Source organism: Triticum urartu, chromosome 5A, assembly GCF_056163025.1.
Source record: "Triticum urartu cultivar PI428250 chromosome 5A, HENAU_Tu73, whole genome shotgun sequence".
Taxonomy (NCBI): domain Eukaryota; kingdom Viridiplantae; phylum Streptophyta; class Magnoliopsida; order Poales; family Poaceae; genus Triticum; species Triticum urartu.
In genome coordinates this window covers 427,852,232-427,922,661 of record NC_141877.1, presented here as the reverse complement: position 1 = coordinate 427,922,661, position 70,430 = coordinate 427,852,232, and the positions used below count along the sequence as shown (strand labels likewise).

Here is a 70,430-nt window from a genome sequence, read left to right as displayed (position 1 = left end):
TTGTTATTAGATTATCCTCAGTTAACCTAAAGAAGCAAGCTTCAAGTTGTGAACAAGCAAAGAAAAAATCTTGAATTCTACAAGCTTCAGCCCATAATTTAGTAGTGTACTACAGACAATTGTAGACTTATAGCAGTTGTTTGTGTTAAGCGTGTGCATTCTGGAGGTGTCATCTCCATGTGTTGATATTTACATAAGAAATGGAGAGATGAAAGTATGTATGTGAAAGTTCAAATGATGGGTGTGTGTGATGCATTCTGCACACCAAGGTTTATCGAACCAGAATGAGGCACCAAGTTAACAACGTTGACAGTACTTGCACACAAACAAACAAATTTCTTGCACCAACAAGAAACAGAATAAAACAATAAGTAAGATGACATAATGTAGACAGAAGAAACCTAGCAATAAGATTGACCCCATCGTTTTTTCCTTACTGGCAACAACACAATGCGTGCCTTAGTCCTTTCTATCACTAGACAAGATCACCGCAAGATTGAACCTACTACTATGCACCACTCCCTCCAAAGATCTATTTATCAAACTTGGCCAAAGAAGACTCATAGATAGGAAAGCATACATAGCTATAAAATTACATCGTAAAGAAATTTGAAGAGATTCGAATAAATTCAATGAACAGCGTGATCATAAATGCACAATTCATCGGATCAAACAAATACATCACAAGAACTACATCGGATGGATCTCCAAAGAGATCATTGTATTGAAGATCAAGATCAAGAGAGAGAGAGAGAGAGAACCATCTAGCTACTACTATGGACCCCCGTAGATCCTAACGGAACTACTCACACATCATCATGGAGGCAGCAAGGTTGATGAAGATGGCATCCCCAATGATTCCCCCTCCGGTAGAGTGCCAGAACAGGGCTCCGGATGGGATTGCATCGGAACAGAGGCTTGTGACGGTGATAAAATTGTTCCGCGTCTCTTTTTGAGGGTTTTGAAATATTTTTGTATTTATAGGCCAAGAATTAGGGCAAACGGAGTAGCATGGGGCCCATAAGCTACCCGGCATGCCCTACCCCCCAGGGTGTGCCCCCTGGCTTGTGGCCCCTCATGGGTCTTCTTGTCTCCTTGCGAAGTTTCTAAGGCCTCTTATTGTCCAAAAAAATCATCAAAAAGTTTCGTGGTGTTTGGAGTTCCGTAGCTATTGTTTTCTGTAAAAGCAAAAACAAGAAGAAAACATCAGTTGGCACAGACGCTGGATTAATATGTTAGTCCATAAAAATAATGTAAAATGATATAAAATGATGACCAAAGTATGTAACAATTACAACATAATAGCATTTAACAATCAAAAAATATAGATACGTTTGAGACGTATCAGTATGTTATGTGAATTTTCTCATGTTGATTAGGTGCATCTTTATACATGCTCACTTAGACTGATAGTTCTAGCTATTACCACCGAGGTAGGTAAAACATTAGTAGTACCTATTTGCAATATTTTGTCAGAAAATACACACTTGCAATACCTCCGCCTACCATGTATGATCTGCACAATCCAGTCACTAATTGTTGTGATATACACATGGAAAATGGAGATCTTGATCCTTGCCCCACCTAGGTTTTAATTATACTATTGTATCCATTACTATTCTTTATCAACCACTTGGACGCATTTCATCTTTTGTCATCACCACTAATTCCAACATTGACTCTTCCATGCATGTCCTCTTACTTGTTTTCAGAGCAGCAAAAGGAAATTCTCTAATACTTTTTGTTAGCTTTTTCCACGGAAAAAAACTACGCTATGATCTTTTTCAGACCAATAGTTAACTACATTTACCAACAAAAGATTTAAACATACAGTCAAACCAATGGCATGTAGTATTACTAGTGATTTTCTTGTGAAATACATGATGTATGTGTTAGTCGATGTCCTAGTGTTGATGGTTCTATAGGAAGCTGTAAATGCGAATGCATCTGGGTTATAGTGAGGATGCTACATCTGGATCATCACCCCCCAAAAAAAACTCCTGGTCCTGATGGTTTTATATGCTAGTACATCTGGGTATATAGTGCGCAATACATCTGGGTATGTAGTGAGTACTTGTGTGGAACTAAGTAAAAGGAGTCTTTGTCCTGGTTCCAGTAGCAATTCTACTCGCAAGGACATCTAAGTCTATAGAGTTCTGCACTTCCGATCTCCCAATGATTATTGTTGAACTACTAAAGATTGTTGTTGTGCTCGGTCATGTTCTCGGCATATTATAGTTGCACAAGAAAATGTAAGGAAAATAGCTAGAGCTTGTAAGCATAACTTGTATTATGTTGCTTTTAGCTCATGCCACCTCAATGATTTATGTTATCAAACAAATGCACTCGCTACTATGTTAACTGTGTACTGCTTTTATATGCTTTCTTCATGTTGGAACATCTAAAAGTGTTTTGCTTTTTTCTGTAGTCCATAGATTTGTGCATAACTAATACCACTTACCCGAAGATTGCAACTCACAATGGAGACATCATAGTGCTAACTCCTCACCTATGTATGAAGATATGATCATTCATAAACATGAAAGAAATACCAATCTAGTAGGGGATTGTACTTCCGGTGTGTTTGAAATTTTATTGTACTCATGTCATTGCGATGGAATTATTTAGATGCAACAACCTTAGATTGATGGTTTAAGTTAGTTGTTATATCCAGATGACAAAAGGAACTATGATACATCAGTAGTACTCCATGGCCAACATCAATTAGGTAGTTATCCTACTAAACACACATATCCCACTTAATGAACAGTGGACATAAAATATTCATTGTTCACTGTTCACTGTTGAAGTTGTTATTTATATTTCCTTATATCATGATAAATGTTTATTATTCATGCTAGAATTGTATTAACTGGAAATTTAGTACATGTGTGAATACATAGACAAACAGGGTGCCCCTAGTATGCCTCTACTAGACTAGCTCGTTAATCAAAGATGGATAAGTTTCCTAGCCATAGACATGTGTTGTCATTTGATGAACGGGGTCACATCATTAGAGAATGATGTGATGGACAAGACCCATCCGTTATCTTAGCACTATGATCGTTTAGTTTATTGATATTGCTTTCTTCATGACTTATAAATGTTCCTATGACTGTGAGATTATGCAACTCCCGAATACCGGAGGAACACTTAGTGTGCTATCAAACGTCACAACGTAACTGGGTGATTATAAAGATGCTCTACAGGTGTCTCTGATGGTGTTTGTTGAGTTGGCATAGATCGAGATTAGGATTTGTCACTCCGATTTTCGGAGAGGTATCTCTGGGCCCTCTCGGTAATGCACATTACTATAAGCCTTGCAGGCAATGTGACTAATGAGTTAGTTGCGGGATGATGCATTACGTAACGAGTAAAGAGACTTTCCGGTAACGAGATTGAACTAGGTATGGTGATACCGATGATCGAATCTCGGGCAAGTAACATACCGATGACAAAGGGAACAACGTATGTTGTTATGCAGTTTGACCGATAAAAGATCTTCGTAGAATATGTAGGAGCCAATATGAACATCCAGGTTCCGCTATTGGTTATTGACCGGAGATGTGTCTCGGTCATATCTACATAGTTCTCGAACCCGTAGGGTCCGCACGCTTAACGTTCGATGACGATTTGTATTATGAGTTATGTGCTTTGATGTACCAAAGGTTGTTCGGGGTCCCGAATGAGATCGCAGACATGATGAGGAGTCTCGAAATGATCGAGACATACAGATTGACATATTGGACCATGTTATTCGGACACCAGAAGTGTTCCGGGTGGTTTCGGGTAAAACCAGAGTGCCGGAGGGGTTACCGAAACCCCGAGTGAACTAATGGGCCACCATGGGCCTTATTGGAGAGAGAGGAGGGGAGCCAGGGCAGCCCCCCCTTGCAGTCCGAATTGGACAAGGGAAGGGGGCGGCGCCCCCCTTTCCTTCTTCCTCTCTCCCTCTCTTTCCTTCCCCCTCTCTCCCTCTTGGTGGAATCCTACTAGGACTTGGAGTCCGAGTAGGACTCCCCTCCTTGGGTGCACCCCCTAGGGCTGGCCGGCCTCCTCCTCCCCTATATATACGGGGGAGGGGGCACCCCATATACACACAAGTTGATCTTTAGCCATGTGCGGTGCCCCCCTCCACAGTTTTACACCTCGGTCATATTGTCGTAGTGCTTAGGTGAAGCCCTGTGCCGGTAACTTCATCATCACCGTCACCATGACGTCGTGCTGACGAAACTCTCCCTCGACCTCAACTGGATCAAGAGTTCGAGGGACGTCTCCGAGCTGAAGTGTGCAGATCGCGGAGGTGCCGTGCGTTCGGTACTTGATCGGTTGGATCACGAAGACGTTTGACTACATCAACCGCGTTACTAAACACTTCTTCTTTCGGTCTACGACGGTACGTGGGCACACTCTCCCCACTCGTTTCTATGCTTCCCCTAGATAGATCTTGCGTGATCATAGGAATTTTTTTGAAATACTATGTTCCCCAACACACCCTTCCCTCTACAGCTCTATCATGACAACATTGGCTTTGGTGAGAAGGCTATAGTGGTCGCTCTTAACCAGCACCTCAAGATGGCACAAGGTCTTGGGTTTGTTGGGATGCCAATGGAGCACACGACGCTATGGATTAATACCTAGATAAGCAAACACTACTACATGTAGTGCAAAGGGTCTCTGGTGGTGTCCGCATGCATGCATGATGATGTACATTTTGTGGTATTTGGGCATGGAAACTCTTGATGGCCTGTATATTTTTGTTGAGTTGGTAGATATTAACCCCTCACATGGTGATGGTGAAGTTGTGGTGGTAGGATTCCATCATCTTTTTTATGGTAGTATCATGACACCATAGTAGGTAGGATGAACTTGTGATGACTTAGTATATGAATCATGAATGCTTATGTTGCTTCTGTCCCATAGGTTGTGGTACTTGTCTAGCTTGTTGAGATTTTGTTCTTCTATCTTGCTAGATGAAGTGGTATGTGGCGTACCCAGGGAGGGTTCCAGGAGCCTATGGTTCATGATAGACATGCCATGAACAAGTGAATGGATACAAGAACAGTCGCTATAAAGGATTTAAGACTAGGGAGGAGGCAGATGGCGATTACTACAGGTTTGTTCTCAGGTATGTTCTTAAAGAGAAGAGTAGTCATGAAGAGGCAAGGGTGTATGTCATGTCGGGTTCAATAGGCTGAAGAACATGATATTCGTCGTCTAGTTCGTCATCATTGTCGTATCAGTGTTACATGTGATCGTATTTGACATGAAATGACAACGATGATAAGGATGATACTTATAAGCTTGCCATATTGACGTACAAGATAATAACATTGAGCTAAATGTGTGCAACCGAACACATCGAACAGCTACAGGCCAACCCAAAATCCCAAAACGCGGGAACCAAACATTGAGGCTTTGTTACTTCCCTAATACAGCCTTCTGCTTTGTGGGCAACCAAACATATCCCAGATGCTCACCGCCCGTGGCCTCGCCACAACCCCCCATGTCACCGGCGGCCTCGCCGGAGTCCTGCTTCCCCTCACCCCCGCTCACGCCCGCGCCGGCTGAGGCTGCCTCCTCCCCAGTCCCGCCCCCCGCCCCTTCCCGGTACCCCGTTGGGCGGACTTGGCCGAGCTGGACGATGAGGCCCTCGGCCGGCCGGTGGTCCGTGGAGCGCCCCCGACCCGGCCTGCCTTGCCTCGCGGGGCGAGTGAGCTGTCGGCCCGGCGCGGCAACGGTGTGGACCTCCTGTAGGCGCGCCGGTCGGCTGAATTTACCCCGATGGCTCCGCTCCGGCAAAAGCCCTCCCGGGGATCCCGGACTCCTCGCCACCGCCGCGCTCCGGCGTGGGGCGTCGCTGGGCGGTCCGACCTGGAGGTGCCTGTGTCTCGTGGCGTTCCTCGCCAGCGTCTCCCTCAGCCCGGGCGGCCGGCCGTTCCCCCCATAGTTCGGACACTCCTCCGGCGGGATCCCAACCGCTCCGCTGTGTCTCCCCCTTTCGTCCCTTTATTGCGGCGTTTGGGTCATATTCCCTCTGGTTCTCTCCCCGGCTCTCCCCGCGACAGCCCTGGTCCGCCCTACCTTCGACGCCGGCACCGGCCGCGGCGGGGGCGGCGGCGACGAGGGAAACCCTCGCACCCAACCCCCTGCCTCGCTGGCTGGGCCGCGCACAGGTGGGCCGACCTCGACCTGGGCCTGGCTCCTTGCCACGGTCCCGGCCCTCCCCACGCCGGGCCATCCTCGTGGGCCCCCCTCTGGGGACGGCCCGCCCTAGCGGTTCGGCCATTTGGCTCCAGGCCGGCCTCCCCCGACCCCCAACCCCGTATGTTCCCTCCCCAGAAACCCTACCCGCCATCGCCCGCCCCCCCCCAACACTGCCGCCGCCCCTCCCCCCTCCCCGCTCGTGGCTCTGCCCATGACGCGCACATGGGACGATGGGGGCACGCGCCCCAAGCGGCGGGTGGACGACTCCCGCGACCATGGCCGCTCCTCACCCGACGCCGTTCGTCGTGAAGCCGACCTCCGTCGCCAGCTATCTTCGCGCGATGGCCATCGTTCTCCGCCTCACTCTGATCGTCGCTCCCTCTACAGACCGCCGGCCTTCCCCTCGTCACTCTCCAACCTGGGCTGACCGCCGGTCCCGCTCGCCCCTGCCGGCCTCCGAGTGGAGGAGCCAGTGCCGCCACTCCCCCTCGCCCTCCCGCCGGCACGACGGCGACCTCTCTCCGGCTCGCGGCGGCCGCTCCCGCTCTCCAGCTCGCCCTCACCCCGCTCCTCCCAGCACCGTCACGCACGGCTACCAACCGCCCCAAAGCGAGCCGAGCTTCCCACCAGGCGCGGCCGATGCGGGCCGGGGCAAGCAGGGCCCCAAACGCAAGAAGAAGCGGGCGTTAGGCCGTGGCAACGGCCCGGCCGTGACTGCTTCTCATCCTCGTGACCCGGCGGCTTCCGCCTCGACTGCCCTGCTTCCTGATGACCAAGCCGCCGGCCTCGTCAAGTGCTTCAACTGTGGCACCATGGGACACTCTCAGGTGACTTGCACACGGCCGCAGTGCTGCTTCGTGTGTTCCGACCCCGATCACCCGGGTGCTCTTTGCCCTGACCGGCCGGTGTCAGAGGAGCTGATGATGTACGGGCACGGGATTGAGGGCCTCGGCTTCTTCCACATGGAGGTCCCAGATATCCTCCCGCCCTCGCCCTCCCTCCTTGTGATCGTTGCCGTGAAGGATGGGGTGGCATCTCCCAAGATGATTGAGGAAGAGCTTAACCACCTCTACCACTGCACCTGGGACTGGCAGGTCACCCTACTGACGGGCAACCAGTTCTCGGTGGTGTCCCCCGACACCGTGAGCCACGGCTACGGCATCCGCAGCGGCGACATCACCCTTGCGCTCAACAAGCTCGTGGTTGACATCTCGGTGCCTGTCTGGGAACCCCTTGCGGTGGCCGTCCTGGACATGGCATGGATCCTCATAGGTGGCCGCCCAACATTGCGCGCTCAGAGCGGGTCATCCGCAACATATCCCGCATCCTCGGAAAGGTGGTGGTGGTGGACGAGTTGTCCCTCCGTAAGGAGGAGGAGGTGCGAGTCAAGGTTAAGGCCCTTGACTCATCCAAGCTCCGTGCCACCGTCCGGGTCTTCTTCAACGACCAGGGCTTCGACCTCTGGATCTCCCCCGAACCTCCCAACCACATCGGTCGCCCCCGCATCCACGACGACAGCATCCTGGGGGGCGGCCTTGGCAGTGGGGAGGGCCACCACAGCGACCGTGGCCCTCGTCACTCCCACCACTCCGGATCTGAGGAGGATGACGAGGAGTATGAGGACAGCCCTCACCGTGGGCCTGGCAGGGGGTGGCGCTGGGGACGGACGTCAGCGCTGCTCGAAGTCACTGCCTACCTCTGATGGCAGCGACGCTTCTGATACAAGCCTCCAGGTCTGCCCGGCCTCGTCCCCACGCTCCCCAGTCGGCGCCCCTCTCGACTTCTCCACCGGGCCCCCGGTGGGGGTGGCCTCGGAGCCGCCCGCCCTGGCCCCTCCGGTGGCTCTTGCACCGGCTGCGGCGGAGGGGGGGCCTGGGACCCTCCCTCCCCCCTGTTGGAAATATGCCCTAGAGGCAATAATAAATTAGTTATTATTATATTTCCTTGTTCATGATAATTGTCTTTATTCATGCTATAACTGTATTATCCGGAAATCATAATACACGTGTGAATACATAGACCATAATATGTCCCTAGTAAGCCTCTAGTTGACTAGCACGTTGATCAATAGATGGTTACGGTTTCCTAACCATGGACATTGGATGTCGTTGATAACGGGATCACATCATTAGGAGAATGATGTGATGGACAAGACCCAATCCTAAGCCTAGCACAAAGATCGTACAGTTCGTATGCTAAAGCTTTTCTAATGTCAAGTATCATTTCCTTAGACCATGAGATTGTGCAACTCCCGGATACCGTAGGAGTGCTTTGGGTGTATCAAACGTCACAACGTAACTGGGTGACTATAAAGGTGCATTACAGGTATCTCCGAAAGTGTCTGTTGGGTTGGCACGAATCGAGACTGGGATTTGTCACTCCGTGTAAGCGGAGAGGTATCTCTGGGCCCACTCGGTAGGACATCATCATATGCGCAATGTGACCAAGGAGTTGATCACGGGATGATGTGTTACGGAACGAGTAAAGAGACTTGCCGGTAACGAGATTGAACTAGGTATTGGATACCGACGATCGAATCTCGGGCAAGTACAATACCGCTGGACAAAGGGAATTGTATATGGGATTGATTAAGTCCTTGACATCGTGGTTCATCCGATGAGATCATCGTGGAACATGTGGGAGCCATCATGGGTATCCAGATCCCGCTGTTGGTTATTGACCGGAGAACGTCTCGGTCATGTCTGCATGTCTCCCGAACCCGTAGGGTCTACACACTTAAGGTTCGGTGACGCTAGGGTTATGAAGATATATGTGTATGCAGTAACCTGAATATTGTTCGGAGTCCCGGATGAGATCCCGGACGTCATGAGGAGTTCCGGAATGGTCCGGAGGTAAAGAATTATATATAGGAAGTGCTGTTTCGGCCATCGGGACAAGTTTCGAGGTTATCGGTATTGTACCGGGACCACCAGAAGGGTCCCGGGGGCCCACCGGGTGGGGCCACCTGTCCCGGGGGGCCACATGGGCTGTAAGGGGTGCGCCTTGGCCTATATGGGCCAAGGGCACCAGCCCCTATAGGCCCATGCGCCTAGGGTTTCCATATGGGAGGAGTCCCACTAGTGGAAGGCACCTCTAGGTGCCTTGGGGGGGAGGGAAACCTCCCTTGGGCAGCCGCACCTAGGAGATTGGATCTCCTAGGCTGGCGCACCACCCCCCCTTGGCCCTCCTATATATAGTGGGGGAGAGGAGGAACTTGATACACCAGCCCCTGGCGCCTCCCTCTCTCCCCGTTACGTCTCTCTCTCGTAGTATAGGCGAAGCCCTGCTACTGTGACGCCCTGCATCCACCACCACGCCATCGTGTTGCTGGATCTTCATCAACCTCTCCCTCTCCCCTTGCTGGATCAAGGCATGGGAGACGTCTCCGGGCTGTACGTGTGTTGAACGCGGAGGTGCCGTGCGTTCGGCACTTGATCATCGGTGATTTGAATCATGACGAGTACGACTTCATCAACCCCGTTCACTTGAACGCTTCCGCATAGCGATCTACAAGGGTATGTAGATGCACTCTCCTTCCCCTCGTTGCTGGTTTCTCCATAGATAGATCTTGGTGATACGTAGGAAAATTTTGAATTTCTGCTACGTTCCCCAACAGTGGCATCATGAGCTATGTCTATTGCGTAGATTCTATGCACGAGTAGAACACAAAGTAGTTGTGGGCGTTGATTTTGTTCAATATGCTTGCCGTTACTAGTCTTATCTTGATTCGACGGCATCGTGGGATGAAGCGGTCCGGACCAACCTTACACGTACTCTTACGTGAGACCGGTTCCACCGACAAACATGCACTAGTTGCATAAGGTGGCTGGCGGGTGTCTGTCTCTCCCACTTTAGTCGGATCGGATTCGATGAACAGGGTCCTTATGAAGGGTAAATAGCAATTGGCATATCACGTTGTGGTCTTTGCGTAGGTAAGAAACGTTCTTGCTAGAAACCCATAGCAGCCACATAAAACATGCAAACAACAATTAGAGGACGTCTAACTTGTTTTTGCAGGGTATGCTATGTGATGTGATATGGCCAAAAGGATGTGATGAATGTTATATGTAATGTATGAGATTGATCATGTTCTTGTCAAGGGAATCACGACTTGCATGTCGATGATGAGACAACTTCAAGAAGACACGATGATGGAGATCATGATGATGGAGATCATGGTGTCATACCGGTGACAAGATGATCATGGAGCCCCAAGATGGAGATCAAAGGAGCTATATGATATTGGCCATATCATGTCACTATTATTTGATTGCATATGATGTTTATCATATTTATACATCTTATTTTCTTAGTACGACGGTAGTAAATAAGATGATCCCTCATTAAAATTTCAAGAAGTGTTCTCCCCTAACTGTGCACCGTTGCTACAGTTCGTCGCTTCGAAGCATCACGTGTTAATAGGGTGTGATAGATCCTTTCGTTCACATACAACGGGTGTAAGCAAGATTTACACATGCAAAAACACTTAGGGTTAACTTGACGAGCCTAGCATGTGAAGACATGGCCTCGGAAAACAGAGACCGAAAGGTCGAGCATGAGTCGTATAGAAGATACGATCAACATGAAGATGTTCACTGACGTTGACTAGTCCGTCTCACGTGTTAATCGGACACGGCCTAGTTCACTCGGATCATGTAATCACTTAGATGACTAGAGGGATGTCTATCTGAGTGGGAGTTCATAAGATGAACTTAATTATTCTGAACATAGTCAAAAGGATTTTGCAAATTATGTCGTAGCTCACGCTATAGTTCCACTGTTTAGTTATGTTCCTAGAGAAAAATTAGTTGAAAGTTGATAGTAGCAATTATGCGGACTAGGTCCGTGAACTGAGGATTGTCCTCATTGCTTCATAGAAGGCTTATGTCCTTAATGCACCGCTCAGTGTGCTGAACCTCGAACGTTGTCTGTGGATGTTGCGAACATCTGACATACACGTTTTGATAACTACGTGATAGTTCAGTTAAATGGTTTAGAATTGAGGCACCAAAGATGTTTTGAAATGTCGCGAAACATATGAGATGTTTCGAGGGCTGAAATTGGGATTTCAGGCTCGTGCCCACGTCAAGAGGTATAAGACCTCCGACGATTTTCTTAACCTGCAAACTAAGGAGAAAAGCTCAATTGTTGAGCTTGTGCTCGGATTGTCTGAGTACAACAATCATTTGAATCAAGTGGGAGTTGATCTTCCAGATAAGATAGTGATGTTTCTCCGAAGTCATTACCACCAAGCTGCTAGAACTTCGTGATGAACTATAATACATCAGGGACATATATGATGATCCTTGAGATATTCGCGATGTTTGACACCGCGAAAGTAGAAATCAAGAAGGAGCATCAATTGTTGATGGTTAGTAAAACCACTAGTTTCAAGAAGGGCAAGGGCAAGAAGGGATACTTCATGAAACAGCAATTCAGCTGCTGCTCTAGTGAAGAAACCCAAAGTTGAACCCAAACTCGAGACTAAGTGCTTCTGTAATAAAGGGAACAGCCACTGGAGCAGAATTACCCTAGATACTTGGTAGATTAGAAGGCTGGCAAGGTCGATAGAAGTATATTGGATATACATTATGTTAATGTGTACTTTACTAGTACTCCTAGTAGCACCAGGGTATTAGATACTGGTTCGGTTGCTAAGTGTTAGTAACTCGAAATAAAAGCTACGGAATAAACGGAGACTAGCTAAAGGTGAGCTGACGATATGTGTTGGAAGTGTTCTCAATGTTGATATGATCAAGCATCGCACGCTCCCTCTACCATCGAGATTGGTGTTTGCGTTGAGCATAGACATGATTGGATTATGTCTATCGCAATACGGTTATTCATTTAAGGAGAATAATGGTTACTCTGTTTATTTGAATAATACCCTCAATAGTCTTACGCCTGAAATGAATGGTTTATTGAATCTCGATCGTAGTGATACACATGTTCATGCCAAAAGATAGTAATGATAGTACCACCTACTTGTGGCACAGCCACGTAGGTCATATCGGTATAAAACGCATGAAGAAGCTCCATGTTGATGGATCTTTGGACTCACTCATTTTTGAAAAGTTTGAGACATGCGAACCATGTCTATTGGTGTGTATGCATGAAGAAACTCCATGCAAATGGACCGTTTTGTACTCGCTTGATTTTGAATCACTTGAGGCATGCAAATCATACCACATGGGCAAGATGACTGAAAGCCTCGGTTTCAGTAAAATGGAACTAGAAAGAAAATTGTTGGAAGTAATACATTTTGATGTGTGCAGTCCAATGAGTGCTGAGGCATGTAGTGGATATCGTTATGTTCTTTCTTCACAGATGATTTGAGTAGATGTTGAGTGCATTTACTTGATGAATCACGAGTCTGAATTATTGAAAGGTTCAAGTAATTTCAGTGTGAAGTTGAAAGATCGTCGTGACAAGAGGATAAAAGATCTATGATATGATCATAGAGATGAATATCTGAATTACGAGTTTGGCACAGAATTAAGACATTGTGGAAATTGTTTCACAACTGATACAGCCTGGAACACCATAGTGTGATGGTGTGTCCGAACATCATAACTGCACCCTATTGGATATGATGCATACCATGATGTCTCTTATCGAATTACCACAATAGTTTATGGGTTAGGCATTAGAGACAACCACATTCACTTTAAATAGGGCACCACGTAATTCCGATGATATGACACCGTATGAACTATGGTTTAGAGAAACCTAAGCTGTCATTTCTTAGAAGTTTGGGGCTGCGACGCTTATGTGGAAAAGTTTCAGGCTGATAAGCTCGAACCCAAAGCGGACAAATGCATCTTCATAGGACACCCAAAACAGTTGGGTATACCTCCTGTCTCAGATTCGAAAGCAATAAAGGATTGTTTCTAGAATCGGGTCCTTTCTCGAGGAAAAGTTTCTCTCGAAAGAATTGAGTGGGAGGATGGTGGAGACTTGATGAGGTTATTGAACCGTCACTTCAACTAGTGTATAGCAGGGCACAAAGAGTTGTTCCTATGGCACCTACACCAATTGAAGTGGAAGCTTATGATATTGATCATGAGACTTCAGATCAAGTCACTACCAAACATCGTAGGATGACAAGGATGCGTACTACTTCAGAGTGCTACGTAACCCTGTCTTGGGAGTCATGTTGCTAGACAACAATGAACCTACGAGCTATGGAGAAGCGATGGTGGGCATGGATTCCGATAAATGGCTCGAGGCCATATAATCCGAGAGAAGATCCATACATGAAAACAAAGTGTAGACTTTGGAAGAACTACTTGATGGTCGTAAGGCTGTTGAGTACAGATGGATTTTAAAAGGAAGACGAACAATGATGGTAAATGTCACCGTTAAGAAAGCTCGACTTGTCGTTAAGATGTTTTCTGACAAGTTCAAGGAGTTGACTACGGTGAGACTTTCTCACTCGTAGCGATGCTAAGAGTCTGTTGGAATTATATTAGCGATTACTGCATTATTTATGAAATCTTGCAGATAGGATGTCAAAACATTGTTTCCTCGACGATTTTCTTGAGGAAAGGTTGTATGTGATACAACCGGAAGGTTTTGTCAATCCTGAAAGATGCTAATAAATATGCAAAGCTCCAGCAATCCTTCTGAGGACTGGAGTAAGCATCTCGAAGTTGGAATGTATGCTTTGATGAGATGATCAAAGATTTTGGGTTTATATAAAGTTTATGAGAAACTTGTATTTCCAAATAAGTGAGTGGGAGCACTATAGAATTTCTGATGAGTATATGTTGTTGACACATTGTTGATCAGAAATGATGTAGAATTTCTGGAAAGCATATAGGGTTATTTGGAAAGTGTTTTTTCAATGGAAAGCCTGGATTAAGCTACTTGAGCATTGAGCATCAAGATCTATAAGGATAGATCAAAATGCTTAATAGTACTTTCAAATGAGCACATGCCTTGACATGATCTTGAAGGTGTTCAAGATGGATCAGTCAAAGAAGGAGTTCTTGCCTGAGTTGTAAGGTATGAAGTTAAGACTTAAAGCTCGACCGCGGCAGAATAGAGAGAAAGGACGAAGGTCGTCCCCTATGCTTAAGACATAGGCTCTACAGTATGCTATGCTGTGTACCGCACCTGAAGTGTGCCTTGCCATGAGTCAGTCAAGGGGTAGAAGAGTGATCCAAGAATGGATCACGGGACAGCGGTCAAAGTTATCCTTAGTAACTAGTGGACTAAGGAATTTTCTCGATTATGGAGGTGGTAAAAGAGTTCGTCGTAAAGAGTTACGTCAATGCAAGCTTAACACCTATCCGGATAGCTCTGAGTAGAGATACCGGATGCATATAATGGAGCAACAATTTAGAATAGCTCCAAGTAGAACAGTTATTTGGAATAGCTCCAAATAGAGCATGGTAGCTACATCTAGGAGATGACATAGAGATTTGTAAAGCACACACGGATCTGAAAGGTTCGGACCCGTTGAATAAAACCTCTCTCACAAGCAACATGATCAAACCTAAAACTCATTGAGTGTTAATCACATAGTGATGTGAACTAGACTACTAACTCTAGTAAACTCTTGGGTGTTAGTCACATGGCGATGTGACCTGTGAGTGTTAATCACATGGCGATGTGAACTAGATTATTGACTCTAGTGCAAGTGGGAGACTGTTGGAAATATGCCCTAGAGGCAATAATAAATTAGTTATTATTATATTTCCTTGTTCATGATAATTGTCTTTATTCATGCTATAACTGTATTATCCGGAAATCGTAATACACGTGTGAATACATAGACCATAATATGTCCCTAGTAAGCCTCTAGTTGACTAGCTCATTGATCAATAGATGGTTACGGTTTCCTAACCATGGACATTGGATGTCGTTGATAACGGGATCACATCATTAGGAGAATGATGTGATGGACAAGACCCAATCCTAAGCCTAGCACAAAGATCGTACAGTTCGTATGCTAAAGCTTTTCTAATGTCAAGTATCATTTCCTTAGACCATGAGATTGTGCAACTCCCGGATACCGTAGGAGTGCTTTGGGTGTATCAAACGTCACAACGTAACTGGGTGACTATAAAGGTGCATTACAGGTATCTCCGAAAGTGTCTGTTGGGTTGGCACGAATCGAGACTGGGATTTGTCACTCCGTGTAAGCGGAGAGGTATCTCTGGGCCCACTCGGTAGGACATCATCATATGCGCAATGTGACCAAGGAGTTGATCACGGGATGATGTGTTACGGAACGAGTAAAGAGACTTGCCGGTAACGAGATTGAACTAGGTATTGGATACCGACGATCGAATCTCGGGCAAGTACAATACCGCTGGACAAAGGGAATTGTATACGGGATTGATTAAGTCCTTGACATCGTGGTTCATCCGATGAGATCATCGTGGAACATGTGGGAGCCATCATGGGTATCCAGATCCCGCTGTTGGTTATTGACCGGAGAACGTCTCGGTCATGTCTGCATGTCTCCCGAACCCGTAGGGTCTACACACTTAAGGTTCGGTGACGCTAGGGTTATGAAGATATATGTGTATGCAGTAACCCGAATATTGTTCGGAGTCCCGTATGAGATCCCGGACGTCACGAGGAGTTCCGGAATGGTCCGGAGGTAAAGGATTATATATAGGAAGTGCTGTTTCGGCCATCGGGACAAGTTTCGGGGTTATCGGTATTGTACCGGGACCACCGGAAGGGTCCCGGGGGCCCACCGGGTGGGGCCACCTGTCCCGGGGGGCCACATGGGCTGTAAGGGGTGCGCCTTGGCCTATATGGGCCAAGGGCACCAGCCCCTATAGGCCCATGCGCCTAGGGTTTCCATATGGGAGGAGTCCCACTAGTGGAAGGCACCTCTAGGTGCCTTGGGGGGGAGGGAAACCTCCCTTGGGCAGCCGCACCTAGGAGATTGGATCTCCTAGGCTGGCGCACCACCCCCCCTTGGCCCTCCTATATATAGTGAGGGAGAGGAGGAACTTGATACACCAGCCCCTGGCGCCTCCCTCTCTCCCCGTTACGTCTCTCTCTCGTAGTATAGGCGAAGCCCTGCTACTGTGACGCCCTGCATCCACCACCATGCCGTCGTGTTGCTGGATCTTCATCAACCTCTCCCTCTCCCCTTGCTGGATCAAGGCATGGGAGACGTCTCCGGGCTGTACGTGTGTTGAACGCGGAGGTGCCGTGCGTTCGGCACTTGATCATCGGTGATTTGAATCATGACGAGTACGACTTCATCAACCCCGTTCACTTGAACGCTTCCGCATAGCGATCTACAAGGGTATGTAGATGCACTCTCCTTCCCCTCGTTGCTGGTTTCTCCATAGATAGATCTTGGTGATACGTAGGAAAATTTTGAATTTCTGCTACGTTCCCCAACACCCCCCCCCCCCCCCCGCCCGCCTCGCTGGGCACATCGGTCCTGATAACGCCCCCTGCTGAGGTTGATTCCCTTCCTCCTGTTTGGTCATCATCGACGGCCCTGGCTATGCTCGCAGCGGGAGGGGCATCCTCATCCTGGACCCTCCCCCCGCGATCCCCGCTCCACGCCGGACCAGGCGGTGTCTAGGTCCGACGGGCCCCCAGCCCAGGCCGCGCAAGCGCTTCTCCGCCCGGCCCGCCTCTCCGCCCGCCTCGGCCTCGCAGGCGCTGATCTCCGCCCAGCCCGCCTCTACGCCCGCCTCGTCTCCGTGCTCCCTGGGCCTTGCCCGTGGCGAGGGGTCGGCGGTGGTGACCACTCCGGTGGCCGCCCCCCCTCTCCCGCCCCGGACCGCGGCCTACTCCCAGCGGGGCAGATCGTCCTCGTCCCCGATGACGTCCTCCCGTTGCAGTGCCCGGATTGAGGCATCCAGGCCGGTGGGTAGCCCAGCTCTTCCTATCCCCGAGCGGGCAGAGCTTCGGGCCGCTGCCCGGAACCTTGAGCCAGGTACTCCACCCATTCCTGCTACTCCTGCTACTTGTTCGTTCTCTGCTCTAGAGGCTGCCTACTGGGTCACCTTGCAAAGGTGGCTGCGGATTCGGCTATCGTGTTCCGGGGAGAAGTTGCTCCCCCGTCAGTCCAGATTGAGGCGATTCGCGCGAGGGAGATCCTCGATGGACGTCTGGCGGAAGCCCGCGCGCGTATGACGACCACCTCGGGTACGGCTTCCGGCGCCTCCACCCACATCCCGCCACCTTCTGTGGCTGATCCAGTGGAGATCCGCGGACGTACCCGGTCCTGCACTGCAGCCCTCCGCGCTCAGAGCGCATCACGTGTCTTGGGGTCAAGCAGCCCCCCGATGGATTTGTGATGCGGACCCTCTTCTGGAACATCCGCGGTTTCAGCCAAGACGACCGCCGCCGCCAACTGATCGAGTACATGCAAACCAAGCGTATTGACATCGTAGCCACCCAAGAAACTATGCTTACGGAATTCTCCTTGTCGGAGCTCGAGCATTTGAGCTCCGACCTATTTGCTTGGCACTAGCTCCCTTCTAGTGGGAGTGCGGGATACTCGGGGGGCATCCTCCTAGGGGTGAAGGATGCCACCTTTGAGATTGGTAGCATGGATAGGGGAGAGTTCTTTGTCAGTATGGAAGTATTTGAGCATGCCCTAAACTTCAAATGGGAAATTATAGCGGTATACGGCCCGGCTGACCATCGCCGGTCTGAGACCTTCCTTGCGGAGCTCCAAAGGAAGGTGGCGGCCGCCCAGCTACCGGTGGTGGTGGGTGGAGACTTCAACCTCATCCGGCCGGAGGAGGACAAGAGCAATAATTTGGTCAACTTCCTCCGGATGCAGATGTTTAATGACAGCATCGCGGACATGGGCCTTTGGGAGCTCGAGAGGGTCGGTGCCAGGTTCACCTGGACCAACCGACAGGTGGAGCCGACCCGGTCGGTCCTCGACGGGGTCTTTGCCTCCCCTGAGTGGGACATTAGATGCCCCCTAGCTTCGCTCCGGGCGATCGCGCGGATTGGATCCGACCACGTGCCCCTTCTCCTATCTTCGGAGAACGAACGACCACCTCTCCCATCCTGCTTTAGATTCGAGACCTTCTGGCTGTGCCAACCCGGGTTTGCCGCGGCGGTGGCCGCCCGTGGCGCGAAGCGCGGGAGGCTCCCCACCGCTCGCTATCGGCCGTTGACTCCTGGCACTTCTGTGCTAAACGGTCACGGCAATTCATGAAAGGTTGGGGAGCTAATGTGGGCCGAGACATCTGTGAGCATAAGAAAGCCCTCCTAGAGGCCATCCAGGGCCTCGATATGCAGGCCGACTCCGCTGGTCTCACCTCGGAGGAGTGGATGCTTAGGTATGATTTGGAGGATCAGCTCACGGTCATCTACACGGATGAGGAGGCCTACTGGCGCTTGCGAGGTACGCAGAATTGGATCCTCAAGGGGGGTGCCAATACCGCTTACTTCCAAGCCATTGCCAACGCACGCCGTCGCTGGAACTCCATTCCGCTTCTCTGGGACGGCGAGAACCTCCTGCAAAGGACGGAAGACATCCGGTCTCACGTTGACAGCCTTTACAGAGACCTATTCTCTGCCTCTCCGCAGGGAGGTCTTGCCCTAGTGCAAGACATCTGGCTGGCCCACTGTTGCGTCTCCCCTGCGGACAATGCGTCCCTTACGGCCCCGTTCTCCGATGCGGAAGTGTGGGCGGCAATTAAGGGTATGAACTCTTCTTCGGCCCCCGGGCCGGATGGCCTCCCAGTGAAGTTCTTCCAGACTTTCTGGGACATGGTCAAACCAGAGGTCATGGCCCTGTTTGAGGAGTTCTTCGTGGGTTCCATTGACCTCACCAGACTGAACTTCAGAATCATTACCCTCATCCCCAAAGTTACCGGGGCCTCAGATATCCGCCAGTTCCGGCCAATTATGGTGATTAACGTCATCTTTCGCATCCTTGCGAAGGGGTTTGCCATTAGTGTGGCCCCTATTGCCGACAGGATCACCCACCCCGACCAGTCGGCATTCATTCAGGGCCAATTCATCCTTGACGGAGTCCTGGTTTTCCATGAAGCTCTCCATGAGGTGCGCTCCAAACACCTCAAGGCAGTCTTCCTAAAACTGGATTTCCACAAGGCGTATGATACGGTCAGTTGACCCTTCCTTCGGGAATGCTTGCTAAGGAAAGGCTTCGATGACCGGTGGATCTCCCGAGTGATGCATTTAGTATCCTCGGGCCGGACTGCGGTGAACATCAACGGCGAGATAGGCCCCTTCTTCCCCATATTCTGTGGGGTCCGCCAGGGCAACCCCTTCTCTTCGTTCCTCTTCAACATGGTCGTCGATGCGCTGGCAGCTATCTTGGACAAAGCCAAGGCGCCTGGCCACATTAAGGGCATTGTCCCACATCTAGTTGGAGGGAATGGGATCTCCCTCCTGCAATATGTGGACGACACCATTATCATGGTGGAAGGCTCGGAGACCGACATCATGAACTTGAAGTTCCTCCTGCTGTGCTTCCAACAGATGTCTGGCCTTAGGATCAACTTCGATAAGAATGCGGTTATGATCTTGGGATATTCCCAAGACGAGCGCCAGAGCATAGCGGACCGGCTCAACTATCAGCTTGGGTGCTTCCCCACGACGTATTTGGGGGTCCCCATTAGCGACTCGAGGCTCACGGTGGCCGAGCTTCGCCCCATGGTGGGGAAGCTCCAAAACCGCATTGAGCCTTGGCAGGGTCGGTGGCTCTCGAAGGCAGCCCGGACAGTGCTTATTAACTCGTCCCTCTCCGGCCTACTCTTGTTCATCATGAGCTTCTACAGCCTCCCGGAGACTTTGCACCACAAGATTGCCACTGTGCAGGGTCGCTTCTTCTGGGCAGGCGAGGGAGACAAGCAGAAATACCACATGGTGCGTTGGTCGGAGATATGTAAACCACGGGACCAAGGGGGCCTCGGGATCATGTCATCCAAACGCATGAACATAGCCCTTCTAACGCGATGGTTGTGGCGGATTGCCAACGGAGAAGGGGGCCTGTGGCTGCGCCTCATTCAGCAGAAATACCTCCTTGGCCAGCCACTTGCCTTCTGCCAGCGATCCGGAGGATCACAATCCTGGCAGTCCATCATCCAGCTCCTACCGATACTACGCATCGGAACATCGATCACGGTTGGATCGGGTACCTCCACAATGTTTTGGTTCGACAAATGGGCTGGGGACTCCCCCCTTGCTGCCTGGTTTCCCGACTTATTCTCCATCACAGTTGATCCTCGGATCTCTGTCGCGACGGCCCTTATTGACTTAGGGCACCTCGTGTTTCGGCGTGCGTTTGGCCCGGCTGAGAATGCGGACTGGCTTGAGCTGCTGGAATGCATAGCGTTGCACGAGCCTGCTCTCGAGATGGGTGAAGACCGCACCAGATGGCGGCTAGAGCCATCAGGGCAATTTTCCACAAAATCTCTATACCAGGCCATTGCACCTTCGATGGGGCATGAGGCTCTCACTTCCATTTGGGAAATTCAGCTCCCTCTGAAGATTAGGATTTTCTTGTGGCAATGGATTCGCGGGCGTCTCCCCTCTGGCGTAGAGGTATTGAAGCGCAACGGTCCAGGGGATGGGCGATGCCCGCTCTGCGGGCCTGAAGAGGACTCTAACCATATCTTCTTCTCCTGCTTGTCCGCGCAGTTCCTTTGGAGCTATTTCCGTGAATTAGTGGGTGGAATCTAGGACCACAACAACTTCCCCGCACTTTTTGCGAAACTCCAGGCGTTGGCACCCCCAATGCGCCACATTGGGTGGCTGACCATTGGCGTACTAGCCTGGACGTTGTGGACTGTTAGGAATAAGCTTGTGATTCAACGCATTCCTCTTCGTCATGCTACTGATACTTTGTTCAAATGGTCTGGTTACTTGCAGCTTTGGCGGCCGCTTAGCCGTCCCCGGGAGAGAGACGCCATCACCGCCTTCATCACCCAGCTTCGCTCGATGGCGCTCAGGATGGCTCCTCTGCTTTCCCCACCACCGCCGGAGCCGGATTAGATCTTCTTCACCTCGTCGCCGCCGCCTTGTTGTGTTGGATGTGTGTGTGGCCTCGATGTTGGGCTTGTTATGCTGTGCCCTCAGCTGAACCTGGGTTTCGTGTGTGACTGTGTGTCGGATTGAGTGCGGTGGCCTTGCGTGAGTGCGTGTTTGTATGGTTGGAACCTTGGTTCTGTATGCTTGACGTTGCTTTATTTATAAAGCGGGACGGAAGCCTTTTTCGATATCTCGGAACATGGCTCAGAGGTTGTATTACCTCAGCTAAGCTCAATAGAACCACAAATGTAAAGTGACGAAAATGATTGCAAGCAACCAAACATGTCCTAACAGTCTAGGGACTAATGGGTTTGCCCCCGGGCCCTCCGGTCACACACACACGCACACGCGCTTGTGTGTGTCTCGAACTCTCGATGCAACAATTTGACAGCGGCAGTACCACAGTTACGTCTTGGGTTGCAGAAGAAACAGACCAGAGGCAAACTCAAACCATGATGACATGCATAATTTTAGATCGTATAAATAAATACACAACTAATTCAAGTGGGTGATCAAGTTGTGTCTAGGGACCAACCATGCAGTACGAAACGCCGGTTTATATCTTGATTTGAAACTAGAGAGTAACATACACCAGCCCCCACGCTCATGACTCTCCCCGCCCCCCGCTCCTGTTCCGCCGTGCGCCGCTCCGGCACCGGTGTCCACCGCGCTCTTGCACCCCGGCTCGTGCCACTCCGGCCGTTCCGGCCACCTCTTCCCTCTCCCAGTCTTCATCCTCCTCCTCCGTGGCCCGTCGCGTGCCGCGGCCATGACCACCAGCCCCAGATCTGTTTCGGCCTTGGCCCGGCCGGAGGGTGAGAGACCGATCGTCTCTGGGCTGGGGCTCTCGGGGGGCTCGGCGGAGTCTGACCCTCAGCTAGCGGTGGAGTCGGCGCCGCGCCTGGAGGCCCCGGTCGAGGCTTGGGAGCGGCCGCCTCCGTCCAAGAAGGAGCTCTGGAGGCTTCGGCATGGCCAGGGAGCGCAGGCGGGCTCGTCAAGGGCCAGGCAGGGTGCTCCGCCGCTGCTGCGCGTGGAGGTGATCCCGGAGCTGAGGGACAAGTGCTTCCGGTGCCTGGAGAAGGGCCACTTCCGGCAGGACTGCACCAATCAGGAGGTGTGTTTCCGGTGCGGTTTGCCCGGTCATGGATCCCGCGACTGCAAGAGGCCGAGGAGTCCGTCCTCTGCTGATGAGCTGATGCATGAGGCTATCGCCAAGGTGGCTCGCCGCACCTCTCCGCGGGTGAGCCCGGATCACCCGGTGGCCCGCGGGGCCGCCCCGCCGCCGCTCTCCTACTCGCTGCCGCGTGCGGCCGAGGTGGCTTGGCCTCGGCTGGCACCCCCTAGGCTCCAGGTGGCCATGGATGCGGATGATGGCGTGTCTGAGGTCTGCGTGGTCCGCCGCTCGCAGTCCACGGAGGAGCTGGAGCGTCGGCTGCGCTTCGCCATGGTCGCCAACGTGGGCAGAGCTCGGAGGAGGCTGGCGCCGCAGCGCGTGCTCGAGATTCTGGCGGGCAGGCTCGACATCTCAGAGGATCAGGTTTCGGTACACCCATACAGGCCAGAAGATTTCCTGGTTGTCTTCACCTCTGCGGCGATCAGGAACAGAGTAGCGGCGTGCCCGGAGGTGGAGTTCCAGGGAGACAGGCTGCACTTCAGGCCTTGGAACAGGCAATCGCAGGCCGTGCATTCGATCTTCGGATTCAAGGTTTGGATCGTCATGGAGGGGATCCCGCCCCACGCCTGGGAGAGGGATACGGCGGAGGACCTTCTCGGCACGGCGTGCAAGGTGGACACGGTGGCACCGGAAACTAGCTCAAGGTCGGATCTTTCGGCATTCAGGCTTACTGCATGGACAGCTAATCCTGAGGCCATCCCTTCCCTCCGCTGGCTCGCCATCCCGGAGCCTGGCTTGGAGGTTCCCCCGCCGCTGCTTCAGTACAAGGTCCTCATCCATGTCGACGCAGTTGCAGACTTCAGAGAGGCTGGGGAGCCGTGGTTCTTGGGTCGCTCCTCCGATAGTGGCCAGAGCGGTCTGCCAGATTCGCCAGATAGTTTCGGTGATAATGGAGGTGGCGCTAGGCCGCAGCAGCGAGTTTGGCAATTTGGTGTGAGAGATGTGCGCGGCGGCGAGCTTGGGCGCGAGGGAAGCGGCGGCGGACATGGTGGCTCGACGATGAGCACGGAGAGGCCAGACTGGCGCCTACCCCCGATGGCCCCCACCCCGGTTGTGCCACATGGTGGGCCCACGGTGCGGGTGCAGGATAGGGTGACTGTCAGGAAATCACCTTTTGACCGTCTTTCGGGTCAGCAGGCGGGTGGGGGCGCCGGAGAGAAGGTTCCCGAGGCTAGTTTGAACAGTCGTGGCACGGTTTCGACTGGGCAGGAGGAGGATGCGCAGGAGTTGCCGTTAGGTGATCGTGGGGTGGCCTTGGCTGTTGTGGGTGTGGATCCCCAGGCCGACAGGATCGCCAGGACTGAGCAGCCACCTCGCCTGGCCCTGTCCCCGAACCGCATGACGACGGATATGTCGATGGAAGTGCTAAGGAGCTGCGAGCCAATGGGGACTCAGCTGCTACGAGCTAGAGAGGACGAGACTGACCATGCGGGGACGGTGAGTCGGGACCCACTGCTGCAGATTCTCTCGGACCGCTCTATCCAAGAGGGCAGTCGGTGACCGGTGGGACCTGTGGGGCCGCCCACGGGAGAAGCGGATGGCGGGAGTGGTGTGCAGCAGGAGGTGGCCCCGGCCTTGGGGCGTGAGCCAATACTGGAGGAACGTGGAGTATGCACGAAAGGTGGGGCCAATGATGGGAACCATGCACATGCAGCATGCATGGCGGCATGCACGTATGGCGCCAACAAGGTTACCAGTGTGGTTTTGGATGATGCTCGGGGGGCTGATTATGGGTACGCCGCAGTGCGGCCAGCAGGAGGAAACGCGGCAGTGCGACCAAATGGTCATGTCTCACATTGAGGCAGAGGCACGCGAAGAGACAGAAGGAATGACCATGCAAGAGGCCCAGGCGTATGGCAAGCTCAAGAGTTTCTGCTCCAACATCATCAAAAAACTTGCTCCCCCCTGCTGAAAGAGGTACAGGCGGCACAGCTGCATCCAGAAGCAGAACCTTTCACACCCAAGAGAGCCACTCGATCGTCAAAGAAGGCTGTAGGAACTAGAAGATCAAAGGAGAGCCAGGCGGAGAATGTGTTGCTTCATGCGCTTGGCATGGTACCAGAGGACCTGGAGGTTGAAGATGGGGTGGTGCACGAGCTCAAGGCTCTGTTCGACTCCCCTTTGAGGGAGCAGCATGTGAGGATCATTGCTGCTCTCTTCGGCAAGACAATCCCATCGGCAGAAGAATTGGAGGCGAGCAACTCGGTGATAATCTCGGTCAACTAGGAGATGGTGGGTGGGGCTAGTGGCCGATCCTCGTTTATGGATCTACACCCCCAAGTGTTGTGCTGGAATGTTCGCGGCCTGAACAATCCGGCAAAGCGCAAGGCTGTTAGAGAGTTTGTGAGCTCGGTGAAGTGTAACCTGGTCTGTTTCCAGGAGACCAAGTTGGATGTAATAGATCATTTCATAGTAATGCAATGCCTAGGGCCGTCTTATGACGGCTTCGCTTACTTGCCGTCCCAGGAAACTAGGGGTGGCATCCTCGTGGCGTGGAATAGCTCCGTGCTGATGGTTGACAACTTCCAGTACAACGCTAACTTCCTTACCGGCTTGGTGCACACTAAGGTTGGGGATCCTTGGTGGATCTCAGTCGTCTATGGGCCACAAAGTGACGAAGAGAAGTGCCAATTCCTGTCGGACCTAGATGCGAGGCGTGCTGGTTGCCCGGGGCCGTGGATGCTGTTAGGACACTTTAACATGATACTAAGGGCCGCGGAGAAGAGTAATAGCAACCTTAACAGATCTATGATGAATAGATTTAGGCAGTTTGTGGATGACCAAGAGCTCAAGGAGATGTACATGCACGGCCGTAAATTTACGTGGTCGAATGAGCGGGCGGTGCCGACCCTCACCAAGATTGATCGGGTGCTCATTTCTGTTGATTGGGAGTTGGAAAACCCCTCTTACCTGCTCCAGGCGCTCTCCACAGGAGTTTCTGATCACGCGCCATTACACTTGTCTACGAGCGCAAATTTCTGCCCTAAAAAGAGGTTCCACTTTGAGCTTTTCTGGACTAGAATGGATGGTTTTGAGGATGCTGTGATAGAGGCCTGGGTGTGTGACGCGTCCATCATCGACCCCTACAAGAGGCTGGATGCTCTGATGCGCAATACGGCTAACCACCTGCAGGCGTGGGGCCAGAGGAAACTAGGGAATGTGAAGACACTCATGAGGGTGGCCACCTAGGTCATACACAAGCTGGACGTAGCCCAGGAAAGCAGAATTTTGCAACGGGAAGAGGTGTGGTTGCGAAGAACTCTGAAACACTCGCTCCTAGGGTTGGCTGCGCTCGAGAGGACAATTGACCGGCAAAGGTCGAGGCTCAAGTGGATCAAAGAGGGCGACGCCAACACCAAGCTGTTCCAAGTTGTGGCAAATGGAAGAAGGACCAAGAACTATATTCCATATATCAAACATGGTAGCGAGATCATTACCGACCAGGAGAGAATGGTGGACACGTTCGCTCAACAGTACAAGCAGTTAATGGGCACGGCTCATGCCAGGGAGCATACTTTAGACTTGCAATTCCTTCAGATGGAACCAAAGGAGATGGGGTCACTTGAGGAGATCATTACGGAAGATGAGGTTTGGCAGATCATCAAAGAAATGGCACCGGATCGCGCACCAGGACTAGACGGCTTCATCGGTGCTTTCTACCAAAGAGCCTGGCAGATTATAAAACATGACATTATGGCTGTGATGCTAAAGTTGTACGTGGGGGATACTAGAGGTTTTGCGAAGCTAAACAAAGCCCACATTATCCTCATTCCTAAAAAGCCGGATGCAGAGGAGATCGGTGATTACCGGCCGATCAGTCTTATTCATAGTATCCCCAAGCTATTCGCTAAGGTTCTTGCGAACCGGCTGCGTAACCGAATGCCGGAGATTGTGGCCACGAATCAGTCCGCGTTTATCAAAGGAAGGCACCTGCATGACAACTTTCTGCTGGTTCGGCAAGTTGCGCGGAAGATTCATGCAAGAAGAGTCCCGGGAGTGTTCATCAAGTTAGACATCTCTAGAGCGTTTGACTCCCTTTCTTGGTCGTTTCTACTGGAAGTCTTGAGGGCTAAGGGTTTTGGACAGAGGTGGAGGACGTGGATCATGGCGATCTTACAATCTGCTAGCACCAAGGTACTGGTGAATGGTATCCCCGGTGGAAGTTTCTTGCACGCTTGTGGTCTGCGCCAAGGCGACCCTATATCACCATTGCTCTTTGTGATCGCCATGGAGGCCCTTACGACGCTTTTCAACAAAGCTACTAATGAAGGCGTGCTCAGCTCTTATAATGGAATATCGGCGCTGCAAAGACTATCGATTTATGCGGACGATGTAGCGCTGTTCGTCAAGCCTTCGAGGCAGGATTTGTCGGCGGTTCGCGAGATGCTGGATTTGTTTGGTGAGGCATCGGGGCTCAAAGTTAACTACCGCAAATCTTCGGCTATCTTGATCCGTGGGGATCAAGAAGATAAGGAAAGGGTGGCCGGATTGTTGCACTGTGGACTTGCCGAATTTCCTTGCAAATACCTCGGTCTACAGCTTGCAATCCGGAATTTAACGCGCGCTGAATGGATGCCTATGCTTGACCAAGTCCGGAAAGTGATCCCTGCCTGGCAACGAGGACTTATTCAGCGACCAGGTCGTCTAGTTTTGGTTCAGTCCGTTGTTGCAGCTAGGCCTGTGCACCACTTGATGATCACTGATGCGCCTGATTGGGTGTTCGAGGAAATGGATAAATGGATGAGGTCGTTCTTCTGGGCAGGGAAGGACAAAAGTAACGGAGGGCAATGTCTCGTGGCTTGGAACCAAGTGTGCCGACCAAAGAAGTTCGGAGGTTTAGGGATAAAGAACATGAAAGCCCAGGCTCTGGCGCTGAGAGTGAGGTGGGAGTGGCTAAGAAGGACTGATCCTAGCAGACCATGGCAAGGTTTAGCTATGGCGGCTGACTGTGATGCAAGAGCTGTTTTTGAAAGCATGGTTAGGATTGAGGTTGGAAGGGGTGACAGCGTCCTGTTCTGGAGAGATAAGTGGATACGAGGAGCTGGAGTGGCAGATATCGCGCCGCGCTTGATGGAGACGGTGCCAAGGAGAATCATTAACAGCCGGACGGTCCTTCAGACTCTTACGGAGAACAGGTGGTACGAGGACTGCGATGCCATGGCTACCTTCACTGCCCAGTTGCAGTGTATGCACCTCTGCCATGCAATCGCCTCGGTGCATAGAGATGCGAATGAACCGGACCGGTTCACTTGGCCGGCGACGAATACGGCGAGCTACTCGGCAAAATCGGTCTATGACCATCTTTTCTCGGGCCTGCAGAAATCACCAACGGCGGCTTGCACTTGGAGAAGCTGGGCGACCTTAAAGTGCAAGTTGTTCATTTGGTTGGCGTTACAATATCGATTGTGGACATCGGATAGACGGGCACGTCATGGCCTGCAAGACCAGTCGTCGCCATGTTTCACGTGTTTGCAAGCGGAGGATAACGTGGACCATATACTGGCCAAGTGCACTTTTGCACAGGAGGTGTGGCAGCGTGTGTTTGACCTGCTCGGACTTAATGTGGTAGGCACTACTACGAATGACACCTTCCCTGCTTGGTGGATGAGAGAAAGGAAGAAGTTTAGTGGAGCGGACAGAAGAGGCTTTGACACTCTCGTGACGGCAGTGGCTTGGACTCTTTGGAAGCAAAGAAATGTCAGGGTTTTCAACAGACAGGAGCAGAAGAAACCTGCACCCCTCATCCCCAATCTTGTGTTTGAGGAAATCACGGCATGGCATACGGCAGGGCTTGGAGCGGGACGTCTACAACGTTTTGTGAGAAGTTAGATTAGGTGTGCTTCGGAGTCGAGTAGGTGTGTGTCACTCACCCTTGATGTTCGCATCAGGGATGGGCTTCTTATACATTAACTCTCTTTTGTCTATAAAAATATGGTACGTTATTGGCGTACTCTCGAAAAAAAAAACTAGAGAGAGTACACCCAAGTGATCCGGCCCTAAACGTGGTCCTGCTCTTGCGCTCCATTCTTCCATTTGTGTAAAGGCGCCAAAAGCCACGACGTCGACGCTGCAACGGTCCACTTTACTAACATAGTTTTATCATCCATCTTCAGTGACATCCGAGCGATCAAACAAACAAAAGCCCAAGAATCAGACCCTCCTTGTTTTCAGTGTGTGTATATATACTCATCAATCAATCAGAGAACAATCTCTCAACTTTACAATATCCGGGACGGCTCCACCACCCTGCGAATTGTTAACGTCAATCGTGGAGCAAACCTTCGTCCCGCGGTTTCCCCTGTCAAAGCTACACCTATCTTTTCTTTTCCCACACACGCACACACAAGCTCAATGGCGACTACTCAATCAATCAAACGCATTGCTCAAACCAACCCTCAAATCAAACAACCATATACACAAGCCGCAGCCACGATCTCCGGCTGCCGCTGCTACGTACGGCCTACGAGATGCTGATCATGGCGGCGGCCATGGAACTCTCCAGGCTGACGCACTCGATCATCATCCCGCACATCTTGCTCATCTCCTGCTCCTTCACCAAGGTGCTCCCATGGTCGCCGTCCGTGGCGGCGCACTCGTCGAGGCGATAGCAGGTGACGAGGTGGTCGTTGGCCATGCCGACGGCCTGCATGAAGGCGTAGACCACCGTCGGGCCGACGCCGCGGAGGCCCCTCCGCATCAGGTCCTGGCTGAGCGCCTCGGCCTTGGGCGTCCGCAGCGGCACCTCCCGGGGCGACCGGTACCTGCCGACCATGGGCTTGTAGTTGAGGAAGCCCCAGCAGTACTCGTCCAGCGACCCGAACTCCTCTATGATCTATCAGCAGCGAGGTTCAGACTTGATGTCAGAAAGAAACAGTGGCGGCATTAAGTCTAAGATTAAGAAGAGAAAACAAAGTGGTTGTTGGGTAGATTGAATTGGCTGTCAATGCTGTTCAGGACATCAAGATCAAGATCTGGACAGATATGGCTGACATGGTGGGTGGATGGATGAACTTACTTTCAGTAACTCGTGCGCGTTTTCGACGATGGTTCGGAGCCGGTGCTCCGACAGCAGGGACCTGGCCGGGCTACATGGCCCAAGGAATTTCTTCTCGTTTAGCTTCGACACCAGCAGAGGATCGAAATCCATGAACACTTCCCTGTGAAATGCATGCATGGTGTTTGATGAGATTTGAGCGTTTGGTGAGCTGTTATTAGAGGTAAAAAGGAGTGCTTACCTGAAGGCGTCCCTCTTGCTGAGGATTACAGGCCATGCCATCTCAGCCAGTGCACCAGACAGAACAAGCATCTCAAATAGTTTCCTGTGAATATAAGACTGAAAGTTGTAACTATATAATTAATTTGTTTTTTGAGATTTTAACCTCGTATGATTTTATTAGGCTTAGGGCATACTTGTCGTCGTGTACTGGAACTCCCCACTCTTGGTCATGAAAGGCAGTGTAGCATGGGTCTGTTGCAAATGTGAAATCAAATATTTCATTACTGTCAGGTGAAAGCAAGGTGTCACTCTTAGAAAGTTTGCGAAGATCAGAGCAAGGATGATTTAGACAGAGAGTATTTTAGTTAGACACCAACATTAAGGATCTCTACTCCGAGTACTGTAGAGTGTAGAGTTCATAGTACAGTCAGAATGTTTTTGTGCAAAAAGCCAGAGGCCCCAGCTTAACAGTTAATTAGGTGTATGATCACCAGACATCATCAGGTACTACTGTTGAGTATGAAAAGGCAGCCCAGCTTTTCTAATGCTACAAACAAGTACGTAGTAGTTTGTACGGCTCTCTTGTTGTCCTATACTCTTACAGTCTTACTAAAGAGTACTTGAAAGTAAAGAATGGCACAAACCCACAAATAGGAAGATTAAAGCTGCAAGCAAATTAACAACATCAAGGAACTGCAAATGGAGCACAACCAGAGCAATTAAATACGTTTCCGCTGCCTAATGCGCTGCAGAAAAGATGCAAAGCTCAACTGGCATAAATTTAAAGGGGAGAGCAATGATAAGCACATCAGTATCACCACCACCAAGAGAAAAGGAACAAAGAAGAAGAAAAGATATGTATCCCGGGGCCTGGGACGCCATTCTTTTCTCGGAACATCAGAGAGATTGAAAGCCCCGCGCCACCATCATCGACCTCCTCCGCATCGCAAGTTTGCGACGTAACGCGAAAAATTTCAGGTCAAGCTAAGCCCTGCTCACCACACAGAATTTGTGTTTGCACCTAAAAATTTCTCACTGGCCAATTGCACTGAAGAGAAAAGTTGAGCTCATGCCACTTGGTTTTGTTAAGTCGAGGGTTTAACAACCTGATTAGATTTCAGGAAATATTGTTGCCGACAAGCTAGTGGGTAATGGAAGGAATCCTTTGGGCCGGGGAGATAAAATTGACAAGTACTCGCCGGATAGCGGACGCGCCACCGAACATCTGAGTGCATCTTTTATATTGATTGCGCATTTTGTCAATTGTGCAGCGCCACCAAACGTTTATGATGCCACATGATCTAATTAATCGCAATCATCGATCGCCTCCTAGATTAATGCTAATTATGGTACTAGTACAAGATACCGGAGGTGTTCTCTCTTTCTCCTGGGAGAGGTGAAACGTTCACGTCGGCGCAATAATACGCAAGCACAGGCCGCTGCTGCTTGGCAGCTTATGTCGATGCAGCAGCAGTATCATTACTAATTTGAGATTATTTGGGACAGCTATGTTACAAGGCGGTCTCCGTTTGGACGTGGGTTCACAGGCCGATATAGACGGAGGCAAAGGGTCTCTCTCTCATGAGTATGTACGTACGTACAGTGCGATAGACGTGATCTAGCATGGAGAATACGATGTACAATTCTGTAGCAGACGCGGTGCTGTATTCTGAAAACGTGATGAAATCGGATATATACTTGGGAAACATCACAAGTCACAACGACTCGTAATCCAGCTGGTCCAAAAAGCTATAGCTAGGGCAGGGTAGCTTTGATAAAGAAAGGCCCCGTGTAGAGTTGTGTAAATTTTAAGCTAGCTAGATAGCACGTACGGCTGAATATACCGGCTGACAGTTACTAATTAATGATGCATGATCAGGCCTTGATGACTGAGTCATCAAGGGGTCATCAAGGTCTCGTGCATCATTAGTAACTGTCTGCCATGTATTGACGGCACTTACTATACATTACTTCCCCTAGTTCTCAAAAGCCATCATTTAGACATTGTCCCAAAAAGTGTTTTCCCTTTTTACAAATTTTCGTTTTCTTGACTACTGGTATTTTTTAAAAAAAAATATTCAAGCTCGATATGTGAAGATCATATGCGCAAGTTACATTTTTAACTATGTTGGAAGAGAGACTGAATTTCTGGTTAAAGTTATGCTTTGAGTCATTGAAGACTACTTCCATGTTGGTTTAGTGCATAAAATAAAAAGAATTTGCATTTTTCAAGGAAACAGAAAATACTACGTACTCCTAGTGGCACGGATTTGCGCAGGTTCATTGATTAGTAGTATTAGGGTATTTAGGGTATAGAGGGTATGCCAAAGAGTATATATCATACTAGCAAATTATGTAAGCACTTGCTATTTCTAGTATTAGGGTATAGAGAGTACTAATTGTGTGAGTACTTGCTATTCGTAGTTAGAAAATGAGCTGCTGATGATATATAAAAGCAAATTAATAGCATGCATGATAGCTAAAGGAGAAAGCATGATTATCCACTTGTATACTACTGACTGCATTTAGCATCCCCTTTAATTTGTCCTTGCCTTAATGAAAAGAAGCCATTATCACACATGATTAGTGTCGGGATTAATTTGGAGCACCTACCAGTGTTACGGGTCACCCAGGGGCACCTCGGCGGCCCCGGCGCCGCCGCAGGCTCTCCGATCATCGAACCCAGCGCCACCGCAGCAGCTGCTCCTGCACCGTCCGGCAAAGCGGTGGCCACTTTCCTAGCGGAAGGGGGCCCCGCCGACGACCCGGCGGCCGCCCTCCGCCGGGCAGCCGCCCCCGCCGGCCGGCCGATCCTGCCGGTGGACGCCCGGCTGCAGAAGGAGTCGTCGGAGGCCTCCGAGGCGCACGACACGTTGAGCGACTGCATGTTCCCGTTCTTCCCGCCGCGGCGCAGCAGCTCGGACCGGCGCAGCAGCATGGACGGGAGCGCGCCCCTCGCGGCCGCCGCGGCGGTCGGCAGCCGCTTCTTGGAGTTGGAGGCCTTGCCGTCGGCCGCCGCACGCGGGTCCTCGTCGCCGCGCCGCGTCGTCGGCTGCGGCCTCTCCCTGCCCCCGGCGCCGGCCGACGGAGGCCTCTCCCTCCCACCAGCGCCCGCGGACGGAGGCCTCGGGGACGACGGCCTGCGGGCTGCACCGGCGACCCTGGGCCCCGCGGCGGACATGCCTGCCTGCCTGCCTGGCTGGCTGGCTCCCGTTCAGCTCGCGGTGCTCCGTCGGCCTCGCGTGGACGCGTACGTAGGACGATCAACGAGGAGGCGGACGCGGCCGAGGACGGACGGATATATGGAATGGAGCGATCGATGATGGAGACGGTGGCGATCGAGCTCCGGCGTTGCCGTCTGAGAGGTACAGTGTGCGAACGAACTGCGAGCTGCGGAGTGTGCGGGCTGTTATAAGGTGGCTCTCGATCGCCTTCCCAACGTACGTGGGGCTGGTGGGTGGCGGGCGGGTGCTGGCTACGTACGTACGTTCTGCGCGCGCGCGATCGGTCGAGCGCCGGGCGGGCGGTTGGTGGCGCGTCGAGAGCGCTGTTGCCATGGGAGGTTTTTGCGGGGGAGGACGTGTCAGCTCTCAGCTGAGCTGATCGAAGTACGTCCACGTCGCGGTCACGCCGGTGCGCGGAGGCAGCTAGCTAGGTCTAGCCCAGCCCAGCCCAGCGAAATCTCGTTCTCCTGTCCCGGCCCCCCTGCTGCAATCGATCGGCGGAGAAGGGAGGAGGGACAGAGCACGGCGGTGTGATCCTGCCGTGTCCGGTGGGTGCGAGGTGAGGTTGGCCGATCGATCCGATCCATGGTCCTCACGCACGGCGAGAAGAACGCAACGCGAAAGAGCCAAAGGCAGGCACTGTGGTGGTGTGAGGCAGAGGCCAACCGCCTCTTTGTCGTGCCACGCTTCGGTTCTTGCTGTACAGGTAGGTTGTAAACGAGTAGAGCTCGAGCGAATTGGGCTAGAGTGGACTTAACTTATGCTAAAATTCGAGCGAGCTCAAATTAAGCGAAGCTCACAATCAACCCGTAGAAAGTGGCTCGTACTCAGTTTATATCTCAAGTGGATCTGGAGCTAGTTTTCAAGTGAAATAACTAATAGGTTTTTAAAAATAATTCAGGGCAATTTCTCAAACAAAACAGGGCACAACACAAGATAAGAAACCATTATAAAATATCACTACAATCGAAACGATGACATAATTTTCAAGGTAGTTTGGCTTATTCTCTCCGTACCTAATAGCAAGAGATCGTGCATGAATTAGCAAAAGAAGAGAACAAAAGATGCGCCTCCTCTCAAATTTTGGTCAAAAAAATAAACAACAAGATATTTTACACATGTCTGACCATGTACTATATTGAGGTCTAATTTTTTTTTTCTCCGTGAATAACTAGGTTTCCATGTTTGCTACTCCCTTCAGTCATTTTTAGTTTGCATATAAGTTTTGTCTGAAGTCAAAGTACCTCTAATTTGACAAAACTTATAGAAAAAAAGTATTGACATTCACAATATCAAATCAATGTCATTAGATTCATTATAGAATGTAGTTTCATATTATATATATTTGGTATTGTAGATGATACTTCCTCCGTCTCATAATGTCAGATGTTTTTTGACACTACGCTAGTGTAAAAAATTGTCTTCCATTATGGGACGGAGGGAGTAGTTTTTAAGATAAGTTTGGTCAAAATTTGCAAAGTTTGACTCGACACAAATCTTATATGTTGAGTAAAAAGAACCGGGGTACTAGATAAATGGAGAAAAATCATATACTACAACATATATGAATAAATTATCATATTTCCTTCTAATATAAGGATTGTTTTATATAATTATATTATATCAATCGAGCTACATAAGGTGACCATACTCAACTCATTTATTTATTTTTTTGAGTCGGTCTCGGATCGAGCCAAAAGACGATTCTGATCTCAAGCGTCCCACGAGCCACTATCTTTTCTTGTAGCCTTATACAGTATATAGGTAATCTGTTTAACGGGCGTTATAAATAGAACTCCAATAGCTAGCTGACGTTCCTCCATGGGAGTAACCCGAGCGGACGATTGTCCCACACGACGTAGGAACAATCAAACGATCTCGTTTGCTCAGAAATACGTCGCAATCTCTCACTAAAACTAGCTCGCAGCTATTATCGTGTCCAATCTGGACCATGAAGCCAAGTTTTCCCTGTAACGCACCACCGAGCCTTAGACACTAGGATTTTGACTTGAACTAAAATAGCTAAACAACATAAAACATATAGCCATGATATATATAGTAAAACTTCCATCATGTTCAAATGGATCATGTATTCTCCATCCCAAAAAAACATATTATAATTATCAAAAAAACGTCAAGATAACTAGTTTTATACCTGCCAAGGTTGGATGAGATCAGGGGCGGATCCAGCCCAGCCCAGCGCCCCGGGCCCCCTTTGTATGCTGTAGCAGTTGCTACAGTATTTTCCCTACAGCCCACAAAGAAAATGGGCCTCACGCCCCGGGCCTGCCCCCCCCCCCCCCCCCCAGGCCTGGGGCCTAGATCCGCCACTGGATGCGACCCTTACATTGGGAATGGCTGACCGGAGCTGCAAAACTTCAACCCGCTGTCTGAACAATTGCAGAACCACAAACCGGTACTAACCCACACAAAACAACCAGACCTGTAGAGCACGAATTAGGGGGGATCAGAGGCTCCTTCTCGTGAATCCGGATGAACTTAGAGAGCAAAGGTAGTAAGTAACTCTTGGATCTCTAACAATCGTGTTGCATAAGCTTGTACCTGAATGCTTTGACAAAAGATTTTTCTAAAGGATGGGGGAGATGAAGTTTTACAACTAGAGACAACCCCTATGGATAGCCGTGAAAAGAAGCTAACTTTGGGAACCGATGTAGGTGTGAACCTAACCAGCTTCGAGAATTAATGGGCTAGCTTCTGGAAATTTATTAAAGGGGGCATAGCCCACGGTTATCCCAACCTCTCCTAGCCAAGGAGTGAGCAGTTCAAATTCTATTCTCAGTGGCTAACCATGCAAAAAAAAAACTTGACCGTGAGAGGAGCCCAAGTCCTCCACACGATCCTGTTCATAGAAGTAAGTGTGGGACCAAGAAATTGGGCTTTGTCGGCCGATTTTGTCGAGTAGGTACCACTGGCCGCCAGCCTCCAGAAGATTACCTCCTCCACATCGTTGTTGAGCTGGACATGCGAGATCATTTTCGAAAGCTCAAGATACTCAAATAAATGCTCCATGGTAAAATCGTCGGTTAACTTGATCTGTGGGATCCATGCATTGACTGCAAGAGCCTTCCCAATTGTCCATTTCTTCCTCTTGGAGACTTCATGGACAAGTGGGGCAATGTCTTTCGGCCTCTTACCATTCAGCCATGGCGAATCCCAGAAAGGAGCCTTGGCCCCATTGCCAATGGTGATACTAGTGCATGCGTAGAAGAGCTCCATATCGACAACATCGCAAAGATAGCCCATGCCCACCCAAAGCTTGCTCGGAGTCCACTCGATCCAAGGCCAACGTAACCGCATTGCCCTTGCGATTTTTTCTAAGTTGAGCACACCAAGGCCCCCAAGGTGAGTGGGATGGCCGGCCGTTTCCTAGTTGACCTTGCATCTCGCACCAGTGGTCTTATCGGACACTGCCCAAAGGAAGGCCCTTTCCACCTTTTTTGACACTACTGAGAACTTTCGGTGGGACGACAAGAGGGGTGGTGTGGTAAGTTTCCCAGAGCGGTTCAGCCAATCGTGGTGACGTTTCTCCCCTGACAAGATGGGAGCTTGGTCGCGATCTTTTCTTTGAGCGGTTGGAAATCCAGACTCTTTAGCTGCCACACAAAGAGAGGTAGGCCAAGGTATTTGATTGGAAAAGATGTTCTCGTGGCCGGCAAATTTTGAAGGATGTCGTCGACGTTGAGGTGTCCACATCGAATAGCAACAACATAGCTCTTCTGGAAGTTGGTCGAAAGCCCAATGACCTCGCCAAAGGAACTCAGGATGATCATAAAATTTTAGATGTCTTATTTGGTAGGAGCAACAAAGATCGTGGCGACGTCTACGTGCAGCGAGGTGCAGAAAGTGGTCCCTCGCCCACCGTTTACCCACGTCGAGGCAAACAGCAACGGTGACTGAGGGCCGCCTTGCCGCAATCCCCTACCATGTAAGATCGTCGCTGCGGGGGGGGGGGGGGGGGGGGGGACACACGATAAGGATGTGGATAGTAATGTTGCAATATAGTCCTGAAAATGGCACGGAAACCCCTTCTTGACATTATGACGACTTTGTGTTTGTACAACATCCGCGTTCTTTAAAATACTACTCCCTCCGTTCATAAATATAAGTCTTTCTGGAGATTCTACTACAGACTACATACGAAGCAAAATGAGTGAATCTACACACTAAAAAGATTTATATTTTGAAAAACGGATGGAGTATAAAGCATGTATATTTATGGAGGCTGCCCCGCTAGAGTTGCTCTAGCGTATGAGAAACGGTTGGACACACTGAACTTTAGCTTTAAACACAGCGCACATGAACTTTAGCTTCAAACTGCACAACCTGGCTCACTGTTGACTTGTGATGGGACAGATGAAGCGACGAACTGTGCGCCCATGAGCCGTTTCACCTCATAGAGTCCCAGGGAATTTAATTTGGTTAGGTACCTCGTAGCCATCAAACATTTTACATGGCAGGGGCCCCGCATCATGGAGTCGCATTTTATACGAACAGTGTTCCCTTTATGCTGCCGCCCAACATTTTTGTATCACAACAATATCTTTGCCGGGTCATACCTCCAGGGCTCTAATCATGAGCACAAGGTTGTTCCATACCTCTTTGCAGTGGGGGCCTTGGTCTCTATGGCCTCCCAAAAATCTGCAAAGGGAACACGCTTACGACGAGACGACCATTACCCACTGACAAGAGCGGCCAAATCGGAACACTTTTATAGCATAATATCCGATAATTAAAGAAACGTCCATGACACATGTTGTCCTACGTTAACCTGCAGCACTCCTGGTTTTGGACATCATCATGTGGCTAAGTACACAAGTTTAAGTGGAACCAATCAGTGGTGCATATGTTAGGGTGGGTGTTTAGGTGAGGTTATTAATCAGTGCAGGCATAGATTGGCCTCATTGGAGGGTATATAAATAAATAAATAAAATATTGTGGACTTTGTCCACTATATGTTTTTGTTTAATAACATTGTCTACTAGGAGTAGATGTTTGGTTGTGAGCATAACGAACTCTCCATGTTTAGTACTCCCTCCATTTTTATATACAAGGCCACAAACTCAGATTACAGGTACCAACGTAAAATTTAATGCCTGCTTTACAAGTCAACTTTTTTTCTTGTTTACTGGAATCATTAATACTCTGCATGCATACAAAGAAACTGAGTGGAGGAAGTAGCTGACTGTCATTATGACTGCATGCATACAAGTATTAAACATGTTGTTAGTACGAGAAAATATCATTAACTGTGCCTCGATTACTGTCCGTGGCCTTGTATAGATGCAAAATGTATATTCCATAATGGCCTTGTATATAAAAATGGAGGGAGTACTATCAGAGAATCAAGTAGGCTAGCTCTTGCCATCGGTCGGTTCGCCAGTCCTATGGTGGGCGTCTTAATTAATCCTCGCATTTTGTTTATATAAATAGCAGGTCTGCGCATCATCATGTCTCTAAATAGCATGCTCTCTTTAGATAAATTATACAGCATGCTCATATAAGAACCAAAGGTATTTTCCTACGCAGTTTCTGGCAACCGGCTGCCGATTTAGGGCTAATTAACAACAGCCGATAGTCTAAAGTTGGGCTAAAGCTTATTAGGTGGATGCTTAATGCTCCCATGCGAGGCCGAACAATTCCTGAAGCGATGCATTCTCACTAAGTCGCCACGCGTATACAAGTGACCGACGTGCTGTTGTTCTTGTTGAGCAGTCTGCGTTGTGTATGTAAGACCAAGTCGCCAAAGACCAGATGGGACCTTTCCACAATTGCACCGAGAATTGACACTATTTTTCTCTGCGTCCACACGATCGACCCAACTCCATTTTGACTCCAGGTTTTCTGCATCGTCATTACCAAATGTGATGGGCATAGTTCTTTAAGCGCAGCTATAGGAATTGTACCAAATAAAGCTTGTAACCAAGGCAACTACAGGTTCCACAAGTGGCATTGTACTTTAAGCGCAGCTACAGGTAAAGTAAGTACAGGCATTCAGGTTATCAGTTTACTTCGACTCGATTGAAACGTTGAGCGGCAAGAGCTGTCAGCACAAGTGCAGACGTGAAAGCACGCCATTCTTCAGTTGAATATATAGACCGACCCTTCATAAGATTCGGAAATGGCACCTGTGAGAACAAGAAACCAAGTTACAGTTAAGACATAAATCAACAAACCGTTAACACGTATGATAAGCTTGTCAGCTAGAGATGGCATGGTTTACATGTGATCTGCTGTTAGCATTCAACGACAGAAGAAAAAAAAATACTGCAGAAGGATCAACAGAACTAACAAAGAACATACATCTTCAGTCTATCCAACATGTCGTGTGATTATGTCCGGGTAAGATCCTCACAAGCACTTCACATGCTGCTTCTGGTTATTTCCTATTACCAGGTAGGGTTGCCGAAGAGGTGGTAAGTGGTGCCTAATCGGCAAATTGCTGACTAGGAGGGACATTACTACAAAATAGGGGTTGTGTTTGTTGCACAATTCTCCAGAACCTGAGGTTTCATGTATAAGGTAGGAGGACATGCAGTTCTCTGCAATTTACTGTAAAAGCTGTTTTCAACATAATAGTAGACTAGAACAAATTGCCATCATGTATTTGTTCAATATAAGTCTCCATGACCCTCTACAAAAAAATATGTGCATGTCACAACTGAGGTAGCGTTGTGTCGCATCTAATTCATGTCAACCCGGTCACATTTAACAGTCAAGGTATACACTTTTGTTAGTAATATTTGTAACAAGGGGAGTAAGTACAGGGATCTGCTGTGACAACAAAAGGCATCCTAAATATTTACATTAACAAAATATTGAAAAAGAAAGGTCTGATACTTTTTGATAGGCTAAAAACGCAACAGAACAATTGATACAGAAGTTTAGTAAAGCATACCCCATAAGTCCTCTTCCATGCCACTTTCTTGGTGTGATTGTCAAGTTCATTGGTGATCCCTGACGAATGATGAGTAGAGATACTTGATTATCCTCATTGGAAACGGCTTCAGAAACAAGCCTTTCTTGCAGTCTGCCACCAGCCTCTACACTCCCAAACTTCACTATCTCATCCCCAAGCAGCAAGCCATCCAAAGCAGCAGGAGAACCATCTGCAATGTCATCAATTATGGCAAAAGGAAGTCTGGTTACCACATCCTCTTCCATAGGATCATTTTGAGACAATCCACCATGCAGTGGAGCTGATATACCTGCATGCGATCAAATATGATGGAGATCAGCAACTTTAATTTCCTTACCATTATAATTATTATAATTTAATTCATGCTTAAGAATGGGCCTTGTTCCATGCAGTGATGATTCTACATGTAAGCTATGGGGTCAGCTGACTCGACAGTCTTTTTTCATTCACCGTTAGGTTTAGAGAGTTTAGTGCACTTGAACACACAGCATTTTGGTGCTGCTGTCGCCACTAGTTTCAAGGTAACTGGATGTTTAACACGGCAATGTGCAAATAATGCGATGGCATCCATTGGTCATCAGTTTGTGTTCACACAGTAAAAATAATAATTCTTAAAATGCTAAACCATTTTGTAACTGAGGGTATTTCAAGTGTCAGTGTTAGTGAGCATGAGTAAATTACAAAGTGTTGGTGAGGTTATAAAGATCATTTGAAGATATGTCATAAAAGAAAGCCAAGACACACCACAGTAAAGAGTAAACCAAGAACTTGAGAGACCAATACGAACTTTGAATATGTCCAATCTCACAGATTTAATTTAATCTATCCATCTCCAAACATAGGTCAACTTCAGATGCATGTAGTCAACCTTTTTGAAACTTTGACCAGTATAAGAAGGATATAGAATCACCAAAACTAGTTTCATTCGATTTGTTTTGTAGAGTGCTTCCATAATACATGAGTTCTATGTATTATTTAGCTACTAGTATATTATGATAGAAATTAGTTACAGTCGTGCATTGGAGTTCCAAAAGTAAAGAAATGTCTAATTTGTGGACAGGAGTACAGTACTTACGGAAAATAAGATATATTTATTTTCATGTGTTCCTTATAGACATCTGAGAAGATACAAATGGCAGATCTATAAGCTTGGAAGCACATTTCCCATCATGACAAGTTAATGTGACCACAGAGCCACAGAGTGTCCAGTACTTACCAGAACTTCTTGGGATTGATTGCTCATTTCTTGTTAATTTTGTAGAGTGTAAAACTTCCAGATTCTTCTCAATTTTGCTTGTAACATCCTTGTGGTCATTCCTCAGCTCTGCAATGTACATTATACAGTGTAAGTACCAAATATACTTTACAGCACGCTGAGAAGATTTAGAATATACACACTATGATGATGTGCAATGATTAGTTCTTGCCAGTCGGCCTAAGCCCATAAGCCAAATCTGTAAATGTACTCAGCAATGAAGAAAAACGATGATCCTGAACTTACAAAAAAAGGACAACTCTTTTTTTTTTCTCAACACTTAACGCCCATCAGTTCAGCATAAGAGATAACACTATGCTTCACCCCTAATCTCCTATGAATGTTCTATATTTACTATCAGTTCACTACTGATGCCAAAAGGGCATGCCCTGATATCCAACTTGCTGAACACTCGCCAGGCATAGCTCATATCAGGGCCACCTCCCAACACCCAGAACTCACCACCCTCGCAGGAGAAGCAATTCAACTACAACTCTTGCATCCCCATTACTGGCCACAAATGTCACCGTATTTGCAAAAATCAATTCATAATCCCGGACCATGAATGGAGCACCATAAGGTGCACGGCATACGCCAAAACAAACGCAACGCGTCAGCAGTACATGTAGCCATACGGTAGAAACAAGCGCATCGATATGATAAGTAGTAGGACGAGAATCCGAGTGAGAGCATACCACCGAGCTTGCGGCGCTGGGCGAGGACGGCGGGGATGTCGATGTCCGCCCTGGGGAAACCCTAAGCCGAACCAAAACAGCCGCGATTAGCAAACTATAACCCGTCGAGGAAGGAGCGGAGGACAACGCAGAGGGTTCATGCTGCTAGGGTTTAGGGCGCGGGGGGAAGCGAGGGCGCGACGGTACCTCGGCGTCGACGAGGGAGCCCGTGATGCCCGCCCCGCCCGGCGCGGAGAGGGCGGCGATGATGGCGTCCATCTCCGCCTCCAGCGCCGACCGCCGGTCCATCAGCCTCATCGTCTCCGCCTTCACGTTCGGCGCCACCATGATCCCTCTGTCTCTCTCTCCCCTCTCCGCTGCGGTGCTGTTCTCTCTCTGCGGCGGCCGAGGGAAGAGGGGGACTGGTTTGCGTGCGGCGCGGGTCGGAAGTCTCTACTCGCGTCCAGTCGAAGCGTTGCGGACCGTTCGATCTAAAACCAACGGTCGCGATCGGACGGGGCCAAGTAAATCTGGTTCGGTTCACACGGAGCAAAGTGGTCTTGTTCCTCCAGAACCCTCTGCCGTGCGGCGCGGTTCCTCTTTCGTTCAGAAGGCAAGAGCGATTTTGGATCCGGGGCCTCCAGCTCCCGCCGCCCTCTCCCGCCGAATCCCGGAGCTCCGTTCGTCGGTAAGCCCCGCCGGCCCTTTCCCGTGCCCATTCCGTGACATGCTAGTCTGTACCTCGACCGATGCTGAGGCGTGGTGCTCTTTGTTAAAAGAATTCAAGATGTGATCCTAGCCTTGCTCACCTTCGATACTGATGGGCGATTTGGGTAGCCGGGACTAGGATGATGCTATCGGCTCGGTATCCGCGATTCTTCTATGTATTTTACTGCTCCCTGCTGTTTAGGTGGTAGTGTTACTTTAGCCTGAATTGCCGTTGATTTCTTGGGGGGGGTGAATAGGATGATTGTTGTGCGACGTGGGGTAGGAAATGGAATTTTCGGCGCAGTCCCCTTGCCGGATTTCTACATAACCGAGCGTGTGTATCTGGATTTACCATGCGCAAATCGCATGAGGCCGTATACGGGAGTTTGTGACGGTAGAGTACTGAGGCTTCTTGACATTGTCAAGTAGTCAAATTCAGAGGCATATATTATCTACAAATGCTTGAAGCGCATGCTTAATCCGTAACCCTGTCGGAAGATGCTCATTGCCAGCTTTCGCTTCTCCAACTCGAGGGTGATGCACAATACCGCAAGCAAAGCTGTGCAATAACTTACTGCCTGAGCTAGGCTGCCTAGACATTTGCTGTAGATCCTTCAAATTTGAGGATGGTTAAAGTTATACGGTCTTAATATAGCAGGCCGCCCTCTTTTACAAAAAGGTTGTCTATGCAAAATTGCCAATCATGGAACACAAGGATCTGTTGTTTCCCTTGATTTTGATTGCAAATCATGGAATTACAAAAGGCTCCATTTGGATTGGTTTGTTACCTCAACATCCCGAATGGTGTTGACAACACTGTTAGGGTACATAGCCAATTTTGATTGGATAGGATATCTATTTCGCCATTGGCCCTTTTCTCTCCTGCAACTATTGTAGCTGTGTTCTTCTTCTGAGACTCCTGTTATTGCCACAAGGAGCTAGTATGTTGCTATTATGTTCCATTGTCTGGATACTGTATACGCTGCAAGTGATCATACAAAATTGTGCTGGCATACACTACTTGGCTTTCGAATTGGCTGAATTCTGAACTTGTTGAAATTGGTGGTCCCACTATGCACCACATAATCTGATACTGGTACTTTGTTGCCTTCTAAGAGCCGGGTAATGAAAATTGTGTTGTCTTCTAAAAATTACACTACTAGGTTCAGGGTTCAAAAACATCCATGGTTCAGATTCCGTGATGCTGTTGATTTCCATTATCTGAATACTGTTTACACTGAACATGATCATACAAAAGTTCACTAGCAGGTGGTACTACTTAGCTTTCAAATTGGGTATGTTCTGAACATGTTGAAACAAGTAATCCGAGCACATAAATGAATTATGTGTAGGCTTTTCAAAATCCAGGTAACGAAAACTGTGTATCTTCTAAAAATACTAGCAGGTGCAGTGTTCTAAAGCCTCTGTGATTCATCCCTGAACAATCAAGCTGTTGGTCTTGCTGCCCCGTTTTGTTTTGACATTTGACACTGATGTGGTACCATTACGATTAATTTCAGAGGAGATGGGGAACAGTGCATCTGCGACAACCGTCGCCCCAACTGCAGAAGAAAAAACCGGGCAAGCTCCAGCGCCTGACACGAAGCCGAAGAAGAAGATATGCTGCGCCTGCCCCGACACAAAGAGGCTGAGGGACGAGTGCATCGTGGAGCATGGCGAGGATGCGTGCGGGAAGTGGATCGAAGCCCATCGCCTATGCTTGAGAGCCGAAGGGTTCAACGTCTGATACGTTTAAGAGCGTCGCACTTCTGAACGACGAACAATGTCGGTTAACAGTTTGATCGCTGGGCATTCCAGTTTGCGGGGAGGGGTGTTCTCCCCCCTAATAGGCATTCAGCGCCACAGATGATATATGGAATTTTGTTATAAATGGTACCGTGTTGGGCTTTCTCCAAACGGTGTCATTGTTTGGAGACATTCTTGTTTCTTCTTGTCTGCTGGTTGGGCTGGATTTTTCACTGAACTAGATGATACCCCGCACGTTGTTGCGGAAATATTTGCAATACATTTCGATGATATGTGATTTCTATGGAACGTGAATAGTGATACTATGAAAACTAAAATTGCAAATCCATATGCTTTATTGTGTTTGATTAATGTATTGTAAAATATCTAATATATGTTTGCATGTTGAGGTGGATATTTCCATGTGCATGAATGCATGTTGTGGTAGGCCTTTTGCCATGCATGTTGCTTGATGACGTGACATGCTTGCATGTTGAGAGAAATATGTTAGTGGGAGCTAGCTATTTAGATATAGAAGATTATCGTGCTAGCATAGTAATGCTGCTTACGGTCCCCCGTTTGTAATTCTATTGCCGGCGCCTGTTGCCTGTTGCCTCCTTTGGCTGAACGGAGCAGCACCACACGGTGTTGTGGAATATGTGCTCGTAACGTGTGGATGGGTTGTGCACGCCGTCAGCTTTTTATTTCTGGCGGCGGGGGCTGCGTGGGATGTAAGCAGATGCTGAACTTTGAGTAGACGAGTTTACCTGCGACGCTGCCGACGCAGCCCGTTGGTTCGCGAACGCTACCACGCGAACTGATTCGTTTGTGCGTGCGCCCCTGGGTTTTGTGTGCACGGGTATGCCAGTAACTTCTTTCCCGGAAGAGTTGGCAGGAAAGAAAAAAATGCGAACCAACTTGGGCCTCTTTGATTCACATTTTTTTTTCGGTGAAATTCTTGATCTGTTCATAATCAAATCACGACATTTTAGATATCACAAGAGATATAACAAAAAAAATACAACCAAATATGTGGACCATCTAATGAGGAATACAAGCACTGAAGTGAGTCGAAGGTGCGCCACCATCGTCGTCCTCCCTCACTATAGTTGGGCAAACTTTATGGTACTAAACGGTTGGGAAGTCGTCGTGCGAAAATCTCACAGGACCAGTGCCCCAGAGCAGCAATCATTGTCGATGAAGACCAGCACCGACCCAATCTCGTGAAACCACATAGACACTCCTCCACACGCCCTCCGACAAGGCTAGACGTATCATTGAGACGAGGATCAAACTTGAAAGACATTATTTCTACTAAGGGGCATCGCCGCAACCACACGACCTTAACCAAGACGCTAAACCTAATAAAAGCGAGAGTGGGGTCCCTCCGCCAGTGAGAGCCCGAGGTCCTCCACACCTCCACTGCCCAAAGGCATCGAAGGTGGAGAGGCCCGACGGAGACACTAGTGGGAGGAGGAGGAAACCTAATTGTCTAGGAGTCTTTTTGTGGTGAGCAAAATTAGGGTGACATGCCAACTTGAATCCTATAAGATTAGCAAACTATAAAAATTTAGACTGGAGAGTGTTTAATACCACACGAAAAACAAATGATGGCGAAAAAATGATCTACGCGGGATGTAAATTTTCCTCTAAGATAGCGTGCAAATTAGTCCTTCGAATGTTTTTCTAAGGATTCTAATCCTACAAATCAAATACTATATATAGAGAAAATTATAAGGATACACGTCCTATCCTATAAAAATTCTGCTCCCTCCATTACGTAACGTATGGCATATTTTGTTTTCTGAAAGTCAAACATGTCTTTTTCTTGCAGATAGTTTACATTTGACAAAGTTTATACTCCCTCTATTGCTAAATATAAATCTTTTCAAAGATTTCAATATAGACTACATACGAAGCAAAACGAGCGAATCTACACTCTAAAATATTTCTTGCAGATAGTCTACATTTGACAAAGTTTATACTCCCTCCATTGCTAAATATAAGTCTTTTTAAATATTCCAATATGTACTACATACGAAGCAAAATGAGTGAACCTACACTCTAAAATATGTCTATATACATCCGTATGTAGTTTATATTGAAATCTCTAAAAGACTTGTATTTAGAAACGCAGTGAGTACTTCATGGGATATAAAGTATAGACATCTAAAATACAAAAAAAAAAGAGTACACTTCATGATAAATCTAATAACAGTGGTTTTTGTACTGTGAGTATTGATTTTTTTAATTCATCAAACAAACTTTCAAAGAACAAAATATAAATTCTTTTAGGGTGTAAATATAAATTATATTGTGGAACGGAGCGAGTATAAAAAATGTATTTTTTTAATCAAAAGGAGGCGTCGGGTCGGGCCCGACTGGAACAGGAACACCCACCGGCCCGCGGGTTCCCGACGCCAACGCCGCCACCCCTCCCCCAATAAATCCAGCCGGACCCGAGCCGCAGAGACACCCACCCCACCCGAGGAGAAAAGAAAGGATTTTCGTTTCGTTTTCGTCCGCTTCCGCCCCCGCTCCGTCGTCCTCACGCGACCAGCAGCTTGACTCCCTCCCGCACCGCACGCACGAGCAGCAGGAAGATGCAGATCTTCGTCAAGACCCTCACGGGGAAGACCATCACCCTCGAGGTCGAGAGCAGCGACACCGTCGACAACGTCAAGGCCAAAATCCAGGTGCGCCGCCGCCGCCGCCCCCTTCCTAATCCTTTCTAGGTCTACCCGCTGATTGGTCCGGTTTGATTTTGCTGAGGCGATGCGTCCGGTAAATCGTTGGTGTGCCGCTCCTATCCCGCCCGGGGGCCATCTGGTTCTGCCCTAGTTCTTTAGACGGCGTGCTGTTTCTGCGCATGTTTGTTAGGATTTCAGCTTGCGCTGCGTTTATTCGGGCAGGCACTCGGAGTTGTGTTCAGGTTTCCTGGCAGGGATATTATCGGGCGAAGTTCGGATTGCCCGAATCAGGGCAAGCATGCCGGGACGTTTTTAGCAAACTCTGTAGGGTTTCTTTTGCGGGGCTGCGCCTAAAGTTGTATGCAAGGGTTCACCCCTTTCTTCTGTCAAATTAGATTAAACAAATCCCTTTTGGTATGCAAAATTAGAACAATTAAGGTAGTTCCTCTTTGTGAAGCTGAGACTGTAGTTGTATACAAAGTCTATCATTGTGTTGTATAGTGGGTATCTGATTCAGTAACAAATTACAAAAAGGAATACCATTCTTTGTTGTGACACATGGATATCTCACTTGATATCTTGTGCTGGTGCTGCTCCTTGTGATAGGGTAGAATATATCCAAGAATGCCTTTATTTTGTTCCCCAAAAAAATGATGAGATCACTGCCTTTATGCGTTTCATTCTTGTAGTTCCTATTAATCTGTTACAAATCACACATCCATCCTTTATGCTTTTCACTGTTGTATAATTGTTGTAGTGAAGGTACCTATGCTCCTTTTCAAATCACGCATCCATTCTTCGTCATGTCTGTCACAGCTGTGACCAGAATCCAGAAAATAATTCTGCACTGCGAACTTTGCTTTCTTCACTTGGCATTGTATCAAGATAGCTACTGCATTGGTCAAGTGGCAGGCTATATCCTACCTCAAGCACTTGTGGAAACTCACGCTATTTTGTGCACTGTCACAGGACAAGGAAGGGATTCCTCCGGACCAGCAGCGTTTGATATTTGCTGGCAAGCAGTTGGAGGATGGACGCACGCTTGCTGACTACAACATTCAGAAGGAGTCGACTCTTCACTTGGTCCTCAGGCTCAGGGGCGGCACGATGATCAAGGTCAAGACTCTCACTGGGAAGGAGATCGAAATCGACATTGAGCCCACCGACACGATTGACAGGATCAAGGAGCGCGTTGAGGAGAAAGAAGGCATTCCTCCTGTGCAGCAAAGGTAATAACAAAGCCTGATATTACTCTTCTTTCGATCTTTCTACATGCATTATATTCTGCTCAAATGAACTCTCTCTGTTCCTCATATCTGTAACAACGGCGGGGGACACTTTGTAGTATCTAGTATTTGGATGGCCCAGACTAACGGTGTAATTATTTTCTGCTTGCAGGCTGATATACGCTGGTAAGCAGCTTGCAGATGACAAGACTGCCAAGGACTACAACATCGAAGGTGGCTCGGTCCTCCATCTTGTCCTTGCTCTGAGGGGTGGTTACTAGTTAAGCTGTAATGGAAACACTTGCCTCCTGAGAGAAGTGACCATTGGTGGCATGGAACCTGTGTTGGTGTTGCAAAGAGATAATAACAAACTAGCTTTGCTTAGTGGGAGGGGCTGTCTTCCATGTTATCTGCCTATATGATTTGACAAAACTACTCGCAACTTTATCCGCCTCTGTTATTAGCTCTGCTGCGTAGTAAGATCCATATATCACCTGAATTTTGATTGTGTTTCGCCACTCTTTCCTGAATTCAAGTTTCATGTAGGGCTAAATGCAGAAAGATTGATCGGAAAATATAACAATATTCATGTGAGGCTGGTTCGCCGAATCCTGAAAACATTCTGCTCTGGACACAAGAACGAGTGTTCGCACATACCCTTTTAACTTTTTCTTCATAAACATTTCAGAGAAGAACCAACCATACTAGATCTTTCCTCTAGTTAAGATACACTGGTAAGCTACGGGTCTCTGACTTAGATAACCATACAGAGAGCAGCATATTGAGCTGCTTACAGTCCTCCCAAACATATTTTCTCTTCATTGACCAGAGCAGGGAGCAAACAAAAATGATGAGCATCAGCTGATAACTTCTCTTTCCTGTACAAACCTAACCCAAAGCTAAACTAAAACAAGAGGGGGGACAAGGAGTAAGAAGAGCCCCTATGAAACAGAATACCTTCTGTTCCTAAGAGGGGGAAGAGGAGAGGGCTTCACTTCCGTTGGCTTCGCCGTCGATGGTGGGCTCTGTGAGCTGCCAGACGTCTCTGAACCCTTGCCGCTCTCTCCATGCCCCTTGCTGCTCCACAGCTTGTCGAATATCCTCCTCGACCGCGACTGCAGCAGGAGGCCTCCGAGTTGGTCCTTGAAGCTGTTCCTGCCAACAACTTGATCTTTGAAGCTGTTTCTGCCAACAACTTGATCCTTGAAGCTGCTTCTGCCTCCCCTGAGCTCGACGTGCCGGTCCTCGCCCTCTCCTCTTGCGCTTAGGCTTGTCACTTGCTTATCCAGCTTGTTTGGGTGCCTCGGTATCCGCCTTTCGCAGTGCTCGCTTTGTTCCTGCACAGGCTTTGCACAAGCATGCTCTCCGCCGTCAGTTGGGGCTGGTACACTGCTTGAACCCGCCCTCAGCTGCTGGAAGAAGAGGACCTGCACCACCACCCGGAGAGGCAGGCGGTCGTTTTGTGTGGCATGCACGCATGCATCTGTCGAAAGCTTCTTGACATCTATCAGGCTGCAGATCTTCTTTTTGTCTGCTTTGTTTATGTCTGGATGTTCCTGGTTAGAAGAAGCAAATGATCAGGTGTGGTTATGGTCTTATAAAAGGTGAGATAGCAAACAGGCGATTTATCAAGTCTGCTTCCATGCTTAACCAAAGACTAGTATAACTATGGTTAAGATTTGTATAAGATTATTAGGATCAAGTTTCCATTCAGTATAGCAGAAAGTACTGACAGCAACCATTGAGCAAATTTAGGTTCATCAAGTGCATTGAACATACCTTGATATACGCATCAACCGCGTAGTACAAGCCGTCATGAACAGGTCTAGCTGCTTCTGGCACCGCCGTAGCTAGTTCTACAAAGGTGGAGAATTCAAGGTCTGGATCTGCAGCTACTTCAGATAGGTACCCATCAACCAACTCCCCTAGAGCCAAAGTGGATTCTTGCTCAAAGTTGAGCTCAATCATTTTCTCATCAGATTTCTCGACGAAATCGCCATTGTGAGACAATGCTGTTCTTGCAACAAATCTCTGAACAAGATTATGGACCAACCGAACATCATGCATGCCCTCACTGGGCGAAGCAGCAGGCAACAAGAGATCCTTCACCGAAGCTTTGTGCAGCTGGAAACTGATCCTTCTCATGAGCTCCTCCTTCACATGATCCCCAGACCCAACTAATATAGCAACTTTCAAGAGCTTCAGGAGAAACCTGCAAGAGCAACCCGAGCTCTTATCTGACGGCAGCAACCATATTATGGTCTCCACCAAGCATTGGTTCCTTCTCATGTAATCATCAGCGACCAGAGCGTCGTAAGAGTCTGGCAGCCACCTAACTGCATAGGCTTTGAGGGCTTCTCCTATCAAGTCAGGTGACATCCTCCCCTTGGATTTGATAGCAACCATAACTCTCTTGTAGAGATCAACATCCAATTCACACAAGTCCTCAACCCACCAGTCCTTGGGAGCTACCGAAGTTTTTCCTGCCGGCTCAATTATTTCAGTGCAGGCTACTCCTTTCTTATTATAACTGTATGACCAGGATACATTTGCAGGATCTACAGAGGTCTTCGAAGCAATGGCGTCGATACATCTACCGACAACCTTCAGCTCCTCAGACCAAGGTAACAGTGCCTTCGTGCTCTGGAGAACAATGATCGAGTCTTTCCAGCTCCGGAGGATGCTGGAGTTTATAAAGACCTCGATTTTGAATATCAAGTTCCCTTTGTCCATATCTTCGGTCATTCCAAGGAACTCTGCTGCACATCTTGCTGCAACAACATTGTGGGGACTGAGGGTGACAACCATCCCATAGCAGAATTTTGCACATATTTCAAACCCTTTTGCTCCCCCGGGTAAATCATCTATGTGGATGTCATCTGTCCCTTTCTCAGTAGCCTTAAGGACTAGCTTCTGAAGTTTGCTGCTCTTGGACAGAAGGGGAAACTGCATACAACAATCAACACAGACATAAATTTTCAGTCATGATTGGTAATCAGATATTGCTCTGCATATGAGTTATCACCAGCTAGAAAATAAATCATTTACATAATGCAGCACTGGTGATTATAACACTCAAGTGACAAAATGCCAAGCACTTGATGAAAATGATTAAGCTTGTATCTATGCAAATGCTATCAGGGTATTCTTTCCTTCAGCAGTGTTTTGAGTTGAATTATTGTCATGGGAGTCTGAAGCAACCCTAAAATTTAGGCAAGTTTTAAATAGCTAACTGATACCCTGGTAAAACTAAAGTTTACCAGCACCAATATTAAGTACTGAAGTGTTCCATGCAGGTAGGTTTTACTTGATTCAACACAATTTGACAACACAAATCACTTTCTTTACTTTAAGCTACAAGCAGACCTTGTTAAGAAAAAAAAACGGCATAGGGTTGCTACAAGGTGTTGTTAGGCTGAAGAATGGTAACATAAATGCAATGGATGATTCTTCGATTTGTTTGGTTAGATTGCCGAAGGCAGTCTATTAAGCATCAAAAATATTTTAAGGTGGTGTTGATAATCAGCTTGGCAGTGAAAATAAGTTGTGTGTGAAACAGGACCCAGTAGATTGGAAAGGGACAGCCCAACAGCAATCAGACGTGAAGCATAAATGTTGATGATGTTACTACTCTTGATGGCATGACAAAGAGACCCCGACAGTTGAACATTCTATGTCTGAAGAACTACGTACTCCAGGATGTAACACATATCTACTTCCACCACCCTTGCCGTTATTTGTAGAAGCAAATATAAATGCTTAGTGTTGACTTCAGCAAAAATTGCTGAAAATACTGGCACACTGACCTTGTGCAAGTAGAATCTGACTTCACCGATATGCACAATAACATCTGTTGCAAGGTCGGACACCACCAATCTGCGCGTATCAACAAACTTGTGAGCATATCGTATTGCGAAACAGAACACAGAAACACTCTTTGGTAGCCATGGTAACGTTAAAAAAACATTACAGAGATTTAGTTTTATACAGGTAGTTCTTGTACCCGCCTAACGCTCCTACAAAGCTTTCACCCCCAAAATCACGCATACCAATTGTGGAGAAGCTCAGGAAAATGTCAAAACTATCAGAATGAAACAAACATCTGAGATTATGTTAACAGTCTCCCGCTAAAAAACAACATATCGACCGTCACCCGCAGACCATTGACTAGTCGCTCTCTCGGAACACATGACAACAGCGTAGACATGAAGCTTATCCTAAGCTGTAAAGACCTCCACTACATCTACAACACACCAATAATGGAGGAAAAACATGCAGTGGCAGTTAAACTAGACTGTGTATGCGGCTCGCTTTCCAGTTATTCCAGTTCAGCAAAGGGAAGAAGCAGGGCACTAGGGGTCTGGAGTTGGTGAACAGGACACGTATGCATGCCATCGGCTGGCCACTAATCATTAGTTCATTACTAATTAACAAGGTCCAGAAATCCCACAGGCTCAACTTGAGCTTGACACCATCCCTTTCCAATGTTTCTTCATCTAGTTAACTGGCTACAAAAGCACCTTGCCAAGAAGATACATATGTCAGGCTCAAGCTCTGCTTTGTGCTTTAAACCCATTTCTTTTTTACCACCAGCACTTGGCATTCAGAGAAAAGAATGCTGGATTGCTTGGAGAGACCATCAACTTGCAGTGGATTCTTTAGATTAACCGGAGGCAAAGTGAGGCCTGATCAATGATTAGTGAGATGGGGAGATGACAATTGTTTTCTTCCTTCCTTGACAATAACTTAACCCTGGCCAACTTTAACCAAGTTGCCATGCCAAGACGAACAGCTAGTGGCATCTGCATTAGATTAATACTGGCGCTCAGCGCATTGCCCCTAGCACTCAGATCTATTCCGCACTAGCAAAGAGGGGAGAAAACAAGTGCTACAACATGTTTGGATTTAAAAGACAAAAGGAAGTCAATCATACTTTTGGGCGAGCAAATGATGCAGAGCAATCTACATGAGGGTGAAAGGCACTGACGGACGCCGGGAAAAAGATGCAAGAACATTTCAAGTAAGTAAATGAGACCCAACCAAAGGATGAATGAACTACAGTATACATTACAAGAAGAGTGTTTTTCGTTGTTGTTTTTTAATCAGAGGAATGCTCATCGCTGTGAACTGAACCGTATAAGAGGCTAGGGGGGAGGATGGCGACAATGGGACGGACACGAACAACTAATCCCGAGAGAAACAAGGAATGCCAGCTCGAGGGATCAGTTGGAGAAACTCCGTTCTGCTACTGGTATCATAGTGCTAGATCCAGTTGGGAGAAGCGTAGAGAGCCACACATGGAGGAAGCATAAACAAAAGAAGGCGGGCAGAGGGGACAGGACAAGGCAGAAACTGGTAGAGATAGATAGATAGAAACGGCGCACACAGCCTAGCACTCCGCACTTCCCAAGAACCAATAGTCAACTCACGCCGTGGCTCGAGATGAAACAGCCGTATTTTGGAGCAAAACTGTTTTTTATGGCGCATTAGCAATCGGACAGGGGGTGAGTAACCAAGATCCAAGCGCAATGCCAGGCCCAAAACTCCACATAAACTGGTACAGGAGGAAGAGGCGCAAGCACGACAGTCGGAGTAAGAAGGTGGTGATGCGATAAGAGCGGTTCCCGAACGGCCGCCATTCTATAAGCTCTGCTGTTCCAAAGGGACGCACGGCATGAATACGCTTGCAAGAATCTCACCGGGAGCACTAACAGAAGGAAGGGAGAAGACGAAGGTGTCTGTGGCAAGAATCTTGCGGCGAAACGCGCCTAGCTACGTGTAGAACAAGCGGCGAAGGAGATGTACACGAAGAGATTCTGTTCTGCTCCGCCGCCATGAACCGGAGAAGCGGCGGCGGCGCGAGCAAGAAACGTAAGACAGCAGACAGCGCAGGGGAAGGGAAAACCCGCCCACGGTTTGAGCGGGAAGGAAGCAACGGTAGAGATGGACAGGAGGATGAGAGAGGAAGGAAAGACGGAAAGAGGGTGACTGACCTGACGTCGGCGCCGCCGGACTGGAAGGCGTCCGGCTTGGAGCCCAGCTTCATGAACTTCATCTTCTCCCTCGCTCCCTCTCCGGCAGCCTCTAGCTCCCTCGCACCCTCGCAGAAGAAGTCACTGTCTGTCCGTCTGACGCTCACTCAGGCGGCCCGGTGCTTTCTTCTTCCCATGCACTTTCCTTCCCACCCCGGGACGGCGCGAGAGAGAGGCAGCGGGAAGCAGAGCACGGACGAAAAAACCACCCAGCAGTACGCAACGGCAGCAGGGGAAGAGAGTCGTAGCAAGAGAGAGGCGCGGCTGGGTTGGGTTGGTGTGGGGGAGGCTTGAACGCAGCAGCAGCAATTAAAGAAGGGGATATGGAGGGAGGGAGGGAGGAGGCGGCAATGATGGTGATGGCGTGGCGTGTGAGCCATGGAAGGGGTGGTGCTGGTATTATTAACTCCTCCTCGGCCGCTGCTCTGCTCTCTGCGCTCTGCCTGCTCTCCGCGGCTGCCAAAGCCGCCTCCTCTCCTGCTCGCTCCGCCCGTCGCAATGTCAATGGCTCAACGTGGTGTGGTGTGGGCAGGACGCAGTAGCAGCAGTATCTCCCTCTCGCTCTCTCTAGCCTTTTCCTCTGCGTCTGCTCCTCTTTTCCTTCGCCTCAACGCACTGGCAATATGTTAAAAACTCGCCCCCGGCTGCTCCTCCTGCTGCTGCTGCATGAAAACCACACGGCGATGATACTTTTTGGGTTAGGAAAAGGGCGTGGTATTTCTTCCACTGTTTGATCGTATAATATGCTCCCAGGATTAGCTAGCCGGGCTAATTATCCGTTTAGTCTTTTGATGTGCGAGGGCGCGGCAGAACTTTACAGGGAAACGGGTGGGGTGGCGCGCCCCTGCCCCTGTCTGTCGTGCGCGAGCGCGAGTGCGAGTGCGAGAGGAGCGCCTGCGTGCCTCTGCGCCTGTGTGGTGGAGAGAAAGGTGCAACAAACAATCTATCTGCGCGCAGCGTTTAACAGCAGCAGCAGCAGCAGCGCGGCACAGGTCGCTTTCTGTGTGCCAGCTTCACAGGCGGACACATGCCCAGTAATAACGATGTGCAGCAGTGCTCTGGCCTGGTAGTGGTAGAGTAGAGCAGATCCGTCCCCTGTTGTGTTGTAGGAGTATGTACTACTGCCTCCGCCCGGAATCAAAACCGACGTATGTGGTAGATGTATTGAGCGTCAACTAATTTCGGATGAAGAAAGTACTCGGTCAAACGCAGCGCAGTCGTTCCATGCTCACCTTTTGAACGGCGGTGAAGCTGGACTTTTGCTTGGACGAGAAGCAGCGGGTCAGGTCAGTTGCGTCGTCCGCGAGCAAAAAAAAACTTTTGAAAAACGCAGCGCAGGATCATCTGCCCGTATCGGAACAACAATAAGTTAATCGACCAGCAAAAGGTGGCAGCGCCATCCATCCATCCGTAGCCCTCGGTTTGTCACGCATTCCCACCGGCGCACCGCGCACCACGCTCGCTCGGCCGCCACCTTTCCACGCCCCGCCCGCCGTCGGCCGGCCGGCCGGCGCGCACGCCACGTCCCAGCGCGGCAAATACGCTCATGCGCTTTCCATCTCTCCGGCGCGCCGGTACGTGTCCGCGCGTCCTCCGCCCCATGTGCCCCGCCGGCGTTCTTTAGTTAAAAGGCTCAGATACGGCGGTCCAATGAGCGAGCGCAGGATGATGCTCTCCGTCGGCCGGCGCCCATGGGTGGCGTACGCAGCGGCTGTTTATGTATTTGGGCTGGGGGTGCGCATGCGGGCGCGCGCGGGCTGAGGGTGTCAGGTCGATCGCGGGGCGGGGGAGAGAATCTCGGTCAAACGACGACGGGGCCGGTTAACTTTGTGGCTAAACAAATCACCACCCTGCCGGCTTTGCCAAAGTCACCGCGATTTGATGCTCGTTCGTTACTTTGTGGACCGGTGGAAGTAAAGGACCCGGGTGGAAAGGCCTATGTCTTTCTTGAGTTTTTTTTTTTTTGAGAATCATCTTTCTTGAGTGAATTTATTAGGTGCATGGTCGGTTTATATGTGTTTGGTTGAGACATTTTTGCCCTTTCCCTTTTTTTGGCAAAAAGAAAAAGAGCAAATCAATAATAAAAGTTCATCCTTGTAACAAAAACTACATCAAGATTTCAAGACCGCCGAAAAACCACACCTACCGCCAGACCGAGTCGCTATCGCCACTCCCAACCGGAGCCCTTTAGTTTTGCATAATGTGCGTATACAAATAGAGTTTATAGTTGTATCCTACTGAAATGAACACATGTGGTACATGTGTTTTTCTCTCTTTTAAGAAAATAAAAAAGGCTCCCAGTATTTAGGGTTTCCCCACCTCCCATCGGCACCGCCGCCGATCTGCCTCATCTCCTGTATGCTGGAATTTAGTCTATTTTGGACAGCCCAATAACTATTTCAGAAATTCCTAATAAATCCTAGAGGCCCAATTAGCCCATTTGTGCAAGGCAAGGGATACTACTAAAGTTTAGTCCCACATTGCTAATTTAGTGGGAGTTGGACCTCCTTATAAAGGAGGTTCTTTTCCCACTTGTACGAGTATGAAAACAAGAGGGATATCCATGCGCGCTCCTCCTCCGCCGCCCGCCACGCCTCGTCGCCGATATCTAAAATTTTGCCACACACTACGGATATACGAAAGGTCACACGGAAGCATGCGAACGGTGCAGCCCTTCGACTGCTGGTTGTTCGCTTCGTCTATATCTCTTCGTTTCGCCTCCCGTCGTTGCCCTCTCGCCTCCTTCTCTTGCGCCTATAAAAGAGAGGTCGCTCCTCCCAGAGAGACGCACCAGAACTTCTCCTTCCTCTCGCCACCGGTTCCAATCTCTGAGCTGCTGTTGTCTTCCTCATCCCGGCTTGCGACGTGCACCGTGAGTCGGGACAGTAAGCCTCCGAAACAGCACCTTTTGAGTCCTGTACGGGAGAAGGGTGATAAGGTTTTTGGGGAGCGCTCAGCGCGACTACTGGCTGCTTCATCATAGACGATCTGGTCGATGACGACTTCTTCCCCGACGTCCACGACCTCCTCGACGACATGGCAGGCGAGGACACCGACCCCAAGTCCAGCGCTTCTGCTGCTGCTGTCCCGTACGTGTTCTTGTTTTTTCTATTAAAGGTTCTGCCGCAGTTCCTTGTTCTAGTCCTTGTCCTACACCTGATAGGTTCTACTTCATATATGCTACTTGCTATACTGTCTGCTCTAGATATGTTTACTTACAGCTCATATATGAAGATGTTGTTTACCTTCTCTTTGTCAAATTGCATGACTTGCTTTATCTCTGCTATATTAGTCATGCTTTATCTAGTATTTCTGTCAGCAAAGTTGTTTGGTAAATTGCTCATATTTCCAACAATCCAAAAACCTTATTATAGGCAATTTACCCCGAGTGGTTTTGCTACTTCCATGAGACCTCCTATGTTTGAGGGTATCCACTATAAGAGGTGGCGCGTGAGAGCAGTCTTATGGTTTCAAACCATGAGTTGCTATGACGCCACTCTCGGCAAACCTGAAAGAGAGCTTGATGCTCAACAGGCACAAGCTTTTCAGAAAATGGATACTCTGTTTAAGGCTGCTCTCTTGAGTGTTCTTGGTGAGAACATAGTTGATGCTTATGTGTCAATTGATAATGGAAAAGATATGTGGGATGCACTCGAGGCCAAGTTTGGGGTCTCGGATGCTGGCACTGAGGTGTACATCATGGAGCAATTCTATGATTACAGGATGACTGAAGAGCGCTCCGTGGTTGAGCAAGCTCATGAGATACAGTCATTTGCTAGAGAACTTGAGCACTTCAGTTGTATGCTACCGGACAAGTTTGTTGCCGGAGGTATCATCACTAAACTTCCTCCTTCATGGAGGAACTTTGCTACCTTGTTGAAGCATAAGAGGCAGGAGTTTTCCGTCCCGGATCTCATTGGCACTCTTGATGTGGAAGAAAAGGCGAGAGCAAAGGACACACATGCTCGAGGTATTGAGGGAGGATCTAGTGCCAATGTGGTACAGAAGCAGAACTTTCAGCCCCACAAGTTCAAGAACAAGGGCAAGTTTGATGGAAAAGCAAAGTTTGATGGGAAGAACAAGGCTGTGCAACACACGAACTTCAAGAAGAATAATGGCAAGAAGAAAGGTGCTTGTCATGTGTGTGGGGATCCTGATCATTGGGCTCCTAGTTGCCCTAATCGCTACGACAAGCGTCATCCCGGGAAAGGCGGCAAGACCGCTAATGTTGTCATTGGAGACACTGACATGAAGGATGCTGGGTATGGTATATTTCCCACTATTCTTTCAGTATGTCATTCTCCTAACTGGTTGATTGACACGGGTGCTAATGTGCATGTATGCGGTGATATTTCCATATTTTCGTCTTATCAGACCGCAGGAACTTCAACCGTGCTGATGGGCAATGGTTCAAGTGCTTCTGTTCGTGGTGTTGGCACGGTCGATCTGAAGTTTACTTCGGGGAAGATCGTGCGGCTGAAGAACGTGCATTATGTCCCCTCCGTCAATAAAAATCTTGTTAGCGGATCTCTTCTGTGTAGAGATGGCTACAAGCTTGTCTTTGAGTCGAATAAATTTGTAATATCCAAGTATGGAACCTTTGTTGGTAAAGGCTATGAGTCAGGAGGCTTGTTTCGTTTATCCTTATCAGACGTTTGCAATAAAGTTGTTAATCATATTTGCAACAATACTGAATCCAATGTGTGGCATTCACGTCTTTGTCATGTTAACTTTGGTTGCATGTCGCGACTAGCGAAGTTGAACTTAATCCCTAGTTTCACCACCGTCAAGGGATCTAAGTGTCAAGTGTGTGTGCAAGCTAAGCAACCTCGTAAGTCTCACACGACTGCAGAAATAAGAAATCTTGCACCACTAGAGCTCATACATTCAGATCTATGTGAAATGAATGGTGTGTTGACAAAAGGTGGAAAGAAATATTTCATGATGTTAATTGATGACTCCACTAGATACTGCCGTGTGTATCTTCTGAAATCTAAGGATGAGGCTTTGAACTTTTTCAAAATCTATAAAGCTGAAGTGGAAAACCAACTTGATCGAAAAATCAAGAGGCTTAGGTCCGACCGTGGTGGAGAGTATTTTTCCAATGAATTTGATGCTTTTTGTGTGGAACATGGTATAATCCATGAGAGGACGCCTCCCTATTCACCTCAGTCAAATGGGGTGGCCGAAAGAAAGAACCGTACTCTAACAGATTTGGTTAACGCCATGTTAGACACTTCGGGTCTCTCCAAGGCATGGTGGGGGGGAGGCGATATTGACTGCATGTCATATCCTAAACCGAGTTCCCAAAAAGAACAAAGAGATAACTCCATTCGAGGAATGGGAGAAGAAAAGGTTAAAACTCTCTTATCTACAAACATGGGGTTGTTTGGCGAAAGTCAATGTTCCAATTCCAAAGAAGCGGAAGCTTGGACCAAAGACTGTGGATTGTGTTTTCCTGGGATATGTTGTTCATAGCATTGGCTATAGATTCTTGGTTGTAAAATCTGAGGTACCTGACATACATGTCGGTACGATCATGGAGTCGAATGATGCGACTTTCTTTGAAGATATAATTCCCATGAAGGATATGGCTACCTCATCTAATCAGGAGATGCCTAGTTCATCGAATCAGGAACCAGTTACAATTACCCAACCTGCCATTTCGATGGAACACTTTGAAAGTCCTGTGGAGGAGAACAATGAAGTTCCTACTAGGAGCAAGAGACATAGGACTGCAAAGTCTTTTGGTGATGATTTTCTTGTGTATCTTATAGATGACACTCCCGGTTCTATTTCAGAGGCCTATGCATCTGAAGATGCTGACTACTAGAAGGAAGCGGTTCGTAGCGAGATGGATTCCATCTTGGCGAATGAAACCTGGGAGATAACTGATCGTCCTTATGGGTGCAAACCTATAGGATGCAAATGGGTATTCAAGAAGAAGCTTAGGCATGATGGTACTATTGAAAAGTACAAGGCTCGGCTTGTGGCTAAGGGTTATACCCAAAAGTAAGGTGAAGACTTCTTTGATACTTACTCACCTGTGGCTCGACTGACCACTATTCGAGTTCTACTTTCACTAGCTGCCTCGCATGGTCTTCTCGTTCATCAAATGGATGTTAAGACTGCTTTCCTGAATGGAGAGTTGGACGAGGAAATTTATATGGAACAACCAGATGGGTTTGTACTAGATGGTCAGGAAGGGAAAGTGTGCAAGTTGCTGAAGTCTTTGTATGGACTTAAGAAAGCACCCAAACAGTGGCATGAGAAGTTTGAAAGAACTTTAACAGCTGCAGGCTTTGTTGTGAACGAAGCTGACAAATGTGTGTACTATCGCCATGGTGGGGGCGAGGGAGTTATCCTGTGCTTGTATGTTGATGACATACTGATTTTCGGAACAGATCTGAATGTTATTAAGGAGGTCAAGGATTTCCTATCTCGTTGTTTTGAGATGAAGGATTTAGGAGTGGTTGATGTCATTCTGAACATCAAGTTGTTGAGAGACGATGATGGTGGGATTACATTGCTTCAATCTCACTATGTGGAAAAGATCTTGAGTCGCTTTGGCTATAGTGACTGCAAGCCCTCTCCAACACCATATGATGCGAGTGTGTTACTTCGAAAGAATTGAAGAATTGCTAGAGATCAATTGAAATATTCTCATATTATTGGCTCGCTTATGTACTTAGCAAGTGCTACAAGACCTGATATCGCTTTTGCTGTTAGCAAACTGAGTCAGTTTGTCTCAAAACCAGGAGATGTGCATTGGAAAGCTCTAGAGAGAGTTTTGCGTTATTTGAAAGGCACTACAAATTATGGAATTCACTACACCGGGCATCCAAAGGTGCTTGAAGGGTATAGTGACTCAAACTGGATCTCAGATGCTGATGAGATAAAGGCCACGAGCGGTTATGTATTCACTCATGGAGGTGGCGCTGTTTCTTGGAAGTCTTGCAAGCAGACCATCTTAACGAGGTCAACAATGAAAGCAGAACTCACAGCACTAGATACAGTTACGGTTGAAGCTGATTGGCTTCGCCGGCTCTTGAATGACTTGCCGGTTGTTGAGAAACCTCTACCGGGTGTCCTTATGAACTGCGAAAATCAAACTGTGATCAAGAAAGTGAGCAGCTCAAAGGATAACATGAAGTCATCAAGACACGTTCAGAGAAGGTTAAAGTCTGTCAGGAAAATGAAAAACTCCGGAGTTATTGCGTTGGATTATATCCAAACATCTAAAAATCTGGCAGATCCTTTTACCAAGGGTCTATAACGTAATGTGATAGATAATGCATCGAGGGAGATGGGTATGAGACCCACAATATGAGTTGTTCACAGTGGTAACCTATTCTTTGTGATCGGAGATCCCGCGAATTAGATGTGGAAGACAAGCTGTTGGTCAACTGAGAGGAGAGTATCCTTACTATTCACAATACCACTCCATGAAGATGCAATACTTTCCTAATCTGCATGGCAGGTTGATGTATATCTTAATGTGTTCTAAGTGGCTTATTTAAGCAGAGATGTTATCCTGCAGAACATCTTTTGAATAACACACCTATATGAGTCTGATTGTCAAACGTCGCAATCTATGAGAGTAGGGTTCTCTCTAGTAAACTCATGAAAGGTCACGGAGTATGATGCATAAGCTCCACCCGCGGAGAAGACCCACGGTAGCCACGTATTGGTCAAGGCTTTATGTGAAGCTAGATTCGCAGAAAACTTGCAGTTCAAGGCCCAGTCCACTATTCAAGTTGCTTACTAGTGTAGCATAGAGTTCTAGGTGGAAGTTCAACTTAACAGTCTCCACTGCAGTACCGGTATATAAAACAGTGTTTTGGAACCAAAGGCAAATTTCTGTGTGCCTCTGGGATCTGGTGGGGGATTGCTGGAATTTAGTCTATTTTGGGCAGCCCAATAACTATTTCAGGAATTCCTAATAAATCCTAGAGGCCCACTTAGCCCATTTGTGCAAGCAAGGGATACTACTAAAGTTTAGTACCACATTGCTAGTTTAGTGGGAGTTGGACCTCCTTATAAGGGAGGTTCTTTCCCCACTTGTACGAGCATGAGAACAAGAGGGATATCCACGCGCGCTCCTCCTCCGCCGCCTGCCAATCCACGCCACGCCTCGTCACGACGCGCCGCGGGTTGCGGGAATGAGCCGAGCCGATGTCTAAATTTTTTCCACGCACTATGGGTATATGAAAGGTCACACGGAAGCTGAAAAGATTTTTGTGAAAGTGGAGTTCGAATGCGAACGGTGCAGCCCTTCGGCTCCTGGCTATTCGCTTCGCCTCTGTCTCTTCGGTTCGCCTCCCGTCGTTGCCCTCTCGCCTCCTTCTCTTGCGCCTATAAAAGGGAGGTCGCTCCTCGCAGAGAGACACACCAGAACTTCTCCTTCCTCTCGCCACCGGTTCCAATCTCTGAGCTGCTGTTGTCTTCCTCATCCCGGCTTGCAGCGTGCACCGCGAGTCGGGACAGTAGGCCTCTGAAACCGCACCTTTTGAGTCCCGTACGGGAGAAGGGTGATAAGGTTTTTGGGGAGCGCTCAGCGCGACTACTGGCTTCTTCATCACGGACGATCCGGTCGACGACGACTTCTTCCCCGGCGTCCACGACCTCCTCGACGACATGGCAGGCGAGGACACCGACCCCAAGTCTAGCGCTTCTGCTGCTGCTGTCCCATACGTGTTCTTGTTTTTCCTGTTAAAGGTTCTGCCGCAGTTCCTTGTTCTAGTCCTTGTCCTACACATGATAGGTTCTACTTCATATATGCTACTTGCTATACTGTCTGCTCTAGATATGTTTACTTACAGCTCATATATGAAGATGTTATTTACCTTCTCTTTGTCAAATTGCATGACTTGCTTTATCTCTGCTATATTAGTCATGCTTTATCTAGTATTTCTGTCAGCAAAGTTGTTTCGTAAATTGCTCATATTTCCAACACTGTGGCTTTAGGGCTATGGAGGCGCAATGGATTCTACCCCCTGCAGGTGGGAGGGCTGGATAAGGTTCTCCCTGCCTAGCCACCGTCTCCACTGATGGATTGATGGAAATAGAGGACCTGCACGGAAAGGCCTACATCTTTCTTGAGTTCAATGCTAGGGCGAGGTACATGCTCAGTTTAGGGTTAGCAAAATATGGTTTTGCCAGAGACTAACTAACATGGTTAGTTTTTTTGGATGGAACTAGTCCATCATGGTTTAATCATAGACTTGACACCGATGCTTCCATTTTTCTAGATTTATTTCAAGCTTTCCGACGATATTCATTCTGTGGGAAGAGACGTTTCCGTCAACTACGGAGGCGCCAGTGGCGGCTTCGTCAATCTCAAGATAATGTGTTGGCTCAGTCCCTTAGATGTTCTCATAGGGATAGAGCACTATGATAGAGCATGCGTGCATACATTCATTGAAGTGAGTATATATGCATATGTATGAGCGTCTGGGTCTTGAAACATTTTTGTTGTTTTCCTGTTTAGTTTTGCATAATATGCATATACAAATAGAATTTATAGTTGTATCCTACTGAATGGAACACATCTGGTACATGTGTTTTCTTTCATCTTGAGAAAGAAAGAAAGGCTCCTAGGTACTTTGGGTTTCTCCGCCTCCTGCCAGCGTCATCACTAATCTGGCTTGTTTCCTGTGTCATTAGGGTCATGAAGGCGCGTTGGATTCTGACCCTTGTTGGCGGGAGGACTCATGCTTCATTTTAGTGTTGCTAAGAAAGGCGAGGCAACGGCGGCTCTTTAACGATGGAATAAGGTTCTACCCGCCTAGCCTTTGTCCCAGCAGTTTATCTTGCGTCCGGACGGATCTTGCGGGATTTTGTCGGTGTTTGTTTTTGATAGATTTGCGTGGATTTGATCTTCGTTCGTCTATGTTATGTCTACAAGTTGGATCCCATCAATCTATGCTTCTCGTCATCGACGACGAATGTCATTATGGGGCGCTAGTCTTTTGGGGGCTTAGCATAACGATTTTTTGACTGTACACTACAACATAGTTTGTCCGACTTCGGTGAGGGAGAAGCGATGACGGTAACGCACCTTCGCCTCGCTCTAGTGCTTGTAGTCGTCGTTAAAGGTCTACATACATGGATGCATTTTGTGTAATTTCTTGTGTTCTTTTCGTATTGTTATGATGTTTGATAAATAGCCGAAAATTTTACCCCCAAAACACTACAAACTTTACTCTATTTTGCGACATTTTATTGATGTCATGTATAATCCTTTTTCGTCACGGCGCTCGTGGGTAGCGTATGCAGCAGCTGTTTATGTACTTTGGGGTGCGCATGGCAACGGGCGGCGCGGGCACTTCTGTTAAACGGGGGAGAGAATCTCGGTCAAACGACGTGGATGGTTAACTTTGTGGCTAATCAAATCACCACCCTACCGGCTTTGCAAAAGTCACCACGATCAGATGCTCGTTACTTTGTGGACTGCTGGAAATAGAAGACTTGGGTGAAAAGGCCTACACCTTTCTTGAGTTCAAGGGTGAAGCCAGGTGCATGCTCGAACTGATAGCATGCCCCAATCCTGCTGACCCATTGTCCACTTAGTGCATCTACAGCCGAGATGTACAAATCCGGACCCTCAAACACCCGCGGACGTGACCTGGGTGGAAAGGCCTACACCTTTCTTAAGTTCAAGGGTGAAGCCAGGTGCATGCTCGAACTAATAGCATGCCCCAATCCTGCTGACCCATTGTCCACTTAGTGCATCTACAGCCAAGATGTACAAATCCGGACCCTCAAACACCCGCGGACGTGTCTGGACGTGCCCACACAGACCGGACACGCCTTATTTGTTAGGTTGTAGTCCCGCAGGTGTCCCTCATGTCTGAAACCTTCAAACCATACAAAAGCATGCAACGCTACATAAAAGACGATCATCACACGCAGTTTATCAGATTACCATTTCATCGCCGGACAAAAGAAGCATAGTTCGCCGGAGTAGTGGAAATTCATACTACAAACTAATTAAAACTTAGTTAAAATATAAAGACAAGGGTGAAGGGCGGAGGAAATCACCATTTCCACGCCGGCCCCTTCCCCTTCCGGTCGTCGATGCGGCTATGCCCCTCCTCCGTGTAGGCGTCGACGTGCGGTGGTCCGTCGTCATTGGAACTGGAGGTGGAGCCGCTGGTCAAGTCAGAGTCCGAGTAGCAGCTTCAGCTCGACAGCCTGCGGACCAGGCGGTCCTGCTCCTTGGCATGGCAAGCCGCCTTCGCCTTCGCCTTCTTGCTTGCCTCGCGCTCCGACAACTCGATGGCGAGTCAGAGTGCTTTGGCATTCTTGTGATGGAGGAGCCGCGCATCCGTCTCTGCCGTCGTGAGAGAGCGACGGAGGACAGACGTGAGGAGCGCGGAATCGGGATCGACCGGCACGGTCGCGTGTGCCATGCGGCCAGCGCCTCCCCACTGCTGCCCTCTCCCTTGCTCATTGCCGCTTGCGGCGGGCTGCTCGTGCCTCAGACTCAGGCGTCCTCGTGCGCGCTGGTGTCTGCGCGGGCACGAGGACCTAGCGGTAGTCGGGCACCACTTCCTGAATAGAGGGAGGTTGCCAACGTACCTGGATGACGGGAGGGGAGCGGCCAGAGCTGCCCGCCGGGCGGGATGGGCCGGCGACGTCCCCTACGCTGCGTCGACAGGTGATAACGCTCGGGAAGAAGATCTGCCACTACCACTGCCGCTGCTGCCTTGGTCGAGCAACGACCAACTCAATGCAATGCGGAGGGCACTCCTCCACATCCATGGTGGAGGCGTCAGATTCTTCGCCGGAGCCGCCACTGCTTCTCTCGCCGACCATTGGATCGACGGGGAGGTGATCGGAAGTGGAGTGGACGAGCACAGGAGTGAAGTGGAGTTCGCATTGACTGGTGTCTAGGGTTTTCCAGATGGGGATATTTGTGGGGTCTGGGTGGGCCAAGCTAGGCCAAGCCTACGTGGAGGACGTGCTCGGACGCCCCATATCCGCCCTATATTTGGGCTCATATGAGGGGTGCCGGTCAGTCCGGGCGTTTCAAGCCCGTTTAAGGAGCCCATCTGGGTCGTTTTTTCACAACCAGTCAATGACCGGACGGCCTACCCGGCCGTTTGAGACGGGTTTGAGAGGTCCGGTTGTAGATGCTCTTAGGCTTGGATGGCATGCTTGACAAAAAATGGTCGCCCTGCAGGTCATGGTGTAGCCTGCAGAGGAGGTTGCTGCTCCAAGGAGAAAGGAAGGAGAGAGAGGAAAAGCAGAGGGAAAGGAAGTGAGAGATGGACACATCCTCTATCTAGGTGAGCTCAACATATTGGCTCCACAAAAGGCTCATGCCTTAGCATAGGATGAGAGAAAATTGACTAGTAGCCTCACATCCTTTAATCTAGCTAGATGGGCTGGGGCAGCAGCTAGGTACCGCCCCCATTGTACATGCCCTAGTTTAGGGCATTTCCAAGGCTGACTTGTAAATCTCTCCAGTATATGTCTGTTTTTATGTTCGGATGTGGTCCGCAGACATGATGCGGGAGTGATCCACCCAATGCTAATCACGAAGTATCCGGTTGGGAGAAGAAAAAACAGGTGAGGATCATGCATGTGGTGGGATATTTGTGGTTTTGTTCCCGGTTGGGAGGAAAAAGGACAGGGGACCATGCCTGTGCGGTTGGGAGGAGAAAGAGAAGAGGCAGACCATTCATGTGATTGTGCATGTTCGGACTCCAGCAAAGACCCGTACGTTTGTGATGCAGAGCATCCTACAGACATCACCATGTCAAGAGTCCGTTTAACAAGTGACACGTGCGACCTCCACTTCACATACATAAAGCGGAGCATCGTACAGACATCATCATCTCCTTTACACGTGCTCACTTGACCCCTTCGAAGATGGTATACTACTTGACATTCCTCTCGTGTGTATGCATAGGTATTGCCGGAGCTTCACGGATGATGAGGAAGAGTGCAAGAGCCAAGGAACAACTACGCCATCCGCGAAGGAAGCATGGAAGAGAAGACGGAAGAAACGGAGTTTCTACAAGTTCCAGCTCTCGGACGTCCAACGACCTCTGAACGACCGACGATCTCCGGACGTCCGATGCTTGGAGACTCCACCAGCCAGATCGACTACAACATACGAAGACGCTACAGCGGCCGGACAACCGACGATCACCATACGTCCGACAAGTCCCAGCGCATGGACGACCGACGCCGACCGAACGACCGGTGCCACCAGTCCAGAGAGGAAACGTCGAAAGTCCGACGCTCTCCGGGCGTTCGGACCCCCGCGAGCGACCGGAGGTCCGACAGTGCCTGTGCGCAGCCAGGCCTTTGGCCTTGTATCCGTCTCCCACTTACCCCTTCGTGGCCTAGACTATAAATAGGCCACCTCCACCTCCTTTCTAGGGTTAGCAAAGGATTAGCTCATTTGAGAGATAGAGTTTTGCTCATCCACTTGGTTACTTCTTCATCGAAGTCCACGACCTCTTCAGAGAAGATCCCCCAAGAGGATTCAAGATGCCTCACGGGAAGACCCCCCTCAAGACCTCCTCACGGAGATGAACTTTACCTTGTATCTTTCCCTTTGTTGTTCATGTATCTTGTGGATCTTGTGTGTTTGATTGTCTAGTGGATGTGTGATTGGACTTGTTCTTGACTGTTCCTCTCGTTTTCCCTCATGTTTCCCCTCGTGTTCTTCATGGGATCCCCTCCATTTCGTGAAAGATCGGGCATCTAGGGTTCTACCCTACATCATATGGTATCATGAGCCACGTTTATCATGAATCTGGAGTCCCCCCCACCGCTTTCTAGCCTTATTTTGCTTGATTTCGTCCTAAATTTCGAAAATCCCTACCAAAAATAGCCCCAAATTTTATTGTGATTTGTTGTTTTGATGATGTTTTGTTGATTTTTCTCCATGGATTTGCTTGGTTTCAAGTGGATCTAGCAACTCCCCAGGTTTCCCCACTTTTCCATCCACAAAATCTACTCAATTTTGAGCCCCAAATCCCCAATTTCCGCCCAAAATCGCGTCCCGGGACTCAAATCTCGCGTTGACCCCGATACACCGGACATCCGACCTTCACTGGATGACCGGAACCCCTAACCCGAGCTGAAATCTCAGATTTCTGGACTTTCTGGACGTCCGTCCACCGGACATCCGACACTTACCGGACGTCCGGTCCCTATAGATAACAACTTCGGTTGATTTTTGTTTCGGCCATAACTAATTCATCCGAACTCCGATTTCGATGTTCTTTAGCTCGTTTTGAAGCTCTTGACACCCCTCATGCCACAAAAACACTTACAACATCATTTGACTCTATAATTATTTTTTTTGAAATTTTAGCATCTTTGCCTGGGGTCTTAACCACATCATCAACATTACCACCATCGACTTCCGCAACCTAACTCATTTTGTTCCCCATAGCATTAGCGGTTGCTTGAGTAGTGATTCGAGTCTCCTAAGGTGTTTCGGCTACTTAGGGACGGTGACCTCAACTTTGACATCGTGTATATTCCACTAACATAACCTCCACTTCCGCATTACTTACTCCCAAACCCATCATTGCATTTCCGTAATCCCATTGAGTTTCCACAAAACCACCACCGCTTTCCCGCTACCACCATCTCACATTTGAGATTTTGAGTTCGCGGTTTTTCTGTTTCCTAAGGTGTTCTGGCTAATTAGGAACGGTTCGACATCAAGAACACCGCCACTCATCATCGCCATGAGGTCTTCATCGACATTGACCACTTCATCATTATCCGTCCTTATGTACACATCACAAAACATTGACGGTAACCTCGACGACACCATTGTATATTCCCCTTGCAATTGCATTGATAACCCCTAGCCCATTTTGCATTACTTGCCTATCGAGACTAGCCATTTGAGTATTGCCCGGGAACGTTACTTATGCACATTAGTGATCATTGATCCACACCTTCCATTGCATATATACCATACCAGATTGGTATCATCTTGGTATCATATCATCTCTTGTGTCACAAGATTGTTCCCCGCATATACACAATTGCTATCTTGGTTTGTGCATTTCGCATACTGACCATATCAAAAAAAGAATAAGCTTTTAAGCAAAGAGAAAAACAAAGAAGCTTGTAAGCAAGATCCATAGCATCGTAACATAGTGCATTACAATATATCATATGGTAGCATACTCGATCATCTTGTATCATCTTGTGCTAAAGCACCAGACCATACAGACATAACATACTTGGGATAGAAAGTTGATGCATTTTGCATCTTATAGGTTGTGCACAAGTGTCATATCCGCCTATTGAGCAATCGTGCCAGCGTGTCTCTTGAGTTGTGCGAGCGTTTTCCGTGTATTTCACATTTTGTGCTCATTCCTTGATTGTTGATGTCTACTGCGCAACCTTCTTCTTGTAGACTCGTGTTGGGCCTCCAAGCGTAGAGTTTTATAGGATAGTAGCAAATTTCCCTCAAGTGGATGACCTAAGGTTTATCAATCTGTGGGAGGCGTAGGATGAAGATGGTATCTCTCAAACAACCCTGCAACCAAATAACAAAGAGTCTCTTGTGTCCCCAACACACCCAATACAATGGTAAATTGTACAGGCGCACTAGTTCAGCGAAGAGATGGTGATACAAGTGTAATATGGATAGTAGATATAGGTTTTTGTAAACTGAATATATAAAAACAGCAAGATAACTAGTAACAAAAGTGAGGGAAAACTGTATTGCAATGCTTGGAAACAAGGCCTAAGGTTCATATTTTCACTAGTGCAAGTTCTCTCAACATTGACAACATAATTAGATCATATGGCAATCCCTCAACGTGCGACGAAAGTCACTCCAAAGTTCCTATCACGGAGAACATAAGATGAAATTGCTTGTACGGTATGAAACCACCTCAAAGTTATTACTTCCGATCAATCCATTGAGCTATTCTTATAAGTGTCACAAACATCCACAGAGTTCGTAGTAAAATAACACCATATGATACACATCAATCAACCAATGTCACCTAGATACCCCAATGTAACCACAAGTATCCGTGGGTCAATTATACGATATGCATCAAACAACTTCAGATTCATAATATTCAATCCAACATAAAGAACCTCAAAGAGTGCCCCAAGATTCCTACCGGAGAAACAAGGAGGAAAACATGCATCAACCCATGTGCATAGATTACCCCAATGTCACCTCGGGAATCCGCGAGTTGAGTGCCAAAACATACATCAAGTGAATCAATAGAATACCCCATTGTCATCACGGGTATCCCACGCAAGACATACATCAAGTGTTCTCAAATCCATAATAGTATTCAATCCGATAATAGTGAAACCTTAAAGGTA

General features: G+C 48.5%; 5 protein-coding genes across 5 annotated transcripts; 2 read left to right on the top strand and 3 right to left on the bottom strand.

Moving 5' to 3' along the window:
• Positions 1-21,982: 21,982 nt before the first annotated feature.
• LOC147971754 (uncharacterized) lies at positions 21,983-23,887 on the top strand. Its single transcript, XM_087524102.1, has one exon. The coding sequence runs from the start codon at positions 21,983-21,985 to the stop codon at positions 23,885-23,887; it is 1,905 nt and encodes a 634-aa protein (XP_087380228.1).
• Positions 23,888-28,525: 4,638 nt separating this feature from the next.
• LOC125509446 (uncharacterized) lies at positions 28,526-33,001 on the bottom strand. The gene is made up of 5 exons (XM_048674428.2): positions 32,217-33,001; positions 29,798-29,855; positions 29,623-29,706; positions 29,403-29,544; positions 28,526-29,219 (listed from the first exon to the last, which is right to left on the bottom strand). The coding sequence occupies exons 1-5, from the start codon at positions 32,782-32,784 to the stop codon at positions 28,848-28,850; spliced, it is 1,224 nt and encodes a 407-aa protein (XP_048530385.2). The 5' UTR covers positions 32,785-33,001; the 3' UTR covers positions 28,526-28,847.
• A 5,699-nt stretch (positions 33,002-38,700) lies between these two features.
• On the bottom strand, positions 38,701-42,144 carry LOC125509443 (26S proteasome regulatory subunit). The gene is made up of 5 exons (XM_048674424.2): positions 41,901-42,144; positions 41,715-41,775; positions 40,981-41,088; positions 39,744-40,053; positions 38,701-38,973 (listed from the first exon to the last, which is right to left on the bottom strand). The coding sequence occupies exons 1-5, from the start codon at positions 42,039-42,041 to the stop codon at positions 38,952-38,954; spliced, it is 642 nt and encodes a 213-aa protein (XP_048530381.1). The 5' UTR covers positions 42,042-42,144; the 3' UTR covers positions 38,701-38,951.
• A 4,461-nt stretch (positions 42,145-46,605) lies between these two features.
• On the top strand, positions 46,606-48,510 carry LOC125509444 (ubiquitin-NEDD8-like protein RUB1). The gene is made up of 3 exons (XM_048674426.2): positions 46,606-46,843; positions 47,807-48,066; positions 48,236-48,510. Exons 1-3 carry the CDS (start codon positions 46,751-46,753, stop codon positions 48,342-48,344), a joined length of 462 nt encoding a protein of 153 aa, XP_048530383.1. The 5' UTR covers positions 46,606-46,750; the 3' UTR covers positions 48,345-48,510.
• Positions 48,511-48,745: 235 nt separating this feature from the next.
• ENP (Phototropic-responsive NPH3 family protein) lies at positions 48,746-54,580 on the bottom strand. The gene is made up of 4 exons (XM_048674423.2): positions 54,057-54,580; positions 51,870-51,939; positions 49,843-51,009; positions 48,746-49,619 (listed from the first exon to the last, which is right to left on the bottom strand). Exons 1-4 carry the CDS (start codon positions 54,116-54,118, stop codon positions 49,005-49,007), a joined length of 1,914 nt encoding a protein of 637 aa, XP_048530380.1. The 5' UTR covers positions 54,119-54,580; the 3' UTR covers positions 48,746-49,004.
• Between the last annotated feature and the right edge of the window lie 15,850 nt (positions 54,581-70,430).

What these genes read in the sequence shown, in the direction of transcription:
- LOC125509444 (XM_048674426.2), top strand. Translation starts at nt 46,751, where the DNA reads ATGCAGATCTTCGTCAAGACCCTCACGGGGAAGACCATCACCCTCGAG. An exon ending in ACGTCAAGGCCAAAATCCAG is followed by an intron (nt 46,844 to 47,806) that starts GTGCGCCGCCGC and finishes GCACTGTCACAG; the next exon opens with GACAAGGAAGGGATTCCTCC. An exon ending in ATTCCTCCTGTGCAGCAAAG is followed by an intron (nt 48,067 to 48,235) that starts GTAATAACAAAG and finishes TTCTGCTTGCAG; the next exon opens with GCTGATATACGCTGGTAAGC.
- LOC125509446 (XM_048674428.2), bottom strand. Translation starts at nt 32,784, where the DNA reads ATGTCCGCCGCGGGGCCCAGGGTCGCCGGTGCAGCCCGCAGGCCGTCG. An exon ending in AGCAAGAGGGACGCCTTCAG is followed by an intron (nt 29,545 to 29,622) that starts GTAAGCACTCCT and finishes TGCATTTCACAG; the next exon opens with GGAAGTGTTCATGGATTTCG. An exon ending in ACGCGCACGAGTTACTGAAA is followed by an intron (nt 29,220 to 29,402) that starts GTAAGTTCATCC and finishes CGCTGCTGATAG; the next exon opens with ATCATAGAGGAGTTCGGGTC.
- ENP (XM_048674423.2), bottom strand. Translation starts at nt 54,118, where the DNA reads ATGAAGTTCATGAAGCTGGGCTCCAAGCCGGACGCCTTCCAGTCCGGC. An exon ending in TCAGATTCTACTTGCACAAG is followed by an intron (nt 51,010 to 51,869) that starts GTCAGTGTGCCA and finishes TGTTGTATGCAG; the next exon opens with TTTCCCCTTCTGTCCAAGAG. An exon ending in CGGTTGATGCGTATATCAAG is followed by an intron (nt 49,620 to 49,842) that starts GTATGTTCAATG and finishes TCTTCTAACCAG; the next exon opens with GAACATCCAGACATAAACAA.
- LOC147971754 (XM_087524102.1), top strand. Translation starts at nt 21,983, where the DNA reads ATGACCACCAGCCCCAGATCTGTTTCGGCCTTGGCCCGGCCGGAGGGT.
- LOC125509443 (XM_048674424.2), bottom strand. Translation starts at nt 42,041, where the DNA reads ATGGTGGCGCCGAACGTGAAGGCGGAGACGATGAGGCTGATGGACCGG. An exon ending in CCAGCGCCGCAAGCTCGGTG is followed by an intron (nt 41,089 to 41,714) that starts GTATGCTCTCAC and finishes TGTACATTGCAG; the next exon opens with AGCTGAGGAATGACCACAAG. An exon ending in ATCAATCCCAAGAAGTTCTG is followed by an intron (nt 40,054 to 40,980) that starts GTAAGTACTGGA and finishes GATCGCATGCAG; the next exon opens with GTATATCAGCTCCACTGCAT.